This window comes from Rhinichthys klamathensis, unplaced genomic scaffold (genome assembly GCF_029890125.1).
Source record: "Rhinichthys klamathensis goyatoka isolate OS25496 unplaced genomic scaffold, OSU_Roscu_1.1 h1tg000011l_1, whole genome shotgun sequence".
Taxonomy (NCBI): Eukaryota; Metazoa; Chordata; class Actinopteri; order Cypriniformes; family Leuciscidae; genus Rhinichthys; species Rhinichthys klamathensis.
Window position 1 is genome coordinate 1,581,650 of NW_026606564.1, and position 72,089 is coordinate 1,653,738.

Below are 72,089 nucleotides of genomic sequence, written 5' to 3' on the forward strand. Positions count from 1 at the left end.
GCCTACCTTACTACTAGTAATTTGAGGCATTTATTAATAACCCTTCCGTACATTTCCCCTGAATCAAGATCAGGTGGTGAGATTGGCATTAAAAATCACCCATATCTGAGATAATGCAGACTGAGATAAAGGCGTTAGATATTCCATCATCCACTGGAGGGTGAAAAGGCACGACAAACACACACCTGCCAACACTGGCAGAGACACAGCAACCCGTGTCCACGTTGGCCAAATCTGTCTAAACCCCCCACTGTTTGACATCTACATTGAGTCATGTCAGTTGCTTCATCTTTATGTTTTTGTCCTGTGTTATTTTTTCTTCTTTCACACATACATGAAGAAATCCCCTTTCCAATTGTTCAGAGATCTTTAATCCATCTTCAGATCGGCTTAATGCAGTGCGGCTCTAATAGGATCGCTGGTATTAACCTCTGGGACAATACCGCCAGCTGTCCCAGAGCCCCCTATTGGCCATGCTGAAGTACAGGGTAAGGGGGTGTGGTGGGGCAGAACGAAGAGAGAGAGAGAGAGAGACAGAAGGAGAGTGTGTTAGTGACTGGAAAGGGTGATGGGCTTTAGTAGTGACCAACGGTGGATTGACAAGTGCTTTTTCTTGGAGGGACCTTCATTATCACCCTTTCTACAAGCTGCTCTACCTCCCTGCTGCTTCTTTCTCTGCATGTTTCTTTTCGCCCCCTCGGAAGGTTTGTGCATTCGGGTGTAAAAGGGTGTTTGTATGGCTGATTGAGTGGGGAGTGGACAGGTCACCATGGCGTTGGGTGCGGTGTGGAGCCGCGTTAAAAATGTGTGCCAACAGAACGGCCTCCTCATCTTGTCAGTCTTGGCCGTGGTTATCGGATGCCTGCTGGGATTCTTCCTGCGCTCCAAACACCTCTCCGAGCAGGTTAGTTTTGGTTTCCCCTACCTGGTGTAACACTTACCAATAACAGTTTCCCTGTCTTCCATGAAATGACCCAACTTTCCTGCCATCTGACACACACTCTGAAAAAAATCTTTTATTTTTCAGAGAGTGTGTTCTTAGATTCTTTATTGGCATCAATGATTGCCTAAAGAACCTTTAACCTTTTCATTGCGCAAAAGGTTCTTTATAGTGGATTATTTTAAGAACTGATTGCTGAATTTTACTTTGGAGAACCAAAAAATGTCCCTCAATGGCTTATCTGAAGAAAAAGAGAGAGAGAGAGAGAGAGAGAGAGAGAGAGAGAGAGAGAGAGAGAGAGAGAGAGAGAGAGAGAGAGAGAGAGAGAGAGAGAGAGAGAGAGAGAGAGAGAGAGAGAGAGAGAGAGAGAGTACACTTTATCTTCATTAGATAATGGCAAAGATGAATAGTATAGCTGAAGAATGACAGCAGTTGAAGATCCGGAAGGTCTGTATTTATTAAATTAAGATGCAAATCATAAAATTACTAGCATGTTTTTAAGCTCTGAATTATAATTTTAATATATATGTGTAGATATATTCCCCAAAATTGCTTCACTGCTTATAAATATTGATTTCTTTTACTTTTGTCCACCAAATCAGTCATGTGGTGCAACCAACATGCAGGAAAAAATAGAAAATAATATCATTACTGTGTGTCAAGGTCAATACCTCTCTTAAAAAATCATATAATTTTTCCGGTTCCAGTTGTAAAATGTCATGTGGTGCAACATCCCAACAACCTGGTATTTGTGAAATAATAATACCTTGAAAATATATCCAGTACATATTTAAAAACTTTTTTTTTAAATCAGTTGTCTCAAGGTCTAGGCTACATGCTTTTTTTTTTACTTTTTTTTTACTTGATGGTTACACCATACTACGTTAACTTTAAATGGATACTTTTGTTGAAAATGCTATAAGTTTTTCACAACCAAATAAAACCAACATAAATACAAAAAGCGCATTACTAAAAACTTGGCAAATGTGTTTTAAACTGAAAAAGATTTTCCTTTACTTTATCACGGACACTCACTATTTGGCATTGATCACTGTCTCAATCCTTGCATATAGCTGTGAGGAGTGACATCTTAATCTTTGATCAATTTTGAGACCCTTAAGAGATCTTAAACTTGACCTAAATAAAATGATACATTTTCTATAAAATTTTACTATATTCTGTCTAGTATTGTCTTTTCATTTCATTAGCCGATTCATTGGTTAAGTGAGATGTGTTCCCTCAAAGCTCTGTCATTATGACACAAGTAAACCAGACATCTAGTTGTCCTGAGGGATCACCAGTCAATCAACTGAACTGTTGAAGCACTATTGCATTGAGGACCTGAAGTTGAAAATCTCATCACATCTTCTCATTCATCTTGAGTTGAACATTTCTCGCTAGTCCCATAAAGAAGTTAATGAACTAGGGTTACCTCATGATCTATAGAAGATACAGTGTTCTTGAAAAAGGTGAAGCTGGAGTTTCAGCGTTACTTTTAATGAAGGAATATAAACAGATTGTTGAGGGCACATTTGCAGTATGTTAAATTGAGTCACTTACGGTACATTCAAGCTATTGCTTTCCAGTATCAACCAAAGGAAGTACAGACATTGAAAAAGCTAGCTTTAGGTCGAGATGAGCGACTGCTTTAACAACCACTTAACTTAACCAACCCATTATCCACAGTAAAAAAAATGATTTTGGCAACTGATTGTTTAATAGTCGCAGTATTTTCGATCAGCCATTACACCAATGTTTAGCAATTAGCCCTGTTTAGATTACGCCACATGGCAGCTTTTTCAGACTTTTCATGGCCCAAGTCAGGAATGCCATTGGCAGATGTAGCGGCTCCATGCCTTGTCAGCATTGATCCTGATGCTGCTGGACAACAGCCCTGATCTAAGCTTCACATGTCCCTGCCCCCTCCTTAATGCAGGCCTTTAAGCGCTTTAACGCCAGCATCATGTCTCTCAGCTTCCTTCAACACAATGTGGTCTTCAATAAGTCTTGCTCTTGCTTAACCCTTGTGTTATGTTGCGGGTCAATTTGACCCGTTTCGATTTTCTAGTTGTTGGAAATACTGGTTAGCCTTTGTTTTTTTTCTTGATATTTTGTGACTTTTTCTCATTTTCTCATGATGAACATGCATGCAAAGTTTCAACATGCTGATGTGTTTTGACATATACAAACAAAATTACTATTACGTTCGTGATGTTCGCGGGTCAATTTGACCCTCACAGGCAGCCATTCAAAAGCAACTGTACAGACACAAAATAAAAACATTTATTTTCTGTATGTCAGGGCACTTCAACTCCAGTTCTAACGTGCAAGTGCATCTAGAAGGTGCTCTAAACACTGTGATTTGAGCTTTTTCAAGTGTGTTTGGTTAGGATTAGAGTTATTTGCAAATTACAGATGAAAATCTTTGTCAGACACAGATAGTAAAATAAGCTCTCATTTCAATATTCAAGATATCTAAAATACCTAGCTTTTAACCTAAACTTTTATGTAGGATTTTCAAAGGCAGCTTCACAGAGCCAAAAAATAAATAAAAAACATTTATTTGATGTATGATTTTGTTATGTGTGGTTTCTCACTTCCCTGTGAGAGAATAATGAAACTAGGGAGCTAGGTCTTAGGAAACTAGGGAAAGTTAACTTAGGAAAATTAAAAAAATTCATTATACAGCAAAATTTTATTGTTCAGTTACGATGTTCAAAGCATAAAAAGTAAAAAAAAAAGTAAAAAAATGTATATGCAAAAATTGGTTTAAAAACATTTTTATAAATCATATTTTCAGATATAATGTTTTTGTAATGTTTGACAAATGTTGATATTAAAAGTTTACACTTTGTATCTAAATCTTTGTTGTTTTTCATAGTGTGATTTTTGAGGAATTGTATTCAATCCAATTAGGGTCCCGGTCCATAAAGGGTGTACACAGAATTCGGACAGTGCACTATAGTTAAGGGCTCTTCTTAAGCAACTTTGCTTCCTTGGGCAGTGCTGTCTCAAAGACATGACTATTATTGGACAATAAACACATTAATATTATAAGAGCAATGTATTTTCATGAACTAAACGATGAAACGAAAGACTATAACATCTAAACAGGCAAACGCAGCATCTCTGGGAAATGCAAAACTTTTGTGAGAGAACGCAAAAGCATTTAAATATAATTTTTCCTCCCATCTCATGTTTTTTTCCATCACCATGTCCCTTTAGGGGCTCCGTATCAACAGAGTATGTGATAGGATATCATTGCAGCATCTGAAATGTTGGTTTGATCTTTCTGAAATGCTTGAGCCCAATGGTTGGAATGAGCTTTCAGAAGTTTCTCACATGATTGCGTTTCCAAACACCAGCATCTGAACGCAAGATAACATGACAGTGATTTATTTGCAAATGTCTTGATGGAGTGAAATGATTGTTATGATTGGACATGTCAAGATGTGTGGAGTACAGCAAGTAATAAGAGCAGAAAGGCTGTACGGTCCCAGTAAAGTAGGGTAAATTGCATTCAGCACTTATTTTTGGGCATATTCGCAAATAAATGACTCAATCAGTTTTTCTTTGTAAATTCACCCCCCTCCCCCTCAGATCTAAAAATAAATAAATAAATAAATAAATAAAATTGCAGAATTGTTTGATTTCAAACCAGAGTATATTAAAGATTCATTTCAATCTGCACAAGACCGTTTAAAGTCAAGGATTGGAGAATATTTCTCGCTCCACTCTGTGGGACTCAACTCTGAACAGTGAATCAAAGCAGATGTTCTGTGTTTTTCTAAAGGAGGTGAAGTACTTCCAGTTCCCTGGGGAGTTGCTGATGCGGATGTTGAAGATGCTCATCCTGCCACTAGTGGTCTCTAGGTAAGAGTTCCTTTTTCCAAGATTTTTCACATGAATAACTTAGCTGTCAGTCACTTCGAATCTGGTACAATCAAGTGAGATAAGCGTCTCCTGTTTCTGAAATGAGATAGCATGAAGTTTGTGTTTAGAATTAGTTTATAATGGTAAACTTTTGTCAAAGATAACAAATATGCCAAACCCAATCGCATAACCATGTCACATGTCAACAACCATATTTACCAAGTGTCAAAAGCCAATAGTGTTACCAGTGTTGCCAATAATAATAATACCAATACCGATACTTCTATTAAATACAAAGAACATTTCTAAAGATGAAATGGACAATTGTATAGTTGAAAGCCATAATTTTAACATTTAATATGCTTAAACAGGCACTTATCACATTAACAAATAATAATTTCAATAGACTAGCAGATCCATTATAATGAATGTTCATTGTTTAGAGCTTCTGTTGCATATTAATTTGAATGCTAAAAAAATAATAAAACCCCCTAGCGATTTACACTTACACCTATATGAGGATAAATATACATTAGTATAAAAAGTCTCAAATCAGGATCAATCTTCCCATTGTATTTACATATGGCAGACGGTTATCCAAAATAACTTACAGTTCATTGCATTCAAGATATCAATTTTTTAACTCCATTTATTCCCTGAGAATTGAACCTATGACCTTGGCGTTGCAAGTGTTATGCTCTACTGTTTAAACTGCAGGAATTTTTTCAAATGTTGACCATATTATTTTCTTATGTGGAACACAAAAAAAGCTATTTTTGCAGGACGTCTGATTTGTTCCATACAATGAAAGAGCACCATAAAGTGACTTGTGCACTACGGTATATTCCAATTCCCCTGAATCCAAACAGGATTGGTGGATACAGAGCAAAATGTAAATGATTATGCACATATGCCCTTTCAAATATGCACTCCTAGAAATAAAGGTTCCAAAAGGGGGTTTCCGATGCAATGCCACAGAAGAACCATTTTTGGTTCCCCAAAGAACCCTTCAGTGAACAGTTCTTGAAATAACTATTTTTTCTTTGTGTGAAGAACTTTTTTTCTAATCCAAAGAACAATGCAATGGATGTTTGAGGTTAATGGAACTATCGATGCCAATAAAGAACCTTTATTTTTAAGAGTGTGGCACCTCTAGACACATAATGCCACGTTTGATGTCATTGTTTCTTAAGTATCTTGTGATGGTATGTTTTGCCCACAATTTCATGTCATCTAAAGGCTTTATTTAGCCAAAACACGCATAGCCCATAAAGAGAGTTGTTTATGTCAGTATGTTTAATGGACAATATTACACGTGGTCCTCAACCTTCTCCTGCAGGGACCCCCAACATGACATGTTTTTGTTTTCACCCTGAATGGCACACCTGATTCAATTAGTCAGCTACACATTAAGCCTTTGAGCCTTTAATTAATTGAATCAGGTGTGCCATTTCAGGGTTAAAACAAAAATATGGCCTGTCAGGGGTCCCTGCCAAGGGGGTAATCCATCGACCGGAAGTTGAAGCCGGCCGGGTACCGCCATCTTGTAGCAGAACTTCACTTGCATTAGCATTTCCATTGACTCCCATTCATTTTGGCGTCACTTTAACAGCGAATAACTTTACATCTGAGGCGATTAAAGACTCCATTTGTCCATTATTTATTTCTAAAGAAACACGACAATGTATAAAGGGCTCCATTACCTTCTATGTTACATTATGGCCCCGTAGATTTTTTTTTTGTAAAAATAGGCTAACGATTGCGTCATAACCACTCGACTCTCTGTCGCGCTGTACAGAAATGACCGTACAGACAGGAGGAGAAGCTCGCAGGCAATCGGGGGGACGTCCCGTCAAGGGAGAAGCCCATAGATAATGAGTTCATAAAAGCAACGGAATACTTACTCCTGCTCACTCACGCCAAAGAACTCTTTGCTCAAGTTCCCCGTCTCTGCAAGATTTACGTTGGCAATTTTCACGCACAGCTACTAGAAGATTTACGTCTGTCAGACAGGTTGCTCACGTCATCAAGCTTAGTTTGAGTCGGTTTGAGTCTGCGTGTCAGGAACGGAAGTGCTCAAAAATCGCTAAAAATGGGCTTCAACTGTCTCAACTGAGTTCCAATGAGATGGCTCTGTCCACTTCTTATACTGTCTATGATCCCTGCAGGAGAGGTTGAGAACCAATTTAGCAGAGGCTACAATTAACAGAAACTTAGGATAGTTCACCCAAAAAATTTAATTCTGTCATTAATTACTCACCCTCACGTTGTTCCAAACCCGTAAGACTTTCATTAATCTTCGGAACACAAATGAAGATATTTTTGATGAAATCTGAGAGCTTTCTATCCCTGGGACTAAATGGATTAGTTTTACGATCTCTTAATGAACTTTTTGAAGCATCAAAGAGTCAGTTGCGTAGCTGTCAATGGAGGGACAGAAATCTCTCGGATTTAATCAAAAAGATCTTCATTTGTGTTTTCCGAAGATGAACGAAAATCGTACGTGTTTGCAATGACATGAGGATAAGTAAATGATGACAGAATTTTCACTATCCCCAACTTTACCCTGTCCATGGTGCAGTCGTCCACATCTTTATACATCAGCATCGGAGTACATATACATAATGTATGAAGAGGCTGAGTTTTAATATTAAAATGCTCTTATTTCAGTGTTGAAAGTGTCAAGAAGGTCAACTTTATAATGCAACTGGACTGTGCACATTTGTTTTAAACACTTACCTAATGTTCTTACTCCATGCATTAAATGCACATGCTTGAAAGAGAGCCGTTTTCTAGCATATTTGCTTTAACTTCTCAGGTAATGTGTGACCCAGTTCAGATGCAGCCAAAATTACAACAATGGTTACAATCCTAGGGACAATTCAGTTGCAAATGGATATTGGTTGGGACCAATATCCCAACTAAATTTTATTTATTTTGACAGTATACATCACTTTCATTGTCAAAAAGTACCTCAGACATTCTGCAAAAAATATGTTGTGTTCCATAGAAGAATGAAATTCATAGAGATTTTTAATAACATGAGAGAGTAAATGATGACTGAAAATTATTTTTTTGGGGGGTGAACTAACCCCCTAAAACATAAAATAAGTGAACGGTGGGTCAACTGCCAGTATAGGTAAGGATTTAACTATTTAAAACTCGCAACCTCAAAGATGGAATAAAACTATCCAAACCAAATGTTTACATGCTGAACGTGCAACTTCTGGTGAAGCAAAGTCTTGAGAGGAAGTTGATCCTCATTCCACACACACACACACTTCTGTCTGGGTCAGTGTTCCAGATGACCAGTGTACACACACACACACACACACACACACTCCAGGGAGTCATTACGTGAGGGTCAGGGTTGTTAATTACCTCTAATCTGAGGAAGCTAAGGACCAACTGCACATGCACAGTAGCCAAGACCCAGGCACTTCCAAATGCAAAATGGCCAATGACTATTTATAAACAAGTTAACGTTGACCTAAATGCTAGAGCTTGAACTGTGGTAAGCGGCAAACCGAATTAAGAATGAAAAGCAGAGTGACATATTTGTAAGAAACTGGTTCTCTTCACATACAACATTGCAGATTCAAGATCCAGTTCTGCCAATGTCACGGCTGGTTTAAAATGAATGAAACTGACATATTTATCAAATGGTATTCTAGGGCTTAGGCCCAAAGCAGGGTCTGTGTACTGTCCTCGTTTCAACGCCATCTGCCTACAGGCAAGAGCGGAAACCAGATTATCTGATGAGCGCACTACAATCAAAGGCAACCGTGCACTTTCTCATTATCCCTGTGTGCATTTCAGTACGAAGCTGATCTTTGATCAATGGCTATGCAGACATGCAACTGTAGGGTCGCAGGACAGTTTCAAAAGGTCACCATATGGCATGCACGTTGTTCTGAATGAAGTTTATAGGATATGACATGTGATGTAGCTCATTGGTCTACTATAGGCAATTAGAGGATAGATGCTTTAAAAAATGTTGGCCTATTGCCTTTGATAACATGGCACTTTCTGAGTCCCAATCAAGTCCAAATCTCAGTTTCCTGTCGATCGGAGTTTACATTTAAATACATAGACTTAATGCAGGACAAATAATCCTCTCAAAAACAAAGTCTGCTTTAAGACATCTTTTCAATTTTCATGTTGGATGCTGATGTCATTGCGCAATGATTGCATATGGACAAAATCAATCGACCTTTTGCAAGATTAAGGCATGTCTTTTTTCAGCTCAGCTGAATCTCATATGGTGGCAGATTGATGAGATCTTTGAGATTGTGCTCCTAAAAGCTGAAATGTGCATGTTGTGTGTGCTTTTTTTCTTTTTCTTTTAATTTTAAAATAGATTCTCAGCAGTGGCATATGGTGGCGAGGAGACAAAATGCTCCCTTTGTGTTTGTTGTTTTTTGATGTGCAATGTAAAGCCACGTTCCAGCAATATTTGATGATTGAATGGGTTTCAGGTTAAATGGGCCCAAACCCAAGGAGCATCAACGCTTTTTTATGCTTTAATTGTCATTTAGGCTTCAAAAATTATATCTACAATAATAATAATTATGAATATTTTGTTTATCTTTAATTTTTACCACAAACTGTTGCTTGGCCATGCACTGTAATGAATTAACAGTTTATTGATCATTAGATCCATCGTTACGGTTGGTGACAGTTAGGTGCAGCTTTTATGTACTTGCTGACAAATGTTTAATTCAGTTTTTTTTAAGTTCATTTTGAATCATTTGTGATCAATGATGATTATTTCATGAGACATTTGCTTCAGTATTTAGTGATTTGCATATCAATCTCATGATTACTTGTCGGTTTTATTTTTGTACAGATTTTTTTAAAACATCTATTTACTAAAACATGTTATAATATAAATATTTTTAAAAAATGTTTTTATTTTAGCTAGTTTCCAGCATCATTTCTCATTTTCATTTAGTTTAATTAAAATAACTAAAACTGAAACTGGCATAAAAATCATTAAAATCTATATTTCTGTCATGACAACACTCTTGGAGTGTTTGGCATGGTAATGGATATCACAATGTTGATATGTTTGGTCTTGGCGTAATAGATCTGCTACGCTGCTGCTGCTGTTATTGCTGTTATTATTGCTGCTGTTTCAGAGCAAGTACAAGACTTGCTCATGCCAATAAACACACGACACGATGCTGTGAGCAAGACATGCTGCTGCTGTACAATATAGCGTACATGAATTACCCATAGCAGATCTATACAGGTGGAGCTGGGGAAGATGGAGGGTTTCTAAAAGCTCACACTGCTAAGGGACTGCTTAACAAATATTTGAAGGTTGAGCAGCGAGCTCATTGGCTACTGATACAGCAGGAACCAATCAGCACCCTATGGAGAATGATGTGATTGCAAGAAGATTGATGACAGAACTTTATATAGACATAATTAAAAAATTAAAAACACTACTAAAATGAAAGAAAAAAAAAAACCTGTAAAAGTACCAAAATAAAAATGGAAAATTGAAAACTAAAACCTGATTCAAAATATTAATAAAAACTATTATAGTATCTAAAAGATACTAAAACAACACTGGATCTGGGAACATTTTCATGGGATTCACCCGCTTGGTTTTGTGCCAGTGTTTACGCTATATGTCTGTGCACATTTTCAACAGGTATTTTGCTTTGTCCTACCTAAGAAATATGGCAACCATGTGACTTCAGTGGGGTCAGGCCAAGGCATATAGACTTTATCTGGACTTTCCCATCTCCAGGCAGGATTAGAGTAATGCTCTTGTCAAACAGAGGTGCTTCACAGAAAGCTCCAGATGGTCTGGAAGTCCTGCTGCCCGCCTATAGCAGAAAAGCATGCAGGGTCAGACAACAAGGAGCTTAAGGCGCATGTACATACACAAATGACATATATGAGTCTTTGCTTGTGCACAACCAACAGTCTGTATACTAAACTATAAAAGGAAATAGGTATATATTATTAGACACAGCACAACACTGTAGACAGAGTGATTCAAGTTCAAATACTGATATTGATTTTCAATATAAGATATAAACAATATATAAATGGTAACAATACATTTTAAAGGTAGGGTAGGCTGGCTTTGAAAGCATTAGATCCCACCCTCCCTTCAGAGCCTCTCCAAAGCCACGACTCCTTCAAAACACATGAACGTGCACAGCAGAGTCGTTAAATTACCTCATGTATCAAAGCACATAACATTACAATAATAATGAACATAAACAATTTAAAGAGATTCAAACCAAATTCATTCATTGAAGCAGATTCATTTCGCCGTTGATATTTTTGCCATTGAAACTTTAATTCGAGTCACAAGCCACTGCTAGTATAACTATAGTATATATATAGTGTAAGCTCCAATACTCGGAAGGATGCCAGATTGACCCCTCTGCTTGGAAAAGGAGGTCCCTTCTAAGCAGGATTGGCCATGGTGCTACAGACAGCAGCTGAACCATTCCCATAGTTCAAAGGAACTATGGCTGGTTCTGCCAGAGTGGTGCCACAAGTAAGACTGAGCATCTGTCCTCCCTGATTCGGCTAATAACCTGAGGGAACAGTACTAACGAAGGGAAGAAGGCATAAAGGCGCAGAAAGGGCCACCTGCGGGCTAATGCATCCTTTTCCTTCGAAAAGAATATCGGCAGCGGGTGTTCGATGCAAAGAGATCCACTTCAGCCTGGAAAAAAATGCTCCAAAGTATCTGGGACAGAATATCTGCTCCCGTATTCATGGAGCCCGACACATGTATTGCTCTTACTGATTTCCCTGTGCCCACAGGAGGAGGTGTTCAGCCTGTCTCCAGTCTGTTCAGCAGACAGGACTTGAGAACCCCCTGGTGATTTCTTTAGGCTACCATTGTCATGTTTTCCGACCAGACCAGGATATGGTGCCCTCTGAGCTCCGGCTGAAATTCCCTGAAGGCCAGGAACACTGCCATCATTTCTAGGCAGTTGGTAGGTTGATGTGCCAGTTTGATATTGGCTCTGTCCAAGACCCAAAGGCCGGCCTGCCATTGCACAGTTCGCCCCAACCTGTCTTGGACGCGTCTGTCACGACTACCTTCCTTCAGAAAACCAAGCCCAGTACCACTCTCATCTGATACAGATGGGGTGATTTCCAGGGGACCAGGGCTCTGGCGCAACCGTGGGTCACCCAAATATGGCCCCTTGCCCCACTCTCGAGGTGGGACGCTGGCCTTCAATTAGTATTGTAGTGGCCACACGTGGCCCAGTAGCTTCTGAAATGTTTTTAAGGGGAGGTTGCTCCCTTTCTTGAATGCCAATTTGAATCACGCAGAATTTTACGGCGTAATCCAGGCATGCATTTGAAATTAATCGAATACTGCCCCACAGGAACGCACTGTTTTGGCTGGGGGACAGCGAGCTCTTGCTCAAGTTGATCCTGAACCCCAGGCTTTCTAGATGGCTGAGGAGCAGAGATCTGTGCGCGGACAGTTCCTCCTTCGATTGGGCTAAAAGCAACCAATCGTCAAGGTAATTCAGGACACAAACCCCTTTTTGCCTCAGAGGGGAGAGAGCTGCAACCACACATTTCATAAAAGTCAGAACAGTCCGAATGGTAGGACTGTATATTGGTAAGCCACCCCCTCGAATGTGAATCTCAAGAACAGTCTGTGATGGGGAGCTATCTGGATATGAAAGTATGCGTCTTTCAGATCCACTGATAAAAAACAATCCCCTGGGCAGATCTGCGAGAGGATTTGTTTCAAAGTTAACATTCTGAACGGCTGTCCTATCAGAGCACGGTTCAGACATCACAAGCCGAGGGACTGCCCTGAGGCCGCCTTCCTTCTTGGGGATGAGGAAGTAGCGGCTGTTAAAGCCTGAATCGCTGTAGGGTGCAGGGACCTTCTCTACTGCACCCTTTTCTAGCAGAACCTGTACTTCGGCTCAGAGGATGTGAGCGTCGGCATCCAAGACTGAAGTGTGAGTCACACCCCTAAAGAGGGGGTCTAAGGGCGAATTGGAGCGAGCCACCTTTTAAAGCGACCATGTGTTCATCTATAATGATAATAATAATAGATTTTATTTGTAATGCACCTTACATTTAGAGCAAATCTCAAGGTGCTACAGTTAAGATCATAAAAGCATGGTACAAAATAGACGTAGTAGTTAAAAGTCAAAAGTTCTCCTAAAAAGAAATGTTTTTAGTCCTTTTTTAAAAGTCTCGATAGTTTGAGGTGCCCTCAGATGGTCAGGGAGGACATTCCAGATCCGAGGAGCGGCAGAACAGAAACCCCGATCACCCATGGTGCTGAGGCTGAGCTTTGTCTTGGGGAGAAGGAGACGGTTTGACTTTGTTGAACGGAGGGATCGGGTTGTAGTTAGAGGTGTGAGTAGTTTCCATAGATGCACTGGTGGGTAAGAAGGGAGATCTTATATTCAATCCTGGCGGAAACAGGAAGCCAGTGAAGTGAATGGAGAATGGGTGTGATGTGGTCGTATTTTCGCACTCTCATCAGGATCCTTGCAGCACTATTTTGAACATACTGCAGTCTCTGCAGGCTTTTGTTAGGGATCCCGATGAGAAGTGCATTACAGTAATCCAGTCTGGAGGAGACAAAGGTGTGGACAAGTTTTTCAGCATCTGCTAAGGTGAGTGTAGGACGTAGTTTTGCGATATTTCTGAGATGATAAAAGGAAATCTTGCAGACGTTTTTGATATGGGTTTCGAATGTGAGTTGTGGGTCCAATCTTACACCAAGATTGGTGACAGTTGTGGAGAGAGGAATTTCATGACCAGAGATAGTTATGGAGGAAGACTGGGTTTGATGTAAATGGTAAATGGACTGCATTTATATAGCGCTTTCACAGACCCAATGGCCACCAAAGCGCTTTACAATTTGCCTCACATTCACCCATTCATACACCGACGGCGGTGTCAGCCACACAAGGCGCCATCCAGCTCGTCGGGAGCAGCTGGGGTTAGGTGTCTTGCTCATGGACACCTCGACACTTGGTCAGGTGGAACCGGGGATTGAACCACCAACCTTCCGGTTTGTAGACAATCTACATGAACCACTGAGCCGCTGCCGCCCCTGAGCCACTGAGCCACTGATGTTTAACTGGAGGAAGTTGTGTTTCATCCACACCTTTATCTCCTCCAAACAGGCGGTGAGTGTTGCAGACGGAAGTGATGTTGGTGAAATTGCAGTGGTGTTTGTTTCCGATTTTAAGTACAGTTGTGTATCATCCGCATAGCAGTAAAATGAGACTCCATAGCGGCTAATGACATGGCCGAGAGGGATGATGTAAGTGATGAAGAGGATAGGGCCAAGAACTGACCCTTGGAGGACCCCGCAGGTGACTGTGAGTTGCCGGGACCTTGCACTTCCAAGTGAAATGTACTCTGTTCTGTTAGTGAGGTATGATTTAAACCAGTTAAGAGCAGTGTCAGTGATTCCAGTGGTTTGGTGTAGACGATTTAGGAATATGCCATGGTCCACTCCCGACCCCCTATTCAGTTCTGGGTGTTGGGAGGTGAACACATGGTTGCTTTAAAGGGTGGTCCGGCCTTGGCAGGACTTAGTCCTCTCCCCTTGTGGCCAAAGCATCAGTGACTGCTTGGGCTGCTACAAAATGGGAAGCGCTTAGCTGTGCGGAAGCGCTGCTACACCTCGGGTTCCACCTTGGGCTGGGGCTGAGCGGGCGCAGGAGCTGGCTTGGTGTGCTGCTGAGTCAATGACGACTTAGGGCAACTAGAAGCAGTAGAAGAGCTCGCCTACTTTAGTAGGAAGTGGCGCAAAACCTGCAATGCCTTCTAGGCCGCCGTGAAAGGCTCATCAAAGCTGTACAGAATCGAATAGGATGGGAGGGAGAGACGGGAATGACAAAAACCCCTAAAAGAATGACAGAGTCAGTGATGGCAACATCGATTTTAAGCTTTGCCTGTTTCTTTCAGCTATCTCTGGAGGTACATGATACTACATTATGTCTTTTTTTGTGTCATCTTTCCACTTGATGTTTGAACAATGACTGTTCCCAAAAACCTGAAAGACTGAGCCCTGGTTAAGCCCATCAGAGTGAGTTGGGCTGTTTTCTGAACTTTCTGAAAACTAAGATTGTCATTAAGGGACAGTGATGTTGGTGTTACAAACAAATAAATGAATAACAGAAAAATAATGTAAATAAATATATTTAATTTTAACACAAATATTCAATATTTAACGTACAATATTTAAACAATGCTTTGTATGCCTTTTTGGTTGCATTTCTTTCTTTTCTTCATGTTAATTATTTTACTCAATGTCAGACTGACATCTGATGGTCTTGTTTGTGTACATAAATACAGTATTTCAGCATGATCAATTAAAAAAATTCAATCAATTAGCGACTGCAATATTTTGGGTGTGGGTATTTTAGATGTATGGCATTTGAAAGAATTTGCAAATAGTTGTTTTTTTTAAAATCATCTCTGCATTCAACAGAGAGTAATTTGATGTATTCCCATCACCAACATTGTTTTTCTCTCCTCAGTTTGATGTCTGGCTTGGCAGCACTGGATGCTAAATGTTCCAGTCGACTCGGCATCATGACAATTTCTTATTATCTGTGGACGACCTTTGTGGCTGTGGTGGTGGGCATCGTCATGGTCATCATCATCCACCCGGGTGGAGCTGCCCAGAAGGAGGACTCAGAGGACAGCGGGAAGCCCATCATGAGCTCTGCTGATGCGCTACTGGACCTTATCCGGTAAGCCTGTGCTATTGTGTGTCTGTGTATCAACACTAAAAGACAACAACAACAACATTATGGTATTTTCCATAAAATCTATGATTAAGTAGAGGAAACCAGTTTGAGAAGTTTAATTTTCCTAGCTTTCATGTCAGTCAAATTACCTTTACCTAATCAGGTATTAGAAACATCCATACATCACATCTGCCTATTGTATATTTGCTGAATATGCTAAGGTAAATATTGCATAGGCTTCAGTTAACTATGTAAAGAAATATGCTGTTATTTCTCTCATGTTTTCAGTGATCGAAAATAAAGGGTTCCAGATGCATGCACCTGCTGAGGCTTTGAACTGTCTGTTAAACCTTATGAGTAAAGCTCATGATAAGCCAGTTAGTGTTTGCTTGAGTAAATGAGCATGAAGATTGCCCCAGTGAAATTGTGTCACTGTTCCAATTAGTCAGTGGAACAGTTAGTCAGGAACTTTTCACAAACAGGTACTGTGTCAAAAAGGACTACAGAAAACGTCTCGGTTACTGATGTAACCCTCGTTCCCCGAAGGAGGGAACGGGAGACGTGACGTCGACGTGACGACGTTAGGGGATCACTTCAGGGAGCCCTATCAACTTCGAGTATCTAAGAACAAGCCAATGAACGTTGGCGTGCGTGAACGCGTCACGCACCCCCGCCCCGCAGTGCGGGTATAAAACAGGAAGCGGGCGCGAGCACCCACCGTTTTTCACTGAGGAGCTGAGTTTAATGACGGCCGTACAGCAATGGTCAGCAACTGTGGCGGCGGGACGTCACGTCTCCCGTTCCCTCCTTCGGGGAACAAGGGTTACATCAGTAACCGAGACGTTCCCCTTCAGTCGCTCACGTTCGACGTGACGTCGACGTGACGACGTTAGGGGATCCCATGGAAAACGCCACCGGTTGCTGCCACATCCAGTGCCCTACGCAAGACTCTCAGACCCCCAAAGCTGGGGCGGAAGACCTGCGTAGAGGGAGAACCTGCTGTTCCACATACCCACACAGTGAACTCTTGAATAACACTGGAGCCACATCCTGCCCGAAGGGAGGTACCATGTGGAGAATACACATATGGACTGGCCGGTTGGGGCAGTGCAACATATGGAATTTCACTGGGGTGGCTCCACCTAAGGAGGGCGAGGCTACACCAGACAGTGACAGCAGAGCGAGCTCTGCCAAGGGAAAGACACGGGCTCACCGCAGGGAGCTGATCGTGGAAAAATACTCATATGGGATCGCCGCAGGGATCACACATACGGAACCCAGCCTAGTACAAGTTACACAAGCATACGAGCACTAGGCCTGGCGTCGGACGCTCCGCAACGTCCAACTGCCGAAGGGGTGTGGAGGAACTCACAGGGTTCACCTGGGTGGGGAACTCGACTGGAGCAAAAGAGCGCACGTATCCGCTCCGGAGAGGGGAGTGGCGCAGCAAGCCGACACTAGAGCGGGAACTTCGGTGTTACCGGCTGGTTGAAGCGAGCACACAGGAAGAAACCGGCTCAACACGTAGGCTATAGAACCTAGCGAACGTGTTAGGTGTCGCCCAATCCGCAGCTCTACAGATATCTGTCAGCGAGGCGCCGTGTGCTAGCGCCCAAGAAGAAGCGACACTCCTAGTGGAGTGGGCTCTCAACCCGGGCGGGCAAGGCACGCCTTGGGCTTCGTAAGCCAAGGCGATGGCATCCACTATCCAGTGGGCCATCCTCTGCTTGGAGACAGCCTTCCCCTTCTGCTAGCCTCCGTAACAGATGAAGAGCTGGTCTGAGGTCCTGAGGCTTTGCGTTCTGTCCACGTACAAACGCAGAGCGCGGACGGGACAGAGAAAAGCCAGGGCTGGGTCTGCCTCCTCCAAAGGCAGCGCTTGCAGGTTCACCACCTGGTCCCGGAAGGGAGTGGTAGGAACCTTGGGCACGTATCCGGGCCGAGGTCTCAGGATCACGTGAGAGTTATCCGGGCCGAATTCCAGGCACGATTCGTCGACCGAAAATGCATGTAGGTCCCCTACCCTCTTGATAGAGGCCAATGCAACCAGGAGAACTGTCTAACAGGACAAGATTTTTAACTCAGCTGATTGCAGAGGCTCAAAGGGTGGTCCCTGAAGTGCCGAAAGGACCAGAGACAAATCCCAAGAGGGTATAGAGAGTGGGCGAGGATGATTCAGTCTCCTCGCTCCCCTCAGGAACCTAACGATCAGGTCGTGCTTCCCCAAGGACTTACCATCAACAGCATCGTGATGTGCGGCAATAGCGGCAACATACACTTTAAGGGTGGAGGGAGACAGCCTTCGCTCCAACCCATCTTGCAGGAAGGAAAGCACGGCTCTGATCGAGCATGATCGGGGGTTCTCCTCATGAGAAGAACACCATTCAACGAATAGGTTCCACTTCAATGCATAGAGGCGCCTCGTAGAGGGGGCTCTAGCGGAAGTGATGGTGTCAACTACCGCTGGGGGTAGGTCACCTAGAACCTCCGCGTCCCGTCCAGGGACCAGACATGGAGCTTCCAGAGGTCTGGACGCGGGTGCCACAGGGTGCCCCGTCTCTGAGAGAGCAGGTCCTCTCTCAGAGGGATGTGCCAGGGAGGGGCTGTCGCGAGGAGCACTAGTTCCGGAAACCAGGTCCGGTTGGGCCAATACGGCGCAACTAACAAGACCTGCTCCTCGTCCTCCCTGACTTTGCACAAGGTCTGTGCCAGAAGGCTCACTGGGGGAAACGCATACTTGCGAAGACCCCGGGGCCAGCTGTGTGCCAGAGCATCCGTGCCGAGGGTCCCCTCGGTCAGGGAATAGAACAACTGGCAGTGAGACGTGTCCGGGGCGGCAAACAGATCTATCTGTGCGGTCCTGAAGCGCCTGAAAATCAGCTGGACCACCTGGGGTTGGAGTCGCTATTCTCCCGGTAGCACCTGCTGCCGTGAGAGCTCGTCGGCTGCACGGTTGAGCAGGCCCGGAATGTAAACGGCACGAAGCGACCTCAGATGCTTCTGACTCCAAAGGAGGAGATGGCGGGCGAGTTGTGACATGCGGCGGGAGCGTAGACCACCCTGACGGTTGATGTACGCAACGGTCGCAGTGTTGTCCGTACGGACCAGTACATGCTTGCCTAGTAACGACGTTTTGAAGCGGCCCAGCGCAAGATGTACTGCTAACAACTCGAGGCAGTTGATGTGCCAATGCAGTTGAGGCCCCGTCCACAGACCTGAAGCTGCATGCCCGTTGTACGTGGCCCCCCAGCTGGTGATAGAGGCATCCGTGGAGACCACAGAGTGCCTGGACACTTGTTCTAGGGGAACACCTGCCCGCAGGAACGAAGGGTCCGACCACAAGCTGAGAGTTTGGCGACAGTGCGGGGTTACTGGAACCCGGCACGAGCCGCTCTGCCACGCCCATCTCGGGACTTGATCGTGAAGCCAGTGTTGGAGCGGTCTCATATGAAGCAATCCGAGCGGCGTTACCGCGGCTGCAGATGCCATATGCCCCAGGAGCCTCTGAAACAGTTTCAGTGGTGCCGCTGTTCTGCGTCTGAGCGTACTCACGCAGTTCAACACTGACTGGACGCGGGCCTCGGTGAGATGCGCTGTCATGTTGATCGAGTCCAACTCCATACCGAGAAAAGAGATCCTCTGCCCGGGGGTGAGTTTGCTCTTCTCCCAGTTGACCCGAAGCCCTAGGTGGCTGAGGTGACTGAGCACCAAATCCCTGTGTTCGCACAACTGCTCTCTCGACTGGGCGAGAATAAGCCAGTCGTCGAGATAGTTGAGAATGCGAACACCACGCTCGCACATGGGAGCAATGGCCGCCTCCGCAACTTTCGTGAAGACGTGGGGCGACAGGGCCAGCCCGAAGGGTAAGACTTTGTACTGATATGCCCGTCCCTCGAACGCAAAGCGAAGAAACGGTCTGTGTCGAGGGAGAATCGAGACATGAAAGTACGCGTCCTTCAGGTCGATCGCTGCAAACCAATCTTGGGGACGGATGCATTTGAAAATGCGTTTCTGCGTAAGCATCTTGAATGGTAGCCTGTGAAGGGACCGATTCAGGACGCGCAGGTCCAAGATTGGCCGTAACCCACCTCCTTTCTTGGGTACAATGAAGTACGGGCTGTAGAAGCCGGTCTTCATATCGGCTGGAGGGACCGGCTCGATTGCGTCCTTCGCCAGTAGGACTGCAATCTCCGCTCTGAGAACAGGGGCACTGTCCGCCAGAACACGGGTGAACAGGATGCCCCTGAAAACAGGGGGGCGCCGGGCGAACTGAATCGCATAGCCGAGTCTGACAGTACGGATGAGCCAGCGAGACGGACTGGGAAGCGTTAGCCAAGCTCCCAGAGACCGAGCAAGCGGGACCAACGGCACCACAGACGTACCTGGAGTGGGGCAGCGTGACGGAATGCAGGGACCCGACTCGGGCGGCATAGCGGCCCGGAGTGGGGTCTGAACGTGTGGTGCGAGACGTACCTGCTTCCGCCGGAGGGCAGAGTGAGTGTGCGGAGGCGACAGTGCGTCCAGGACACAGCCACTGCTGCCGGCTGGCGATGGAAGAGGGGCTCGGGAGTGACAAGGCATAGCGTCGTCGACTGCCAAGCGCGCCCTCTTGGGGCCTGGAGGTTTCAGAAATTGCTCTTTCTTTGAAAAGGTGGGTACCACTGGCCCGTGGGTCAGTGGCGGAACAAAAAGAAAAGGAAACAAAGGATTCTCCACCCGGCCCTCCACCGGGGGAAGGAGTGGCACGTCCGCCATCTCCTGAAGAGCAACTTGATCCACCTCTGGGCCGCCCGTCTCAGGGACGTTTGCACCGGCGCTTGCCTCCTGGCTTGGCAGCGGCCTGGACGGGCGGGGTCGACTTCCTGCGGCTTGCTCCACGCCGAGGCCTGGATGATGGCTGCTGCTGGGGCTCAGCGGGAGCGGAGGATGTCGCAGGAGGCCGACCTCGGCGACAAGTAGACGGAGGAGCTGCGGCCGGCGGGCGGGTGGGAGCAGCAGCGGTCCGCCGGGGCAGGATGTGTCGGATGGCCTCCGTCTGCTTCTGTGCGGCCGAGAACTGCTGGGCAAAGCTCTCGACCGCGTCGCCGAACAACCCAACCTGGGAGAGAGGGGCATCCAGGAACCGGTACTTATCGGTGTCCCTCATGTCCGCCAGGTTGAGCCAAAGGTGGCGCTCCTGGACCACCAAGGTGGACATCGCCTGACCGACTGAACGTGCGGTTTCCTTCGTCGGTTGCCACACGGAGCTCCCGGAGGAGCTCTGGGTCAGAACCACCCTCGTTCATGTCCATGAGCGCCTGGGCCTGGTGGACCTGCAAGAGCGCCATGGCATGAAGAGCGGAAGCAGCCTGTCCACAGTCCTTGTAAGCCCTTGCCGTTAGACCGGACGAGAACTTACAGGCCTTGGACGGGAGGCGTGGGTCCCCCCGCCAGGAGGAGGCGGATGCCGGACACAACTGCATCGCGACAGCCCGCTCCACTGGGGGGATCCCCACATACCCCTTAGCTGCCCCGCCGTCGAGGGTGGCGAGGGGAGAGGAGCCACTAGGACGGCTTCGGGCACTATACGGTGCCTTCCACGTCCTAGAAAGCTCCTCATGCACCTCCGGAAAGAAAGGTACCGGGGCGGCGCACTGAGAACCAGCACGGCCCGCCCCGAGAAACCAATCGTCCAGCCGAGAAGGTTCGGGACGTGGTGGAGGATTCCACGCAAGCCCGACCTTCTCGGCGGCCCGGGAGAGCATAGCGGCCCATTCTGGATCCGGCTCGGACAACGCTACACACCCCGAAGGGGGCAACGCAGCCGAGTCGTCATCTCCAGATGACCGCTCCCCCTCCGATGCTGCGATCGACATCTGATCGTCAGCTGGTGCCCCAAAGGAAACGACTGGTCGTTCCGGAGAAGGACCGAGCCGTTCGCCAAGGGGCGCCGATGGCAACAGCACATGAGAGGCGTGAGGGGCCCGCGGAGATTGCCTCGGCGGGGAAGCCCTCACGGTAATCCTCAGATCACCCTGGTCATGCGCCGAAGTAGGCCTATTCTGCGGGGCAGAATAAGCACTAGATCGGGGCATAGGCGAGGGGACTGCACCTCCCTTGAGGTAAGCGAGTCTCGATCTAAGTGCTGTGATAGTCATATTCCCGCAATGGGAACATGAGCTATCCACAAAAGCTGCTTCAGCGTGCCGAACGCCCAAACACGAGATGCAGCTATTGTGGCCATCTGCTGGCGCCAGGGAACGACTGCATCCAGAAACGCACAAGCGGAATGACATCTTGAAAAAGACGCAGGGTCCGCTTGTGTTGCTCTTTTAGTAAAAAAAAAAAAAAGGAAATTGCTCTCACAGTGCTGAGGCGCCCAGGGGTAGCCACTGTGTGGACACACACACACACACACACACAAACAATAGTGCTGTGAGAACAGCAGTTGAGAGCTGCACTGCTCGCGGCCACCGCTGATCGCGCCGTCACACCAACACTGGAACAGAGAGATCTTCCTTGAAGTCTTCAAAGGCGATGAATCTTAGACATCAGTCACAGGAAACTCGCGCTCCGAAATGAAAGACGGTGGGTGCTCGCGCCCGCTTCCTGTTTTATACCCGCGCTGCGGGGCGGGGGCGCGTGACGCGTTCACGCACGCCAACGTTCATTGGCTTGTTCTTAGATACTCGAAGTTGATAGGGCTCCCTGAAGTGATCCCCTAACGTCGTCACGTCGACATCACGTCGAACGTGAGCGACTGAAGGGGAACTATAGATACGGGGTGCTCCTCAATATCCCTCCTCGCTCCTCCGTCCTCTATCCTATGACCCGGAAACCGATCGAGCTCAGCCATCTCAATTCTATAATTGCACCGCGAGGAGACAAGGGTCGAGGAGTGAGGAGTGAGGACGCTTCCTGAGGAGCCATAAGCGAGGACACACGGGTGTATCCTTTGCGGAAGAGTTTTATCGACTAAATATGACACACGTATAAATTCTCCTCCCCCTTCACATTGGTCAAAATAATTTTAATTTATACTTTGCCTTTGCAGTTTATATAAACCACACATCTCACATATTTCAAAAGGGTATCTTGCTTTATTATTATTTATTAGGAATTTCTTAAATAACCAAACTTTAACAACATAATGGCAGATCCTTTGAGAGCAGCTGATGACGCTACAGTGACGCTCGAGTGATCAAGTATTCCAATGTATAAAAAAGCTTTCATTCGATTCCTCCGTCCTCATTTTCTTTTCTTGCAGCCTTCCATCGCATCCTACAGGGGGTGGAGCTAAGACGCGAGGAAAGGAAATGAGGATGCACAAATAAGAATTGAGAAGCACCCAAGGATTACATTCCTTCACCACATCATTCCTTGACTATTGAGGTTATGTAGTCCTCATAGCTCAGGAAGGGAAAGGTAGCCCGAGATCTTGACATTCCTTCCACCAGATTGATTGACATTCCTTCTACTATGCTTGACTATTGTAGTTAGTTGGCTTGTTTGTTTGTTGGATGGTTAGTTAGTTAGTTAGTATGGAGTTCTCAATAGGGGAAAGTCAGCTCTAGATCCTGACATTCCTTCCACCAGATAAGTAAGTTAGTTTATTTGTTTGTTTTTTAGATGGTTGGTTGGCTTGTTTGTTGGATGGTTAGTTAGTTGATATGGAGTTCTCAATAGGGGAAAGTCAGCTCCAGATCCTGACATTCCTTCCACCATATAGGCTAGTTAGTTAGTTAGTTGTTTGGAGGGTAGTCAGTCAGTTACTTTGTTAGTTAATTCATATGTAGTCCTAGCCTGGTTAAAACTAGACCATTCTCAGTTTTAACTGAGTTATGGTCTGGCAAAGCGTCATAGACAAATCATTTCCAGAGGGGCGTCACCAACGGACGTCACGGATAGACCTAAAACCAATCAGAGCGATGAAGGAGATGACGTATGCAGAGCGGCGGAGAAACATCTCCGAGTGTTGTTCTTTGCTCGGTTTTTAACAAAAAGGAAACGTTCAAATCGCTTAAAACAGACGCGATAGCTGATTCGAACGAGTGATGTTCGACGGCGGCATCCATCTTTGTAATGTAGGCTACAAAATCTGCTTCCAAATTCCAGCGCTGTCGTCATCATGTAAAGCCCGCCCCAACGTTTCTGATTGGTGCCGCGATTTCGGCGGATTGGAAATGGGCTTGAATGAGCTCTTTGCCAGACTAACTTTCAGAGCAAATCTAAATTTGCCGGAAGTTGTCTGGGTTTTCCCAGGCTAATGTAGTCCTCAAAAGGGGAAAGAGCCCCATACCTTGACATTCCTTCCACCAGATAGATTGACATTCTTTCCACCATGCTTGAGGTTAGTGCTACGGTTAGGGTTTAGTTTAGGGTGAGTTGGAGGTAATTATGCACAATTTAATATTACTATTATAATGTAACATTAAGTAACAATGACACTGTAAAATAAAAGGTTACTGATTTCCATATCCCCTAAAACACATCTATTACTCACTCATTTCATTCTCCATCACAAATTTTCACCACATTCGTTAGTTAGTCAGTGAGTCCCCATTCTCAGGAGGGGAAAGACAGCCCTAGATTTTAACATTCCCACTGCCATGCTTGACTGTTGGTCATTTACACATAAACCTAGCTATACATATAGGCAATTGCACCTTCACATGTTCTATGTTGATTTCCAGGCATAATGAATTTCATTCAGCCTGAATGTCTGTGGAGATGTTAGTGGCTGTGATGTTGAGGGATCAGGAGAGCTTAGACATGGCTCAGTTTAGGGTTGGCTGAGGACTAAGGAATGGAGCATTTCTCCCCCACCTGTCACCTGTGCTGCGTGACAGAGCATGACCCCGTGTCATTGGAGTGTGTGTTGAAGACTGAAGCCTAAACTGATTACTGATCTGAGCCTGAGACCATATGGCCCTTATTGGGTTGATAAAAGAGGAGGAAACTATTTACATACAGCCACACGATTAGCTCAGTTTATTCACGGGGCATTTCACGACGAACGTCTTAGTCAGGTAGACTAAGAGATGTACCAAATTAGCATGTGATGTTTGTGACCTCCACTGGGAGGCTATTTGGATTGTCGTTTTCTGGGTCCCTCTGTGCTAACTAGACAGTGTGTTGGTAAAACTTGGATTAGGATTAGTTGACTGTGTGTGTCACAATGTGCACTCATTTGCAACGCTCTTAAAGGGATAGTTCACTTTGGAATTAATTTTTGACATGTTTTAGCTTACCTCAAGGGCATCCAAGATGTAGGTGTCTTTGTTTCCGCAGTAGTTTCAATTTTGATATTTTTAGGTCAAACCGTTCTTGTCTGTCAGTCATATAATGCAGGTCTATGGTCACCACCTCAAAGAGCATGCACAGAGAAGTCCAAATTAAACATGATTTAATGACTCGTAAATGTAAGTACACATTGATGGCCTAAGACACGAAACGAGCAGTTAGTGTGAGAAAACGAACAGTATTTATATAGTTTTTACCTCTTGTAAACATAGCCACGTCCAAGTGATCTGATGGCGCTGGGAAAGCGCCGGAAGTGATCTCTCGCGCGTGTACGTCACTCATACAATTGTTTTATTTTTTTTAATTGTTTTCTTTTACGGCGGTTTAAACATCCCGGATAAGCGCAAATTAGTACCATTTTAATTAGCCGTCTTACCTACAATCTCTGTTCTGTGTAAACAATGAGTGACGTACACGCGCGAGAGATCACTTCCGGGGCTTTCAGGAAAAGACAGAAGCGCCGGCGCCATCAGATCACTTGGACGTGGCTATGTTTACAAGAGGTAAAAACGATATAAATACTGTTCATTTTCTCACACAAACCGCTCGTTTCGTGTCTTAGGCCATCAATGTGTACTAACATTTACGAGTCATTAAATCATGTTTAATTTGGACTTCTCTGTGCATGCTCTTTGAGGTGGTGACCATAGACCTGCATTATATGACTGACAGACAAGAACGGTTTAACGTTAAAATATCAAAATTGAAACTACTGCGGAAACAAAGACACCTACATCTTGGATGCCCTTGAGGTAAGCTAAAACATACCAAAAATTAATTTCAAAGTGAACTATCCCTTTAATGCGTTTTGTTGGTGATGGGAAGAACATGCGCTTACACACTTCTAATTGTGGTTGTTTGCATTTACCTTAACCTAAAATTTAAATATAATTACAGCATTTTACACATTTTAATGTGTTTTGGACTTTGTTTTTGAGAAGACTTGTCATTTACTCTTCTTCGTTTTCTTCTGTTGTGCAATGTGCAAAAAATACCATGACTGGTCAATAGCAATGTTATGTTTTGGATGTTGGTCCCATGGCTAACTTAATTAATCAGCAAAACGTCCTCTTCATCCAGCTAGTTTTGCTTGTCTACCATAGATCAGCACCAAATCAGTAATCATAATAAACCAAGTTGGTCATTTCAGCAGGTTAGAAAAATTCAGAACGCCATTGAATTATCTGTGTAACAAACATTAGTATTCATTATTATGTTCATAAAAAAAAAACTTTCTTTCCTCCATCAGCAACATGTTCCCAGCCAACTTGGTCCAAGCAACTTTTCAACAAGTGAGTTTTTATGTTTTTCCATTAGTTTTATGCCCTGTTCCTGCAACGCTTGAGCACAGGAGACACCAAACATCTGTATTTTTGCCTCCAAAATATATCTATTATTCCTAACCATTTTAGGTACACATTTTATGCGTATTGGTTATTTGGTGATGTTAAATTTGTGTTTATATCAGTCAGTATTGTGCAGCTCATTTTGCCAATTTAGAATACATCTACTGCTCAATTCAAGTTATTCTAATAATTTAAGAACACTTAAATATAATCTTTATTGTTCTCAAAATTAATATCTATTTTTCATACTGTAAATTATAATGTTGTGATGACTGAATTTACTTTTGAAACTAAGTGTTTTATTTAATCTTAACAAATTAGTTAAGAATTGTAATTTCAGCTATTTATCGTTATCGGTCATAACATGGACATAATTATCAGCGTATGATTTTAATAAAGGTGCATGCGTAATGTTTAAAATAACCCTGCACTTTTGGTATTGTATACCCTGACTTTTGCTGTAAATTTGTTTTACATGCCATCTTAATTATGAATTATATTTGAATTGCAGTATCGCACAAAAAGCATCCCTATCATGAAGCCTAGAGCCACCATCAGTCAGGACACACAAGAGACCGCCACCAGACGGAACTTCATTTATGGAATCCAGGATGACAATGGCACAGACATCCAGAACTTCTCCCTTGACCTGACGCCTCCTCCCGATGTGGTCTTCCGAACGCTTCCTGGCACCAGTGAAGGCATGAACGTCCTCGGTATCGTGATCTTCTCATCTACTATGGGTGAGTTGTAGCATCAACATCTGGAATTTCACAGCTTAATCCAGTCTATTTAATAAATTCTCAAGTGTTCTTGTCATTTAGGTATCATGCTTGGAAGAATGGGACCAAATGGCAGCGCTCTCGTCAACTTCTGCCAGAGTCTGAATGAAGCTGTGCTGAAAATTGTGGCCATTGTTATATGGTAATGACAAGCATGATCCCAAAACTTATGCATGACAATAAACCAAATAACTAGAGCCGCTGCATATGAGAGTTATGCATGTTTGGTTCATGCTCACCAAATTGTGCCTGAAAATTGTTATTTATTTGTTTTTCATTTAATTTTTGAGAAATGTATGAAGCATTTTGTTTATTTATTTATTATTATAAAGTGACAGGCAGTAATTTGTTTAATTTTATTTGGGTTTTTTTAAGTTGGGCATTTGAATATTTATACAAGACCACAAAACATGTCAAAAAGATAATTTGACGCAATTTTGAGGCTCCCCATTGTAAACACTATAAAGTGCAGATTCACTATGAATGAATATTGTGCCTAATTGCGCTTTTTTACATGCATTAAATGCACTGGTTTAGTGCCCGATTCACTACAGGAAGTGTAATGTACATATAAATGGAATAATTTCAGTCTCATTTAACTGAAACTATAAAATTCTTGTTCAAAATATCCTTTCTTTCAAACACGGCTGTTGCCATGATCACTAGACCGACTTAAGCATCTCTTTAATATAACCTAGACTACATTCATTTGGCGGTAAAAGTGTGATGCAAAATGCACCGGGCAATGTTTTTGAATGAAACACAATCTATAATGAGTTAATTTACATAGAAAGGAGGCATGTTTGTGCGAAAGGAATACCAATGACTTCATTTAAAGACTTATTTGACATTGTTGCAGCACCTCTCTTACCAGTCTGCCAGTAACGCTCTGTTTAGTTCCTGTCTCTATGAAGCCCCTCCTTCTGAAAAGCACAATATGCTCTGATTGGTTGGCTGGACCAGTGTGTTGTGATTGAATTTAGTGAAACCCCTAGCCTGGGAAAACCCAAACAACTTCCGGCAAATTTAGATTTGCTCTGAAAGTTAGTCTGGCAAAGAGCTCATTCAAGCCCATTTCCAATCCGCCGAAATCGCGGCACCAATCAGAAACATTGGGGCGGGCTTTACATGATGACGACAGCGCTGGAATTTTGAAGCAGATTTTGTAGCCTACATTACAAAGATGGATGCCGCCGTCGAACATCACTCGTTCGAATCAGCTATCGCGTCTGTTTTAAGCGATTTGAACGTTTCCTTTTTGTTAAAAACCGAGCAAAGAACAACACTCTGAGATGTTTCTACCGCTCTGCATACGCCATCTCCTTCATCGCTCTGATTGGTTTTAGGTCTATCCATGACGTCCGTTGGTGACGCCCCTCTGGAAATGATTTGTCTATTACGCTTTGCCAGACCATAACTCAGTTACAACTGAGAATGGTCTGGTTTTAACCAGGCTATAAAACCCCCCCTAAGAATGCTGTTTCTGATGCAACACTGCAGGTACTTCCCGTTTGGGATTGTGTTTCTGGTGGCTGGAAAGATCTTGGAAATGGACGACCCCTCAGCTATGGGGAAGAAACTGGGCTTCTACGCCATCACTGTGGTCATGGGGCTTGTGCTTCATGGCCTGTTCATCCTGCCTTCCATGTATTTCTTCATTACGAAAAAGAGCCCCATCGTCTACATCCGAGGGATTTTACAGGCCCTTCTCATCTCATTAGCTACTTCATCCAGGTAAGAGTACTTATATGCATATTCATATTTTGAGCTAGGCCCTGCTAGATTATAATAAACGAAACCGTATTTGAACACATTTTAAAACACTAGGCATCATACACTAAATGACTGAGAATCACACACTACCAGACTTTCAAGTGCCAACACTTGCACAAACTCATGCAGAAACATGCGCCACATTGCTAGGAGACACATGACAAAGGAAAACAATGTGTTCTAAAATCAGCTTAAAATATCAAAGGTATTTGAAATTCTCAAACTGCAGAGAATTAAAAGTCTGAAGATAAAAAATTGAGTCTGTGCCCATCATACACTAGGCAATTTTGCTCAAAATCTGAAATGTACTACAAATCTGGTCAAAGGTTCTAGTGTATTCCAGCCTTGAAAATGTAAACAAACGTAAACCACAAACTTTGATGCTCTTGCGTTCTACTATAGCTCTGCCACACTGCCTATCACCTTTAAGTGCCTGCTGGAGAACAACCACATCGACCGACGCATCATCCGCTTCGTACTTCCTGTGGGTGCTACTATCAACATGGACGGCACTGCCCTATATGAGGCCGTGGCGGCCATCTTTATCGCTCAAGTCAACAACTATGAGCTGGACTTTGGCCAGATCATCACCATCAGGTAGAGTACGATGAGGTAGATGCTCCCTTCATTTTCTTTTAGATCATACTCCTATTAATCTTGACTTTTCATCTGAATGTCTACATTCTGAGAGTTATTCCACCTGAGCAGTTTTCATTATTTAGACTTTAATAATTCCATAATTCAAACATCATAATCTATAAGGCCAATTTTTTCATAAATGAATATTATGCCACTTAATTAATTCATATAATAAGTATAAATTAATTAATTAATTAATTAATATATGAATGTATATTATTTCATTTTATTTATTCATATGTTAAATATATTATTTATTATACACTACAAGCCAATAGTTTTGAATAAATAAGAAGTCTTGAATAAAGAAGTCTTTTATACTCACCAAAGATGCATTTATTTGATAAAAAAAAAGTAATAATGTGAAATATTATTACAATTTCAAAGAACAGTTTTCTATTTGTATATAATTTAAAATGTAATTTATTCCTGTGATGGTAAAGCTGAATTTTCAGCATCATTACTCCAGTCTTCAGTGTCACATGATCATTACAATATGCTGATTTGCTGCTCAAGAAACTATTATAATTTATTATTAATATCAATGGTAAAAATAGTTGTGCTTGCTTAATATTTTTATGTAAATCATGATACATAAACTCAAAAGTTTGGGGAAAGTAGGATATTATTAAAAAAGGGAAAATAAATTAATACTTTTATTCTGCAAAAACGCATAAAGTGATAGACATTTACGTATAATTATTTCTACTTCAAATAAAAACTGTTCTTTTATTTATCAAAGAATCCCAAGAAAAAATTCCAGAAAATATTATTATTAAGCAGCATAAACATCATATTAGATTTCTGAAGGATCATGTGACACTGAAAACTGGAGTAATGATGCTGAAAATTCAGCTTTGATCACAGGAATAAAATTACATTTTACAACATTCACATAGAAAACAGTTATTTGACATTGTAATAATTTAAATAATTAAATAAATTAAAATAATTTTATTGCATTTTTAATCAAATGCATAAGAGACTTCTTTCCAAAGTAATACTATATTATATTAAAATATTTATGTAATTATTATATGGTGTAATACAGATGTATTGCTATATTTGTTTGGATTCTGTTATTTGATTTATCTGTCTTTATTCAACTTAAATACACTGAACAAAATTATAAACGCAACACTTTTGTTTTTGGCCCCATTTTTCATGAGCTGAACTCAAAGATCTAAGACTTTTTCTATGTACACAAAAGGCCTATTTCTCTCAAATATTGTTCACAAATCTGTCTAAATCTGTGTTAGTGAGCACTTCTCCTTTGCCGAGATAATCCATCCACCTCACAGGTGTGGCATATCAAGATGCTGATTAGACAGCATGACTATTGCACAGGTGTGCCTTAGGCTGGCCACAATAAAAGGCCACTCTAAAATGTGCAGTTTTATTGTAAATGTGCGGTTTTACTGACCGAAAACCAGTCAGTATCTGGTGTGACCACCATTTGCCTCACGCAGTGCAACACATCTCCGTCACATAGAGTTGATCAGGTTGTTGATTGTGGCCTGTGGAATGTTAGTCCACTCCTCTTCAATGGCTGTGCGAAGTTGCTGGATATTGGCAGGACCTGGAACACGCTGTCATATACGCCGATCCAGAGCATCCCAAACATGCTCAATGGGTGACATGTCCGGTGAGTATGCTGGCCATGCAAGAACTGGGATGTTTTCAGCTTCCAGGAATTGTGTACAGGTCCTTGCATCATGGGGCCGTGAATTATCATGCTGCAACATGAGGTGATGGTCATGGATGAATGGCACAACAATGGGCCTCAGGATCTCGTCACGGTATCTCTGTGTATTCAAAATGCCATCAATAAAATGCACCTGTGTTCGTTGTCCATAACATACGCCTGCCCGTACCATAACCCCACCGCCACCATGGGCCACTCGATCCACAACGTTGACATCAGCAAACCGCTCACCCACACAACGCCATACACACTGTCTGCCATCTGCCCTGTACAGTGAAAACCGGGATTCATCCGTGAAGAGAACACCTCTCCAAAGTACCAGACGCCATCGAATGTGAGCATTTGCCCACTCAAGTCGGTTACGACGACGAACTGCAGTCAGGTCGAGACCCCGATGAGGACGAAGAGCATGCAGATGAGCTTCCCTGAGACGGTTTCTGACAGTTTGTGCAGAAATTCTTTGGTTATGCAAACCGATTGTGGCAGCAGCTGTCCGGGTGGCTGGTCTCAGACGATCTTGGAGGTGAAGATGCTGGATGTGGAGGTCCTGGGCTGCTGTGGTCTGCGGTTGTGAGGCCGGTTGGATGTACTGCTAAATTCTCTGAAACGCCTTTGGAGACGGCTTATGGTAGAGAAATGAACATTTAATTCACGGGCAACAGCTCTGGTGGACATTCCTGCAGTCAGCATGCCAACTGCACGCTCCCTCAAAACTAACGACATCTGTGGCATTGTGCTGTGTGATAAAACTGCACATTTTAGAGCAGCCTTTATTTTATTGTGGCCAGCCTAAGGCACACCTGTGCAATAATCATGCTGTCTAATCAGCATCTTGATATGCCACACCTGTGAGGTGGATGGATTATCTCGGCAAAGGAGAAGTGCTCACTATCACAGATTTAGACAGATTTGTGAACAATATTTGAGAGAAATAGGCCTTTTGTGTACATAGATAAAGTCCTTAGATCTTTGAGTTCAGCTCATGAAAAATGGGGGCAAAAACAAAAGTGTTGCGTTTTATAATTTTGTTCAGTGTACTTATTCCATTTGAAACAAAAAAAATTACAATCAAGGAAAATTTGATAGAGCATTTAACATGAATGGAAAATCATTATGATGTATTAAAAATCTATTCTATTTATTATTTAAATCAATTCTATTTATCCAGCAAAAATCAGACAACAGATGTCATAATTCCCCAGTATAGCGAAATTACCTTTGATACCAAGTTAATTCAAAGATCAGATATCAATAAGTTTTTCTTTAAGGATAATATTTCTCTGCTTCTTACTTCAGCATCACTGCAACAGCAGCCAGTATTGGTGCTGCCGGCATCCCACAGGCCGGCCTGGTAACCATGGTGATAGTGTTAACCTCAGTGGGACTTCCTACAGATGACATCACTCTAATCATCGCTGTGGATTGGGCCCTGTAAGAAATCGGACACATGAATTTCTCTCTCTCATACATTTCCACTATAAATGCAAAGTTTTCCTCACAATCTTGTGTATCTGTTAGGGATCGGTTCAGGACGATGGTGAACGTGATGGGTGATGCTCTGGCCACAGGAATCATGGCACACATATGCAGAAAAGACTTTGTGAAGGAGGGCGAGGAGGTGAGAAAAGGTTTATAGAGGTTCTTATAACATTAAAGGCCCCGATAACTCGCGGCACAGTTCGTTCTTCACTTGGTGGTAAAAAGAAGTTCAAAATACCTTTGCAGTGATATAGCGAACATCTCAATGCCGTCCACAACGCTGAGACGCGGTTTAGATGAATATGTACTGCGTGCTTTCCTTTCAATGACAAAATAAACAATACTAAAATGACTGCGGTGAGAAAACAGCAGTTAAGAAAGCATCTGATCATAGCAATGTGGATATGTTTGCACCAGCTCTGTAATTCATCACTCCAGTCATGTCAGGTCTATTGATATATCACTTTACACCAGCAGTGGTCTCCAACCCTGCTCCTGAACAGCTTCCTTACTGAAGACTTCAGTGCTTCAACACACCTGCCAGAAAGTTTCAAGCAACCCTGAAGACCTTGATTATCTGGTTCCGATGTGTATGATTTAGGGATGGAGCTGAACTCTTCAGGATTGGAGCAGGGTTGGAGACCCCTACTTTAAAATGAGCAGCTTAAAGGCCCCCTGAAATCAAAATGTAAGTTTTTTAGCTTTTAGTATGAATACAGTATGTTCGCCTTAAAGTTATAAATTGAAAAATTCACATTTAGGAGATATAAGCATTCAAAACGTACAGCCTCTGACTTCCGCTAAAATGGATCAAGGATTTTTATGACATCACCACGGACTTCAGCTTCTCATCACATCTTCTGTCCAATCAAATGCTCTCTAGAATCTAAAGCGTCCTGCCCTGTAACGTTACTTGGCTCAAACTGATAGGATCTTACTCCAAAGACGGCTGCTTCATTTTCGTCCTCGTCATCGGTAGACGATTCTGTTGGTGCAGGAGAATGTGGCGGAAAAAAATCCTCTACTGTTGAATACAACGTATCATCGGCGCTCGGATTCGCTTCCATGGTGCTGTCAAGTACAACTTGCAGTCTGTGAGGTAAACTAAACGCTATTGGCTATTTGAAAAGGGGGAGGAGCCATTCCATATGTCCCGCCTTAGCTTCCTGTTTCAGAAGAAATTACGTCAACACATCATATAGAGCTGCACGCACCACTTCAGTGGGCCTTTAAGAGTATTGAACATGAAAAACAGGGTCAGTCTTGGTTTCTTAACTTCCAGTTTCCAGTTACGTTTCCACTTGAGCCTAGCTCGGCAGTCGGCACAATTACAAACCGTTCCCGGCCCGGAATTCTCGACACAGTTGGTTCTGAACCGTGACGGTAGAATCCGTAAAGTAAAGTCGCCACTCAGGATTGGTCACTTGTCTGTTTGTCTGGCTACAAGTTTTTCAGTAGCTGGCTAAGCGCTCTATTTGAGCGACGTAAACAAAAATTAATACTAAAATTAAAAGAAAAATCTGACCATCCTCAATAATGTGGTCACTATTTAAATCTTACATTGTCTGTAACCTCTTGCGTTACCAAGGCAATGACTGACGCATTTGTATTACATTCCAAATAGTGGCCGTCATCAACCCCACAGTGGAAAAATAAACCGGCACGGAATGGAACGGTTAAGCAAAGAGAACGGTTTGGCCCAGCAGTGGAAAAGCGGCTAAAGCTTCCCCGCCATTTATGAGTTTTTCCGGCAATTCGAGTTTTCACTGTTATACGGTAGGAAGCGCTGTTACGCATCTTCAGAAATAGTTACGGATCCAAAAACCTGTGAAGAAGATCTGCGTAAAGCAGGGCTGTCCGAAATCGCATACTGTCTTGAGTAGGTACTTATTTTGAATAAGTAATTACTTCACGTTATCATGTGACCTACCAGTTAGGTCTCTTCACTGTCATTCATAAATCCTCTCCAGTGGCCTCATGGGATAAGAAAGTGTCCATTGTATGCACACTTCAGAATCTAGCCAGAAGTAGTAGGTCCTCCAGGGACTTTTTGCCTACTTTTTTATGAGTCCTGTGAATGCGGACATACTACTTTTGTCACATACTTTGTTTTTGCCTACTATATAGTAGGGAAGTATGTGATTTCGGATGCAGCCCAGAAGGAGCTGATAGAAATCGTTTATGCACAAATAAGCTAATGTGTTCACTCGATCTATGTTTTGATCATCGATCCGGTCAAAGTTTGTTCGAAATGTTGTTTTATTGTGAAACTTACGCACATTTAAGTGTTGATAAAAAATAATGAATGAAGCTAGATAAAAAATAAAATGTCTGTTGTTGTTGTTAAAAAGCAGAGGCTTTCTTTTTTGACATATTGGCCTATTTACTTTTAAATACAACAATATATTCTGGGAGCCATGAAAGTGCTGGCACTGACTGGCAACTTAAAACTAAGTTTTATAACGAAGGCTCTCCAGTGTATTCATGATTTCACTCATCTGACCTCGACGAAACGAACAGGAAAAGGGCCAAACTATCTATTACGTAATCGTGACGGACCAATGATAACGCTGTTTACCAGCTGGAGCAAACTTTGCCAAACAGTTTCTAATTACCAAAAACAAACTCCAAACGAATTTCGTTTTGACCTGAATGTGTTCAAAATGATTTCGCTTGAAGTATACTGGGGCCTCCCAATGCATCTGATGCCAATTTCACTCAGCAGTAGCTAGAAAATGACGACTTTGTCTTCTCTTTACAGATTCCTCTCATCTGTGAGACCAAGCCTATGATCAGCATCCAGCAGATGATGTCCTATCAGAAAAACGGCTGCTTCCAGCCCCCTCCTATAGGCCCCACGAGGAAACCCGAGCACCTGTCGCCTGACGTGGCCCGTCTAGTGCTGCTGGAAGAGGGCATCAGGCCAGCCGACAAGAGCTCCCCTCACCTGTCTCCACACCATTCTAAAAGAGACCATAAAGACAAAGAACATTGTACCATTGACATGAACGGTCTGGAGACCAACGTCTAGACTCCGTCAGAGACCAAAACAGAGGTGCAAGATGCCAGCCGTTCTCTTTCTCTACCTTTGGATTTTGAGTACGTGTGTGCAAATGTCTATGTAGGGAAGCTGAAGCGATCAGGGCCGTGAACCTTTGGACCTGCTTTGGGGATTTTCTGAACCCTGTTGACCCCCAGATGGCTGAGCTCCTCGTTGAAGCGTGTGGAGAAAGATCGGTGTGTTGTTATTGTGTTCTTTCCATGTGAGGAGAGAAGAACAACATTCTTCATGGACAGCTTGGATATGTGTCGTTTATATTATACGTCATATGCTGCTGAGATCGGTTTTCATCTTTTTTTTTTAAATTCTTTTAAAAAATATATATATTTCTCCGTTTAAATCTTCTCTTTCACTAACAGGGAGAGAAAGAAACTGTCCCCTGAAGAAGATTTAACCACCAGTGATCACATACAGTGGCCCCAAGAAGTTTTTGGACACTTGTATTAGCTAAAAGTATTTGATTTAATTTGAACGTCAGAATGTCAATGCATCAGATCAGAGGTTTTCAGCCATTACCTCCACCCAGATCTACAGCCAACCCAGAACCCCCCTGAAAAAAGAGAAAAGTTTAATAACTAAACATTATTATCTTATATAGGGCTTAACCTTTATTAAATGTATTTCGAAATACATTTACAAATGTCTAAAAATCATTTAAAAAAAACCAGTTGGTTAAAAGTTAGTTCAGAGAAGATGTTTATAAGCTAGTAAGAAATGCAATAGCATCATTTGGTTTGATATTTTGTTATCTAATGCGATGACATTTATTGATTATCTATACAATTTCCATGTGAATTAAGTGTCCAAATATTTTTGGGGATACTGCAAATGAGCGAGGTTTGCAATTTACACTACCGTTTCAAAAAGACAGTAAGATTTTAAAAATAAATTGATACTTTCATTCAGCAAGGATGCATTAAATTGATACATTAAAGTGGCAGTGCATTTATAATGTTACAAAATATTTCTATTTCACCATCAAAGAAACCTGAAAAATATGTACTTACCATTTCCTCAAAAATATTACACAGCACAACTGTTTTCAACATTGATAATGGTAAGAAAAGTTGTTAAGAAATGTTTCTTGAGCAGCAAATCATCTGACACTGAAAATGTAGCTTTGCCATCACAGGAATAAATAATTTATAAATATAACAAAATGAAACCAAGAGAGGAACAAGGGGGAAGGACTTCCTTTGCAAACCTCTCTGAAATTTGTCAGAAGTGGGATTTATGGACTGACACGTCGTACATGCCACACATTCCCAAAGCCTTACAGAACTTGTATAGATTCTTTGTATGGAAAATGTCAAATGTATTAAATGTGATTTAAATGAAACTCCATAAACTCATGACTCACTCGGTACGCCTGATGAAAGCAATGCATGTCTTCTCATTCCATAGTGTTCAAAGACGAGACGGTCATCTAGATGCACATATCCAGTGGGTTACATTTTAGGAAATGGAGCATAAAAGTTACTAAAATTCACCAATACTTTCCTGCATGAAAATTGTTCAGAATAGAAAGTAGTAGCCCAACAGGAGGAAATGATCTACAACCAGTTAATCACTGGTTGATTAACTGGTTGTGGATGTGTAATTAGGAACATGTGGATGTGTAATTAGGAACGATTGCAGAGATGAGCAGAAGGTGGAGGGAGAGAGGTTTGTGTGGCCACATGGACAAGCTGAAGCCCTGCAGGAAACAGAGCTGCCATTGGGCGGGTGCATTGCAGGACTCACAAACTGGGTAATGGGTATTCTGCAAAAAAAGTGAAAGCTTCTTGTTCTACCATGGAGATTTTCATGTTCGGAGACTCAGACTGTGTTCGTTCTACTGATGAGCTTTACTAATCCGCTTTACTTGGGCACCGGCCCACCGGTGGGCCCAAATCCATTACATTTTTAAAACAATAATATCCTATACTAAACCTAAACCAATCTTGACAAACTAAATATCATTTGAAAGCTTACTATCTCTAGTTTCCATATTTGGTGATTGATTTTCAAAATAAATTACAGAGGAGCCGTAATTTATCAATTTGCAACAAGAATATTTTCATACTCCTAAGGCGTGTTTAGACCTTTATTTTGAAATAGTGCTGAACATGAAAAATCATGAAAGAAGGGTAGAAACCTCAGTTTGTTTTCATGCCAAGAGTTCAAAAGATAGCATCCATCCAATTATTTTAGAAAAAAAGGTCTGAATTTTTTTAAATATAAAGAAAGAAATTATAGATTCACCATTTGTGATGTGGCAGGAAGCTAAAACGCACATGCGCGTTCTTTTTATGTTTCTTAGAGGTTGAATTCATATCAAAATCTGCCAAACTTCTCATATTACTTCTGAATAGGATGTCTACTTCATAAATTGTATGAAAATTGTGGAAATAATGGTTCAAATCACTCAAAACACATTTGGAAATGGAGGCGCCCTTATATGGGCAGTAATGGAGTCTGGTTGTGACCTAGTGAAAAAGTTTGGTACTGCGCCCAAACAAAATCTTACTGAAAGCTCATTTTTTCAGATATCAACCTAAAATTTGAAACACAATTTGTTCAGATTTTTGGCTTTGATTTTTTTTTTGCAGTTTTAGAGTTGCCCAGGTTTTGAAAATATATATTTTATATAAAATATGAATAATAATATTTTTTACATTGTACATTTTCATAAACTCAAACTTCTATAACTTTTTTTCTGTTTCACTTTCTTAATTTATTTCACTTCTACAAAAATCTGCCAAATGTCTTCTTTAAAACGAGACCAATCTTACGTCTATATTCCAAAGCATTCTTGAATTACAACCATTTAAGTTCGAAATGTGCATTTTCATGTATATTCAAAAAAACGGGGGTGACACTTAAAGGGTTAAGAACAGAATAGTAGACCTATTACCATCCACATACTTTGAAATGAACAAATTTCCAATTACATCTTCAAAGTCGTGGGTGAAGAAGTGACAAAACCAGAGGAAAAGGGGAAAAACACCTATTGTTCCTTCTAAACAAATGCTGGTTATGTTGTGTACGGCCAGTGCGGTTTGCTAATAAGCGTTTCTTTGAGAACAGAGGGTAGATTTGATGCAGTCATGACTGTAATGTAGAAATAAACACGCTAACGGTAGCCCACATCTCATGCCATTTGCAGATGAAGGATGAATCCATAAGGGGGTCAAAGTTTTAGGCAAGCAGTTGTAGGTCAAACTGTTTTGAGAAAACAGTTCAGCAGGTGAGTAATTAATCTTCTTCAACTTATGGAAAATAAAGTGCACAAGCAAATGAACACTGCTTGCCATTCAAGAATGACCTGGATGAATGAAATTGGCCACGTCGTTTTAGTTGTGGCAAGTGACGATGAAAAGCTATTACTCGATCAATGCAGCGATAGATAGTTAATGGATGGACCTGTATTGCATTACATTATTGTATATTATAAACATTATAGGAAAATGACAGCATGTTTTGAAGTAAATTGAATATTTATTAGAAATGTGTCTTTTTACAAACTTGATTAATATACAATTATACAAAATGCTTTAAAATTGATAATATACCCAATATACCTTTGAAGTATCAAGGTCTGTTACTCTCTACTTGTATGTTAACTGAATTGACACTACAAAGTAGATATGAAGGTCCCAAATAAGTCTTTGCAGAATTCCACCTATTAAACTGATATTAGTCAATTAGATGCACATTACCAAGCCAGCGATGCTATAAGATTCAGGGGGAAAGTTGTACTTTTATCACTCTTGTGGTTGCCAAAGATTATTATGATTTACAACAGTTATTAACAGCAACATTATCTTCATCCTTGTGTCTTTCAGATACGTTACTAAAATACAGTATGCTTTATTGCAGTTACGTTTATGCAATGACCAACAACATTGTTATAGTAGAACATTACAGAAAAAACAATTATTTTTTCGAAATTAACTATTCAAGCACCTCTCCACACATTTGGATGAATTTGTGCCACTTTCCTGTTCAAGAGACGTGATTTCACAGTTTGGCTTTTCCAGCTGTCAGCTGAAGGTTTTGAAGTTTCATGGCCATTCCCATATTTCCAGTTATCTTTAGTTTTCCTTGGAAAAATGCCTTTAAATAAGAGTACAAGATTAACAAATTAGGGCTTTACAAATAAGGGTTACTGTACTACTAAAACCATTACAACCAAAACATTTTTGTTACATGAAATAAACATTAACTTAAAATAAAGGTTACACTTAATTTCGATTGTCCACTTTAGACACATTAGTAGACTGTCTGCTTAACATCTGCTAACACTTTATTGTGATGATTCCCCAACAGACACTCTATTGACTAAGTAACTTTGCAACTACATGTCAACTGACTCTCATTAGAGTATTAGACTGCTAGGGTTCGGGTTAGTAGAATAAGTTGACATGTAGTTGCAAAGTTACTTAGTCAATAGAATGTCTGTTGGGGAATCATCACAATAAAGAGTTAGCAGATGTTAAGCAGACAGTCTACTAATACTCTAATGACTAGCAGTTGACATGGAGGTGCAAAGTTACTTATAGACCCTGTTTACATCTGGTATTCTGATGCATTTTAGTCGATCGGTTCATAGGTAGACGAGGGAGACACATTCCCGTTTACACCGTCTCTGTCCACTTTCAACCACTTCTGTCCTGATTCAAAAGAAGGGGGTCTATGGATGTGAAAAGGTTTTTTTTCCCCAGATCTTCTGATCTAATGGACGAATGAACACGAACGAGGCAATGTAAAAACATACGGAGTGCGTGTTAGAAATCAGGAATAGCGAGAGAACATTGCTTGGTACGTTTTTCATCTTCAAACCAAACTTGGGTCTTCAGCCGACAAATTGTATATCCCGTTTGTTTGGCGCGCTTCCCATAATGGTTACGCAATAAGTCAGTAGATGGAGAGGAGATGGGCTTTTGTGGCTGTTCGAACGCATTCGTCCACATGAGCGTCTACACTACGAAAGCAATCCGGTCGAGTGTGTTTTCAACTATCTCTGGAAGTGGTCGAAGTGGACAAGCTCAAAACGGTTTAGACCCCGTTTACACCTGTCCTCCAATTGTGATCCGATCGGCCAAAACGCATCTTAATACCAGGTGTAACAGAGCCATAGTTAGTCCGCTAGTGCTCAGTGCAACATTTGGCATTTTCATTTGTCAACTAAAACTAAAATTGAAATAAAATAAAAACTATAGATATAAAAAAAAAAAAACAAAAAAAAAAAAACAGTAACACTTTCCAATGTTTCATTTATATACACTATATATACATAGAATAATTTTAAATAATATATTACAAAACAATATTTTCTCATTATAACAAAAATGAAGGATAAAAAATAAGTTTTATTTTATCACTGCTCCCCCAACGTTTCATCTGACTTTTTCTACGTTTGACCGTTTCTCCATGGATTTGAGCTCCGGATTAAACTGAAAACGATTCCCTTTATGCAGGATTACTGTAAAAAGAGTGGCTAATTTTCAGATGAAGCTTCAGTCAAACCATCTGATGCCTGATGCAGTTCCACAGATGGACAGACATGATAGAGGTTGGGTCAACACAGATGGGTGTGAATCACAGGGTACAAACATTTCAAAGGACTTATGAAAACAATCTATTTTCCATGCGGAGGAAACATTAGACGCCATTAGCCTAATTTGGAATTGCGTAAAAGTCAACATTCTGTGTCAGGAGGCTTTGGGTATTTTATTGTGTATGATTATGTCAAAAGAGATGTTTAAACAGGCAATAGGACTTTTTGAATAAATCTGCAACATAATACTGTATGCATGTCATGATAGCTAAAGCCAGGTCAATTCAATGTCAAAGTGACTCCATGTTAATCTTTTTCCATAGAGATTAGTTAACTTTTATGGACTGCACGTTACAGGTTAAAGGTCATCTCTGACATCAGACTAATCAGAAAGGCTACATTATGGTGCAAAGACACAACTTTTGATTCAAAATGAACATTGGACAGGTTTTAAAACTAGATTTTTAACTTTTCTATGACTGGATAAAGATATTGATTTTCTCTTTATTCATGATCATTTGAAGGATATCAATGATATTCCACTCTATATGCTAGTGTTTCTTGCACCACTTCTCAGCAGTGGATGCTGAATTTACAACCCCACAGCCAAATTGTATGTCATATTTTAAGTTTGGAGGCCAAATTTAACATAAGCTTTAAAAAAAGCACACCGCAAAAATATTGGCAAGAAAATACCCTTTGATGCATACAAAAACATACAGCGCAATCCGATTCACGAACAAATGACTCTTATGATTCCAGTTATTTTTAACAAATCAAAACAAAAAAAAGTGATCAGTGTAGTCTGATTTACAATGAAATGACTCTTATAAATCAGTTATTTTTAACAAATCAAAAACATACATTGAGTAGCCTGATTCATGAACAAATGACTCTTATGAACCGGTTCTTTTAATGAATCAAAAACATACAGCGCAATCAAAGTACCGGTAGTCTGATTCACGAACAAATTATTATAAAAAAATATTTTCAAAATGTTCCAAGGTTTAACTATAATTTACAGCATTAGTTGACAGAGAATATCTTTCAAATTGAAGCAAAATGGACATGATGACCAAAGGAATCTGAATAAAATTGAATCGAGAGCTTGTGAATCGGAATCTAAGTGAATAAAGAAAAAAAACACCCCCAAGATATGACGTTCTGATCTCTAGATATGGTTTGGGTTCATCCTTAAATGTAGGTCTATGGGATTTATTTGGCTTTTGGATAATTTAGACACAAGTCAGATAATTTAGACGTAAATTGTCAATATTGATGCAGGCCTAACAGATTATAAATGTTGTGTTGGCCGTATTTTGTAAGATACTTGCATTGAGAAGGCTGAATTAGCGGGCCAGGCGAATGGTCAGTGTGTCTGTGGGTCATGGGACAAGGTTTAAGAGGGACTAATCCTGGAAACGCTGGCTCTGTCCCAAGACGCTCACAAACCTTATTTAGCCCTTAAACTACACTGACCAACTGACCACACAGCAGCTTATCAGAACAGATCCAATGTTCTTTTTCTTAATGAAAGAATAAAAGCACAAGATTTCAACAGACCACTAAGAATAAACCATCATTAAAACGTACCGTTTGTGGATTCATTTGCCCCGTCATCAATTCAAGCATATCTGAGTCGGCCATAGAGATGGTGCAGTCAGCCTTCTTACCTGTGTGGAAAGTAAACAGAGAATCATCAGACTGTTTGTAAAAGAAGAGCTCTTGGAGACACTCAATTTAGAGTTCAATCTATCAAATGACTGCTTGGTGTGTAAACAGGGTACCCCCAGGATCCTCCAACTTAAATTCAAGGCTTTTTAAGACCTTTTTAATACCATTTCAAATGAAATTCAATGCCAACTTCGTACCCATTCCGACAGAAGTATGAGGGGAAAATATCAAATCTGTATACATTTTAAACCCTAGAAACTAATTATGTACAAGGAGGCTACTTGAATTAAATAAAACATTTTACTTAAATTATCAGTCATATTATGTCCATATTATTATCAGGATACATACGCAACAGCATTGTAGCGCGCACGTGTATGTAGGCCAGTGTTAATTTTGGCAGCCATTTTTGATTTACGGAAATGCTTATTGGTCTTAATCACATTTGAGTCATCCTGTTTTTTATAGTTGTCGTTGACGAAAAGTCTTTGCATTTTTTGTCAACTTTTATTCAAACTGCAGTTACTTTACTTTTGGTAGTTATTTTATAGCCATGTAGTCTTTAGACAGAAAATGTAATAATAATTATTCTCTCTAGGCCAATTCAATTAAGCTTATGAGAAATTATTGACATTGCACTCTTTAGCAGTAGCACTTGTGCAGTTCTACATAATTTGGTTCTCCAATGTTTTAGAGTGCCGTACCCCCTGGTGCAGTCACACCTTTTCTATTAAGGGACAAGATTTGCCCCCTTTAATACATTTTTACATTTCATTTTTTTACCTTTGTAATACCTTAAAAAGAAAAAAAGAAATAATGCTTTAAATAAAACAATGTTCATTAAATTTGCAATGTTAAAAAACATTAAAATCGCCAGTAGGTGGCAGTATTCTCACTATCTTTATGAGTGAGTCTTTGAGTCATTCATTCATTGAATCTCACGATTCGTTCAAAGCCACATATTTCGTTGCAAAACAGAGCAAGCCTGACAATGCTGTTTTAAATGTAGTACATCACTTAATGTTACCCTTTTTTCTTTTCTTTTTTACTGTTGTATAAAATCAATGTCACGTTTGAAATCGTGTGGATATTCGGGAAACATTGCATTCTTGCTCTTATGAACACTGGTGGATATATCAGCCTGCATTTTGATCGCAGATTTAGTCTTACAAACAGCGCAAGCGGCTCGTGACAGAACACAGACCGACTGAATGACACTTGAATTTAAGTAGAAAATCTTAAATAAAGATCGCTGAACTCCAGCTTGTCTGTGTTTTCAGATCATCCGCGCTTCTTCAGCAGTGTAGAGAGAACGCGCGCGCATGGTTGCCAGATACTATTGAAAAGACCGGGTAGAAAATATGTTCTTTTAACAGAAAAGCTCTTATTTGGGGTTTAAATTCTGTCATTTGTGGCCACAGCGGATTAAACTAGGCTATCTTGTTATGTACCTCACTTGCCTAGTAACCATAGTAACGGTGCGCACGCTTTCGCTTTTTCTGCTATGACGTGGAGCGCGAGGTGCACTCAACGCTGCATACATTTTGAATTAGCCTACATTAGTAACAGAACAGTTAATTTTGTTACGGTATGAACTTAATCCTAGCAAAGGAAAAAAAATATATAAGACCTTTGTAACGAAATCCAAGACTTTGTATACTAAATTCAAGGCTTTTAAGGCCTTAATTTGAGATTATCAAATTCAAGACTTTTTCAAGGCTTTTAAGACCCGCGGGTACCCTGGTAAAGAAAAAGATTATTTACTATAATATATATACATTTTTAGCTGCTTCTGTCCTAACTAAGATGTCTAGCCCATTTAATAGTTTGTGATGATCGGTAAGATTTCTTTACGTTTTTGAAAGAAGTCTCTTCTGCTCGCCAAGGCTACGTTTATTTGATCAAAAAAATACAGTAAAAACATGAAATATTATTAAAATCTAAAATAACTGTTTTCTATTGTAATATATTTAAGACCATAATTTATTCCTGTGATGCAAAGCTGAATTTTCAGCATCATTTCTCCAGTCTTCAGTGTCAAATGATCCTTCAGAAATCATTCTGATATGATGATTTGCTGCTCAAGAAACACGTATTTGTTGAAAACAGTTATTTTTGCGAAAACTGTGATGCACAACTTTGATAATTGGAAAGTCGAAAAGAACAGCATTTATTTTTTTATAAGAAATCTTTGGTAAAATTACATCCCTTCACTCACTCGTGATCAATTTAATCCGTCCTTGCTAAATAAATCAATAAAAAATCGTCCTGACCCTAAACTTTTAAAGTTTGTTTTTATAGAAATTTGAAATAATATGCTTTCACTATGTAGGTTTTTTATATAAAATGCATTTTCTGATAGTACATCAATACACAATGAGGTGGAGAAAAAAATCTGAACACACCTGCATCGTTGGTCACCGAGCCTTTGCCATTTTTTACGTCCACAACCCATAATGCTTCACTTCCACCAGGACCATCCTTCACTTTGAAGGCAAAAACCCCTCCGATTTTCTTTACAAACGCCTCACCCTCCTGTTAAAAATAATGGCATCATTGAATAATTCTGTAGCAAATTGGAGTATTTTCTCACTATTAAAGCAAATTGAAAATAATGTCAGAAATTGGCTGTTAACAAACAACTCATGAATCAAGCTAAATAACAATGTCACAAAAATAACTGAAATTGCAATATAAATATTCTTGACAAAATAAAATGACACACGCAGATAGACAAGAATGAACAATGCCTTGTGGCTCTTTTTCTGGAAAGAATAATATTCCTAGCTCAAATGACTTTTTAAATGAAATTGTTAAATTGTTGTAGAAATAATTTGTACCAGTGTAAGATTGAAAATAGTACAGTAACACTGTAAGTGACTTCACTTACAGTGTTACTGTACTATTTTTAATCTTACACTTGTACAAATTATTTCTACAACAATTTAACAATTTCATTTAAAGTCTTATTTGCATGGTATAATGTGTGAGATCTCCATTCCTGATGAATTACCTCCTGTAGCTTCTTCTCGATCTCCTGAAAGACGGTGTGAGCTTTGAAGCCTTTGAGGTCACTGGACGCGCTGGTGGGCACTGCAGCGATCCGAGAGCTGGGGAAGTTTACATCGCAAGTTCATCATCACTGCTGGTATATGGTGTGCACCAAGTCCAAAAGTCTAGTTCTAATGTATATAAAAGAACTACAGCATTTAACAAAGTGTAATATTTGACAATATTACATGGAGAGAGTAAAAATCACTTCTTGGATACTGTAATAACTGAAAACTTCACATATATAATCATATAGACTCATATGTACTCATGTAGGAGAAATATAATCTTTTGTACCTTGGATTTTGTACCCACCTTCTGTATGCTTAAACAAACATGCAATAGAGCTGAATCGTACAAGCCTAGACCTTCAAAAGCTAATTGAACTGTTGAATTTTTTTTTTGCTGTAAATTTTCCTATATAATTAAAGACCATGAATACATGATAATGGATAAACTTCAACAAACATTGATATTTTGCAACCAAAGGTTTGTATAAATCAAAGATATATATATATATATATATATATATATATATATTCAAATTAATAAATTAAATTCTTAATGAAATGTACACTACCATGGGTTAGTAAGACTGTTTATAAAAAAAAAAAAAAAAAAAAAAAAAAAAACTTTTATTCAGCAAGGATGCATTAAATTGGTCAAAAGTGACAGTAAAAACATTTAAGATTTTACTAAATATTTCTGTTTCAAATAAATGCTGTTTTCATTCAATTATAGAATCATTACTTACTAAATCATTAAAGTATTCTGAAAACTAATATATCATGCTTGAACAGTTTTCAACATTAATAATAAAAAGAAATGTTACTTAAACATCAAATGAGCATATTGAAGTGAAGACACTGAAGACTGGAGTAACGGCTGACGAAAATTCATCTTTTTCATCACAGGAATAAATTACATTTTAAAATAAAATAGAACACAATTATTTTTAATTGTAATAATATTTGACAATATAACAGTTTTACTGTATTTTTGATACAATAAATGCAGCCTAGAGACTTCATTCATAAACATTTAAAAATCTTATCAAACCCAACATTTTTAAATAGTGGTCCATAAATACACATATAATTTGGGATTTTGGAAAGTAATTAGAAAAACAGAATTTTGAATGTATATATCATATGGGTGAGCTGGCTATATCTGGGCCGGATACTCAATGCTTGTTAAAAGACGTATTAGTTTTAAACATACCTTGTTTCTTGAGGGAAGCCCATCCTGTAGAGAGTGACCACCACCGCTCCACCAAGACCGATGTTGTGCTGCAGGGCGACCTTTGCCCCGGGGACCTGCCGAGGCCCCGCCTCCCCCCTCAGCTGCCAGCACAGCTCCGCACACTGAGCCAGACCTGAGCCGTGAAAACAGGCCAGAGTTCATCCACCGCACACTCGCTCTGAATGTCACAGCCATCTCCCTTCATTGCTCCTTTATTCTATGACCTGTTGATTTTCTGTCCTCTAATAATTCATTAAATAAATAAAAAAATGCAAAAATGGAATAAAGTGGACCAGGAACTTTCCTGAAGGTCTTTGTCCAAAGTGTATTTCAATAAAATCTAATAAATAAAAATCTAAGAAATGAGTTTAAATGAAAACTCTGAAGATTTGTCATCGTACAGAGGCATACAGCTTCTTGTACATGTAACTATGCATGTACATATTCTTTACATGCAATGACCAAAAACCAGGGATTAGAAAAGGTTAAGCACTAAAAACAAAAACTGTAAAAAATATATATTTGCAGAATGCAATATATAACAAAAGGTTATAAAAATGTTTGCACGGATCTTGGTTAGGGTGACACCACAGTGAATATCAAACCGGTGAGGGATAGGTGTTTTTATAATGGCATGAAAGATCCTAGATCACATGTTACTTAAAATGTTTGTTTTATTTTTGTCTACTGAGATTAAAGATGAACAATTGGCATTTTGTTGCAAACAGTACATTCAATTGAAAACACTGTATTTCTTTCTCTCGCCATCTCACTTTCATTCCTGACAAAAATGAACTATGCTGCTACCCTGACTAAGGTCTATTGTTGCAGAGTGAAAATGTTTTTTAACCAGTTAATAACGTTTTCCTTTTTTTTCGGTAAGTAATGTTAAGTAATTACTTTAAAGTGCCCTATTATGCTTTTTTGAACATTACCTTTCACGTACGTTTTTAAGAATGTAAAAGGTCTGCAAAGCTCAAAGTGCATTACAAATAAAGTTATTGTCTCCTAAAAGAAAGAATCGATTCTGAACTGCCTGAAACGAGTCGTCAGCAATTCCAGTGTATTCCAGTCTATGGTCTTCATTGGCTGCCTGCGAACAACGTCTACTTTGTCCCGCCCTCAAACACTGAAGTTGTGGCTGATGTAACGGACGTAAGCCAGTAAGAGCTGCGCATGTAAACCTCAAGCCTTGTTTAGACTGCGCACGCTCCTCCCCAAAAAACACAGTAAACCTTGAGATTACTACTTGTGACATTAGAACAAAATACATGGCAATGGGAACATGTTTACAAGTAAATTAACGATTATATATACACTAGATGTCGCCTTGGCTACGGCAGTTCATTGGAACGAATGCGTCAATAGAGCCGCCATCATGGAACAGGGGAGCTCCTCCTCTTTAATGCATAAGCGTCAATGTAGGCAAAGGTCTAGCGGAAATAAAATCACCATAAATCGTCATGAATGCGATTTTCTAAGTTTTTTTTTTGTTCGTTCCAATGGTCACATGTATTTATCATTGAGTCCAGAGAAAATAAAAAAAATTATATATTTTTTAAAAACATTCTTCCTTGTTCAGATTTCGTTTGTGTGAACATCCATACGCAGCACAAAAGTCCGAAAATCCATGAATTCGAAGTACAGGCGGAGATAGCAGCCTTACCTAGCTCCTTCTTATGACAAGACCCCTGTTCCAAGATGGCGGCAGTTTTGACGCATGCTTAGAACCCCAAGGCGACATCTAGTGTATATATCTATGGTTAGCGCGAGTAGGACCGGTAGTAGTTCTTTTGGAAGTAGATAATGTTTAATAATAATGACGATGGATGATGATGGGTACCTTCTAAACTCTATGATCTCACACAGTCAAGTTAGGTCAAGACCCCCTACAGCGAACTGATGTGCTCCTGCAGCGCTGGACGGCCGATGACATGACACCTCACCTTAATCCACCGGTCCTGACTCGTGAGTTAACGCTCAGGCTGAGCATTTTATCCTGATGGGCTAAACTGCTTGCACTTTTGCTCATTATCCCCTACAGGATAAGGGACTTAGAATAAGACCTTTTCAGTCAGCCAGTGCAAGCCTGTGATTCCCAACTCCTCATTGAAAATATTGAGAGTCAAGAGGATCAGGAAAAACTGTCAAATCACTGTAACTGGACCAGGGGCGGATCTAGGAATTATTATTAAATTATTTTATAGGATGGCATTAGTACTATGAGGGGTGGCAACACAAAAGCAAGCGTCCATGCATAGTTCCTGTGGATTTATGGCCTGACGTTCACATTCGTTTCCATGAATATGCGAAACAGCTGCATTACCACAAAGTAATCATCTGCTGGTCGGGATTTTCTTATTGATTTCATTTTTATTTTTTCGTCGGGTGGCAAAATGGTCTATTATACATGATGAAAGTGGAGCGGGCAGTTGGAGAATTGGCTCGCCAAACAATACGCAAACCCAGACATATCTTTCTCAGAGGACCTCTGAATGGAAATGGAGAAACAAAAACAGGCTACACTTGTTGTGCTGTGTGTTTTTGAGTCACCAAGAACTAGTTCATAGGAGTCATTTGTTCATCAAGCTGACTACACTAAGTGCAACACACAAGGACAACCTTTAGAAAGACATGTACACTTTTTAAATGTCATCACATCGAAGCGCCGTTGCAGAAAAGCAGTACAGGAAACACTGCTTTCATTTATATTTAGTACTGGGATAATTCTAGGGTGGAAATTATTTTTCTTAGGGTGATCCCGGTAGATCCGCAAATTATTATTATTATTATTATGTAATGTTTGTATGTATAGTTGGATGGTTTAAAAGGATGACGTTAAGAACACAAGCACTAGGAGCTTGAATCTAGTATTGATTCACTAGTTAAGAGACGCGACTCCCTCTGCTGGTGGAATGCCAGTTTAAATTATAGTTAACTACTTTAGTTAACATGAGGATCTACTAAGAATGAACAATACATCTACAGCATTTATTAATCTTAGTTGATGTTAATTTCCACATTTACTCATACATTATTAAAATCAAAAGTTGCATTTATTAACATTAGCTAAAAAAATGAACGACTGCATTTTTATTAACTAACATTAAAGTAACACCAGGGAACTTTTGCTCTCGGGGTGGGGTCCCCCTACAGTTGGGAAACAGTATTGTCCTCTAGACCTCTACTACTGTCGTAAACTCTGTCATCCTACGTGCACGTGCAATTGTTGACAACCATGATAGCCCTGAACACTGTAGGAGGAGGTCACATGCAGGTGTTCTGCTTGCGTCGCGTGTGAAATGTCTTCATCCCAGGTACAGTGGCATATATTTCAGCATGTCATATGAATATAATTTCATGGGTTTTATTTTTTTCTAACGACAAATGATCGCGATGATCACGTTTACAAGCCAGCGTCATTATAGTAGCCTAGTCTATTGGTTACCGTTTTACTGAATCTATATGATACTTCAATGCAATGTTTGAGTGGTTGATAATAACCATATATCGTCAATATTATAATATCAAGCAACCATAAATGAATCTGCAAATTTTACAAATCGATTTGCATTATAGCTTGAGGCAAGACAAATAAACAAATATCACAGACATGTTAGGTATCCTAAAATATGATTTTGTACATCTTATATATTTACTTGCAAGAATGTAGCCCCTACCAAACGTGTGCACGCCGTTTAGACACAGGCTTTCATCTGATTTTTGATTTTTTTTGCCAAGTCCGCATCGGTCGGGCACCCCTCCTCCTCCTTCAGCTCATGCCAGCGAGAAAATGCTGGCCCAATGTTGATCCTCGTTCTGCCTTTAACCCGATCACTTTCTCTTTTTCTCTTTTTGCTTTGCTCCGATAAAACCTTTGCTTTCTTGTTTTTCTGTGCTGCTTCGGCCATGACTATAACATTTGGCTCGCACGTCCGATTTTAAGGAAGTGGGGGTGGTGGTGGAAGTGACGTATATGCCGTAAAGCAGTCGAATTTTGTAGTTCTCTTTGTTCGCCGGTTACTACCCGAAACCCGAAGTTTAAAAGTACGATTAAAAACGCTACAGACCCCGTCAGGCTATGGCAGACGTGTCATTCAACCTATTGTAAGTCGATGTACCATCACAAGAGACTTGGAAATATATTATGAAGGTTGAAAAGTTACCTAGTGCTGCTTTAACAAAGTTTAATAAATACTGTAACAAATGTATTGCTCGTTATAAGTTCATGGTAGTTAATACATTGACTAATGTTAACAAATGAGAACTTATTGTAAATTGTTACCGAATATATAATATAGTGCATCGATGAAATAGCATTCACACCCTCGCATTCACACAGCTGACATGTTTACTAGTTGTAGCTTATCCACGTTATGTGCACAAAAGCACTAATTCAGCGTTTTGGTCAATGATTTTGGGTAACACTTCCTTTTACAGTACAGTACTTACGTGTACTTACAGTGTACTTACCTAGAAAGTACTGGCTAATATAAGGTAAGTACATGGGTTAGGGGTAGGTTCAGGGTTAGTACTAGGGCTGGGCGATATGGCTGAAAACTGTATCACGATATCAGTGTTTCATATCGGTCGATATCGATAATTATTGATTTTTTTATGACCCATTTAAAATAAGGACCAGGAGAAAAATATATATTACATTTAAACATTTTTATTTTAAACTTAACCTTCCTCTGATTACAATCCCAAGACAGAAATGTCAACACAACCATGGAAAACTCAAATAATTAAAATGTAAACATAAGTCTAAATTCACAAACAGACCTGCAAACTCTCAAACCTGATCGTACGTGCCCCCTGCTTGATTTTTTTTTTTTTGAGACATCACAGTTCGGTACAATGGAGTGAAAAGCAAAACAGAAATATAGAAGGCATTTTTATAAATGTCTTAAGCCTTGTATTTTTTAAATAAGGTTTATTAATAAAGGCATAGAACCAGTTTATTTATAGTGCACTGATAATAGTTTTATATAATTGGTTCATTAATTAAACTAATAAAAAGATCGATATGAGATATGTTTGGTAATTGTACCTGAATGAATTTAAAATTAATTTGCTATATTTCAGATCAATATATTTGTTGTCCTTAATTTTAATTAACCCTAACTTTATTCTCATCAGAATTATAAATAATTGATTTCCGTATAAAATAATACTACCAACACATTTCATTTTCTTTTTTGATCAATGTGTAACTTAAAAATAAACAGATTAGTGCTCTGTTTTGAGGACAAGAAATGAAAACCAATGCGATATGATGAATGTCCAAAAGATGGAACACACAGACTGTTTTACAAAGGGGTTGGATAAATATGTTTTGCTTTTAAAACGGTGTGTGACAGTTGTAGGTTACAGTTTGACAAGAAATACAGTGTGACAAAAGCACAATGTTGTGTTTTATTGCGAGTATAGGCCTACACAAATATAAGTAAACACTTTGCAGACTGAATGATGTCCTGTATTAACAAAATGACGGAGTATGTTTTTATGTCTCCACTGTTCGATCGCGCCCGCGTGTCTCTCTCTCTCGCGCCCGTGCCTACTCTCTCTCTCTCGCGCACACACACACACACACACACACACTCCAGCATTGCAATCTTGACATCGCAGCCTGTTCATTATGCTGTGTTCACATCAACCGCGAATAGAGCGAATTATCCAATAATGTTTCGCAATTCTAGCCTGCATGGCATGCAGATGAGGGCACTCATTTTCTGCTTATCAATCGCCTGTTACTGAAGAGGAACCCAGCAGCACGAGACAACGATGGCGCAACCAAACTGACACATGATTGCCTGAGCGTGTCACTCCCTACGTTGCTAGGTTACCAGAGAGCGAGTGCCTTTGTTAATGCAACCAAACTTGCTTCGCAACCTGTGGTTTCTTCCGACGAAGAAAAAAAATATCGAACGTTTTATCGAACACATTTTTTATTGATATCGATCACGTGTCTATCGCGATACATATCGTTATCGTTTTATCGCCCAGCCCTAGTTAGTACCTAGTTATTACCCAGTAATTGTAATTACTATAATAAGTACATAGTATGTACATGGGTAACAGGACTGTAAAAGGAAGCGTTACCTGATTTTGCACCTCCAAAACAGTTTCGGCCAAAACCGAATATTCGTGTGCAATTGAAGAGTGCGCTCTACTAGCGCAGTAAAGGCTGACAGGACAGGAAAGACTTTTTATTTCAGCGTACACTTACGTCACTGGTAGTTCCTATTGTGGTGGGTTCTCTGAAGTAGTCGTGATCCGCCTCTCACAACGTAACATGCTCTAAACAGCTCTTAAGCACGCAGAATAATGAAAGTGGACTTTTTTTTTGTAACTTGTGGCATCCGTAATCGTAATCGTAATCGCGATTAGAAATTCGATTAATTGTCCAGCCCTAGCATGAACACTCTGCTAAACTTCTCCTTTTGTGTTTCACAGCAGAATCCAATTTAAACAGATCTGGAGTGACATGATGGTAAGTCAAATGATGTCTAATTGTACATTTTTGTGTGAATATTCCTTTAATGGCATCAGGTGTGTTTGGTAAACCCTACCTGTAGCTCCAAGCGGGTGTCCTTTTGAGATGAGTCCTCCACTGGGGTTTATCACCCACTTGCCACCGTATGTATTATCACCCCGATCAATAAGCTCACCAGCTTTACCTACAAATCACAAACACGCTGCTAATCTAAACTTCTGCTTTTAAAAATACGTGCAAGAAAAGTGTGCTTGTGAAGCCGTCCATCTCACCCTCTGGACACAGTCCCAGAGCTTCATAGGTGATGAGCTCATTGGCAGAGAAGCAGTCATGCAGCTCGATGACATCAACATCTGACGCCTTCAGGCCGGACGTCTCAAAGCACTTCTGAGCTGCAAGCTGGGTCATGTCATAGCCAACCTATAGTGGACAGAGGGAGAAAAACACATTACATTAGAGATAAGACAACTCATAGTTGTCTCACGTTCAACGTTACGTCAGAGAGCCCAAATCACCTTTAAATGGTAACAAAAGAAGCCAATGAACTTGCAGAGTGAGACCAGTCACGATCGCTGGCTCAGGTGTCTGGGCCGTAAGCACGCTGAGGTGGCGTTCCTGGATGAGTCATGTACCCACTGTGGGAAGATGACCATCGTGATGCTGAGATCGAGACTCGAGTACCTCGAAAGAGGTGGAGTGCCCTCTGCTATATCCCAGCAGAGCTACTTCGGTTAATACACAGGGTCCCATTTGCGCCCTGTCTGGGGGCCTGGCTAGAGCTCCTCAGCAGGTCTCGCTGGCTCACTCGGACAATCAGACTGGCGTACGCTTCACCTCAGTGGTGGACAAAGATATCCCTGTCCTTCGTGTGGAGATCACAGTCCTACAAGCAAATGACCCGATAGAGCCGGTCCCGCCAGCCAACATGAGGTAAGGGTTTTACAGCCATCATTACTTCATCGTACCCAAGAAAGGCGAAAGGTTACTGCACAAGCTCCCGTTCAAGATGGATGGTTTCGCGGAAACGCATATTTGAATGCGTTGAACCCCAAAATTGGTTTGCAGCGATCGTGTTTTGTTATCGCTCAAAAGTGATTGGGCTCTCAGGCGAGATCCCAATTCATCAGTTTACTTCTGACGTAGCGTCTCCGTTCCCTCCTTCAGGGAACAGGGGTTACATTAGTAACCTAGACGTTTTCATGTGACGTCAACAAGATGCCAGTATCAGCTACTCTTACCATTTTTATACAGCTGTTTTCCTCAAAGGAAGTGGTGAGGTCTGTGATCATTTCCTGAGCGATGATCTCTACAGCCTTTTTCTCCAGTCCGTTCCTCCTCACAAACCTCTCACTGGCCAGCACTGCAGCTCCTGCTCCGTCTGACGTCGGGCTACGGGAAAATAAGAGGCGATATAAACATCTGCTTCTGTTGAACAGGATGATGGACCCACCATTTGTAACAAGTTACTGTATGTAGTAATACAATCAAAATACTTTTTGACATGTAAAATAATAACATTTATGAGTCAAAATAATTACCGCCATGGAAAGGATTTACAAGCTTTAAAAAAAACATTGTTCAGTACATATATTAAGCTCAACCAACAGCATCTGAGGCATTATATAGATTACTACAGAAAAAAAGGCTAAATTTGTATGGAGGAGTGACGCTTGAATGAAATGGAATAAGGAATAAGTTATCAATTTAATAATTATTTAATAATTTTTAAAAGGAAAAAACAGATATATTCAAAAATGTATTCAATTCATATTTTAAAATGTAGATAAATAAAATCATCAATTAAATCATTATAAACTGAAAAAGAGAAATATTTAGTTAAATTATAGTCATTTTAATATGTAGAAGCAATAAATAAATAGAATAAAATTTCAAATGCAAAACAAGAATATAGTACCTTACATAGCACATTTTAAATTGTTTTCTAAAAAAGCATTTGCTTGTTGTCAAAATGCCAGATGCAAAACCGATCAACCAATTGGAGAAGCAAATCAACTTTTAACTCAATTTTAATGGCACATTAATCTCCCATGTGCCAAAGGATAGACAGTCACTGAACAGTAGGAAAGATCAAACTAACTAATTAAATCTGGAACTTTATACCTTCAATAAAAAACACTAATAAACACACAGACTGTATATGTCTTGTGGCTAAACTGTTGAAACAGCAGCATGCATTTTAAAGCTTTTAGACTCCCTTTCATTGAAGTGCTTCACTGTTACCCAGATTTTTGCTTTTTCAAAGAAAAGACAAACAGTAGAAATTATGTTTGTGGTAAATACTTAAATGCTACAAGTCTATATTGAGCTTAACTTTGAATACTGATTATCGCCTTGCTTTTGTGGATATTCAAACTATGGCAACATCCTCAATCGCCACGGCTCTCAACTTACCAACACTGCAAGAGTGTGAGGAACTCAAAGACCTTCCTGGAGTTAATGACCTGCTCCAGACTATATTCATCCCGAAACTGAGAGTATCTGAGAGTGAATGTGGAGGAGAAGAAAGAGAACAGAAGTCTTTTGTTATCTGGGATAAGGTAAGGAATTATTGCATACAAATAAACAGGTATTTTCTTTATAACAAGCTGTCGTTCAAACGTACGGATTATTGGTTGAATGCTTGTGGTTCTTCCAAGCAATTTTAGCAAAATGCTCTGGTTTTGTGCCTGGAGAATGACAGACAGCTTCTGTTACAAAAGGAACCAGACTGCAGTTTCCTGGATCAATCTAAAGTCCACATACAGTATCGCCCACATCGTACCGTACTTCTCCATGTGTTCTCTACCAGCGTTGCCGAACATCTGAGGTGCAGCTGGTGCTGCCGCCATCCCATAACGGTTGATCATCACCTCCATGTGCTTGTCCATAGGGTTGGTTCTGTCCATGTACTGCAAACCCATGAGATGATGTGAGACGCTTCATCACTGGTATTATAAAAGAGCTGTGAGCCGTACTGTACCTTTGAGGATAGTGAGCCTCTTTCCATCTTCTCAAAGCCCAAGGCAAGAACACAATCAGCCAAACCTGAGTGCAATAGTTTTTGTTGATCAATTGATCAGATAAATGCAGTCTTGATGAGCATAAGAGACCTCTTTCAAAAACATTTAGAAAATGTTTAATATTCCAAACTTTTGGCTGGAAGTCTATTGAAATAGAAACAGTGATTCAAAAATATCACTATTAAAAAAAAGTGTATGTTTAATATCATAGCATTTACTGTGGTATCAAAATTGACATTATCAACCATGAAATTTCATTTATAATCAAAAAAATTACTAAACTCATAGTATAGTACAGTATAAGCAGGCACTATGATGAACATCTCACCTCCCTGAACGAGCTGACGGGCCATAAACAGCGCTGTGGAGCCGGTAGAGCAGTTATTGTTAACATTAATTATTGGGATCCCTGACAGACCCAGACTGTGATAAATAGCCCTTTGGCCACATGTCGAGTCACCTGGAGAAATACAGAAAAACACACATTAATCCAACACTGATATCAGATAACGTGTAAGGCATTGAAAAGTTAGTTCACCCAAAAATGAAAATTCTGTCATTATTTACTCACCCTCATGTCATTCCAAACCCATAAGACTTTCGTTCATCTTCGGAACACAAATTAAGACTGACTAATTTCTGTCCCTCCATTGACAGCTACACAACTACCACTTTGACGCTTAAAAAATTTCATAAAGCGATCATAAAACTAATCCACATGAATTGAGTGTTTTAGTCCAAATTTAGTCCAAGACATGATCACTTTATAAGATGAACGATTTCATTTAAAGGGGTCATATAATGGTACATGCACTTTTACAAATTGATTGTACTGAAATGTATGTTGGCAGTGCCTGTACACAACCATCATATAATGATAAAAATCCATCCAGTGTTTTTGTTTTAATCTCCTTATATATGTTTTCCCCTGCCTCAAATCAAGCCGTTCGACCGTGTGACGTCACACGGTCGGAAGCCCCTCCCATGATTGTTGATTGACAGCAACGTTTCAACACAGACCCGCCCTCGCTCGTGAGCGAGCTGTCAATCATAGTCTGCGCGGACCGGCGCGGTCATTGTTGATATGCTGGAGCACTGTCTATGAGCAGAATGGCGTCTAAGCGATTGTGGTGTTCTGTTCTTGGGTGTAATAACGAACACAGCAGTCATTTTAATGTTCCTAAATCCGAACCGCTGAAGACGCAGTGGCTGAGTTTTGTTTTCGAAGGGAATATTCCCCACGAGCAACGTCAATGCTTTCATGTTTGCGCGAATCATTTCTCACCAGACTGCTTTATAAAGGAGGGTATAAAGCTGGTTTTGCTAAGAAGCTGCTCATGGAAAAAGGATCGGTACCAGCTATTCGTGTTCCTGCTGAACCTCCAGAAGAACTGAAGTGAGTGTAACGTTTTATTAAACTTTATATTCATATTTATATTAATCTTTGCAAAGCTGCACGCTTCACAATGAATGGTATAAGGTTTACACTCAGGGTACATTACGGCATGTTTTCTATGTATGATGTTCTCAATATAATTCATAATCCCACGTTTATACTGAACAACGCGTTATGGTTATTGTGTTATTGTGTTACAAACGGTGTACGGACATGAGAGGCGGAGTGAGCGAAGCTCATTATCATTTAAAGTCATATGCACTGAAACGGCGTGCTGAAAACAGAGCTGTTTTTGACCAAGTAAAATAAGTGTTTTCTTACAATACTAATGAGAATTTTTAATTAAAGTATATTACAAACTTTTAATTTAGACCCTAAAGAATCATACTAGCTTGTACAAAAAATGGCATTATATGACCCCTTTAAGCTTTTATACATATAAACATTCATCAACAACACACACACACACACACACACACACACACACATCAGTTGTGATAAACAGAAGCTCAAGCATCTTTGCTTGATGTGCAAGAACCAATGAGGTTCATTCTCGTGTTACGCAGCACGTTTGAGCTTCTGCAAGAACCAATGAGGTTCATTCTCGTGTTACGCAGCACGTTTGAGCTTCTGCAAGAACCAATGAGGTTCATTCTCGTGTTACGCAGCACGTTTGAGCTTCAGCAAGAACCAATGAGGTTTATTCTTGTGTTACGCAGCACGTTTGAGCTTCTGCAAGAACCAATGAGATTTATTCTCGTGTTACGCAGCACGTTTGAGCTTCAGCAAGAACCAATGAGGTTCATTCTTGTGTTACGCAGCATGTTTGAGCTTCATCAAGAACCAATGAGGTTCATTCTCGTGTTACGCAGCACGTTTGAGCTTCTGCAAGAACCAATGAGGTTCATTCTCGTGTTACGTAGCATATTTGAACCACTGTGGTTTGTTCTCGCGCATTACGCAGGTTCGGTTGAGCTTCTGTTTATGTTCGCTGATCAATGTTTATATGTAAATAAAAGCTTAAATTAAATCTGTTCATAAAGTGATTGAGTCACTTCAGAAACTTTTGGACAAACTAAACCACTCAATTCATATGGATTAGTTTTACGATCTCTTTATGAACTTTTTGAAGTGTCAAAGTGGCGTAGCTGTCTGTGGATTTCATCAAAAAGATCTTTATTTGTGTTCCGAAAATGAACGAAAGTCTTACGGGTTTGGAGCAACATGAGGGTGAGTAATTAATGACAGAATTTTGGGTGAACTATCCCTATTATAACAATGTTGACATGTTATAGAAATATACAATATCTATTGCTGACTTAAGAATGACGTACCGTACACGTAGCCTACACATGCTTGCTGGATGGCAGTGTAGTTTATTCCAGCATCCGTCAGCGCTCTCTCCCCTGTGCCACAACAGAAATGATTCAAGAACAAAACATTCATATTTCTACAGTAATTCATATTTCTACAGTAACAGTTGAGCTTCATCAACTGCACCTGCTTCTTTGGCCATGTCTGGGTAATCGATGTCTCTCGCACCCGGCTTTTCAAACTGAAAAACAGGACAAAAGTATCTTTGAAATATGACACTTTGAAGCTATGTAGTTTAAATAGTTGCCTGGAATTTTAATAGTGCATATTCTGTTAATTAGATTTATTGGGACAAATAAAACCCAATAAAACGTATTATACTTATTATTAAAAATATATTATATATTAGGCTAATATTATTATATTAAACTTATATTATTTATGAAGGGATGTGATATACAAATAATGTTTATGTAAAAAATAAAAAACAACAAAGAAAGTACCACCACTGAAATCATACTTCCGCGTCACTAGGGGCCGCAATAATAATAATCATATTTATTCTAACAATGTTACTTTGATACAACGACCGTAATGTAACGTTGAGGTTGAGCTGAGCTTGGAGCTTTCACGTGATGACACAATTCAGGGTTACAGATTATCCACTTTGCGTTTCTGTGAAAGTCTAAAGGACACTGTGTACTAGTGCAAGTTACTCAACAAAGATCAGAGTCACACACGCGCACAGTGAATCTATGATAAGAAACTTTGCATAGCGTTAACTCTTTTTTAATGGAGATAAAACGCTTATTTTGAACACTAAACCTCCACACTATGTAATATGCCTTTAGCAATAAGGCTAGTTACTGTACAGCTACTAACCAAACACTATGCTAACTCTAAATTAGTGTAATAGTTTAATCAAACGTGATATTCGGCGAAAACAGATATCAAATACCTTTATACTTTTTATTTTATAAAACTCAGGATTTGCCTGTAACTTTACCACAGTATGATGATCAAACAGTAAGAGCAGTCTAGGCTGCATTAAACCAGACAATAACAGATCGCTAATATAAGGCCAATCAGATGTGTTTACCTTGGTCATTCCCACCCCGATAACAAAAACCCTGTTTCTTGCTGTAGCCATCTTCAGGTCTGCGTTGTGACAGCTCAACTGGACTTCACTACAGCATGTAGAGTTAGGCTACAATGTAGCCAAACTCACAGCAGCAGCAGCTTATAAACACACCGACCGACCACTGGGTGCAGTGTAGCGAGTGTCACACAGATGGCGATCTATCCTCACTGATCAGTCAACTCGATATTTACGACAAAAAGTAAGTGAAAAAGGGACATCATGTATGATCATATATGACAACACCCTGCTAAAAACACCTAAAACCTAAAACCACTTCCAACTAGGCTGTGTTCTAAGAGTGACTAGGACTTATTCATAGCTAGTACCTATTCATTAGACACTATAGTGTCCATAACAGTTGCTACTAGTATGATTTTAACAATTCTATAGCATTGAAACTAAAGATATATCAGTTGTTATGTCCAGTGGAGATTTGTCCAGTTTATAAACAAATACAGTATCTAAGGATTATTTACTGATTCAAAACTACATTTGTCACTATTGGAATAGTATATTTTCCATAGTACCTACAAAAAGTACTAACATAGAAATACTAGTAACTTTTTAGAAATAAATGTAAAAACAGAGTAATAAGTTATAAACATATGATGACGATCTAATGTCCCAGATAGCACACGTACGTCTCAGAGACGTCTGTTTGATGTGCGCGTTTTCATCTGGAAGACGTAATTCTAAGGGCGTTTGCTCATCTGGAATACGTCGCATAGACGTCCTTGTCAGGCGTTCAAATGACATCCATTGGACGTATTAGAGATGTTAACGATTATAATCTTATGTCTGTTAGACATCTGATTTATGTAGCATAGATGTCGTTTTTAATTAGACATGTTAGACGTTTGTTGTGGCAAAAATTCATCTCAAACAAACATCACTGCGTAAGAGACACTCAGAGTCAAATTATATAAAATAGAAGTATTTATTCTTGCAAGAATAGGAGCAGTCTTATACACAGTTGTTACCCTGTGCAGAAGAGTGACACACCCCCAGACAGACTGAACTAGCTTTTATCTTAGTTTCAAGGCCTTCTTCCCCCCAGAGCCTTCCTCCCAGTAGTTTTCCATAGACGTCACTAGTTGGCCCACTAAGCTCCCCTGCACTAAGTGGCCTTCTGACATCTAGGTCAGAGGTCCTTGTTCGTCTGTTCTCTGGAGTGTCTCCCTCTTCTGCCTCCCCAGGTACATAAACAGAATCCTCTCTCACTACAAGTGAGAGACACACATGTGACATTCTTTGAATCATCTATATTTAACTAAAGATCAATGAATATCATTAAAATTGCCACCACACGTTCCCTCACATTTGATAAAAAACTACAGATACACTAATTATGTATGTGTCTACGATAAGTGATAAGTATGATAACTAAACCCAAGTGTTTTTCACTCAGAATGAAGCGCACAACAGTCATCTATGATTTGAATGTTTTTATTATCAGTGAATGAAAATAACCTTTAATTTATAGCTATATATATATTATTTAAAATGATCAAACAAAATGGATAAAAAAGAACACAATTAAGCGGCTTTAAGAGGGCATTCTCCCTGGAGCCAAGCGGAGATAATCCTTGACGTGCTTTTCTGCCTCTGCTTCTGTAGGCGACGGAAGTACAGGATTCCAGTCTGTAAAACAACATTTTACATCGTTTAAACAGCATATGGCTGCTATATGTGTGTGTGTGTGTGTGTGTGTGTTTGTGTGTGTGTGTGTGTGTGTGTGTGTGTGTGTATATAAATATATATATATATATATATTTGTAAGACATTTTGGACTTGCCTATTAAGAGTGCTCCTATATTTGTTTTCCTTATCCCTCGCTTTTCTCCCCTTCCACCTTGTTTGGCTACAGGACCAAAGACCTTGGAACAGTTTCTCCATATTGGTTTTTTTCAGGGTGTGTCCTCCACTGATGGATAATCTGTTCACCTTTAAAAATAAAAGGTAATATCAAACCATTACAAACAAAAAAATATATATATACTGGACACAATTTACTTTACAAATTACAATTGTTAAAGGAGAACTCCGGCGCAAAATGAACCTTTGGTCTAATTACACATTGTTACCTAGTCAACCGTTATCTGAGATTTGTTTTCATGATTATCGAATGTAAATAGTTTTATCTCTAAAAACAGTTTAGCCTATAAAGCTAGTATAACGCTAGTATATTGGGCATAGTGTAATGACAAATAAAAATCGCTTGTTAATACCACTAACAAGGCTGAAAATAGACCCACGCTAACACGGTAGCATAATGAGGGTCCCTACCTTCAAACCGAAGCATTGAGAACTTTGTAAGTGTACAGACAGTTTAATAAGAAGATATTTTAAACATACAGTCAACTTCGCGTATACAGGCAGGAGCCATCTTTGAAATACAGCCTTTACCAGTCGATCTACGAACGCCGATCCAAGTGCGCTGGTGAGAATGTGAACGAGCTATAAGTTGTGATAAGGTGAGCGCGAACAGCAGGCTTGGATCGGCGTTCGTAGATCGACTGGTAAAGACTGTATTTCAAAGATGGCTCCTGCCTGTATACGCGAAGTTGACTGTATGTTTAAAATATCTTCTTATTAAACTGTCTGGACACTGACAAAGTTCTCAATGCTTCGGTTTGAAGGTAGGGACCCTCATTATGCTACCGTGTTAGTGTGGGGCTATTTTGAGCCTTGTTAGTGGTATTAACAAGCGATTTTTATTTGTCATTACACTATGCCCAATATACTAGCGTTATACTAGCTTTATAGGCTAAACTGTTTGTAGAGATAAAACTATTTACATTCGATAATCATGAAAACAAATCTCAGATAACGGTTGACTAGGTAACAATGTGTAATTAGACCAAAGGTTCATTTTGCGCCGGAGTTCTCCTTTAAACCTACCAATGGCAATGATTCTTACCATCTTTTGCATCATCCCTCTTTCAGATAATCGTCTTTCCAGATTATCTAGTTCTTCCATGGATGTGAGAGGAAAGCCATCATCCTCACTGTCCACCACCAGCATTGGAACGGCTGTTACCTGCAAGGGACTGGACCACTGAAGTCAGGTGATTGATCTTCATGTCCAGTTCATTTAGAGTCTCCAGAATTGCCCTCTCAATAGCTGCAATACTGTAGGTTATTCTGGGAGAGTATATTAAACTTAAACATTTATAATATTACAAATTTAGAACTTCAATTTAACGTACGTGTACATTGATCAGAGATGCGACTCCATCGTCTCACACCAGATTCAGAAGCACAAAAAACTCTTAACAGGGTTCCTACACATTTTCCATTTCAAAATTCCATACTTTTCCAGACCATATTTAAAGTGCCCCTATAATGCTTTTTCGAATATTCCCTTTGATGCAATGTGTAATGCAGCTTTCTGCAAAGTTATGAAGACGAAAGAGCACGCGATAAATAAAGTTATTGTTTCTCAAAAGAAAGAATCGACTCTGAAACGCCTAAACGGGTCGTCAGGAATTCGAATCTTACTTCCGTGACGGCTACATGTCACTGGATAACACATTTGCCTAACGCCCACCTATGTTTTATGTTTTCCGCCCTCAAACACTGTAGCTGGTTCATGTTGTGTATGTCAAGAAGACGCTGTATTCTGCAAATTAATTGGAATGTTATTTTATAACTGCAGTTAACCAAGGGGTAATTAGTCTTATTTTTCCAATTCCAACCACACCAGTCTACCTCTTTATGTAACTGACTTTAATAAATTAGGAATTAGTCTTGAAGAAAATAACTAGATGACAAACTTTTAAATAGGCTACCTTCCGTCAACACAACGGAACTATTTTCAGGCGCTGCGTCATATCATTACGCCTGCTGCTCTCATGGTACGGCAGTAAAGTTTCTTGATTATTACGCAGGAATGAGAGTATAGTTCCTAGCCATATCAGCCTAGAAAATCGCAACTTTACATTTTCCGTCGGTCTTAGTGCACGATGTAACTACAGAAGAGTCAAGTTTTAAATAGGAAAAATATCGAAACTCTTTGGTCATTTTTTTTTTTAGAAATGCTAATGGTCTTGTCCACTTCAATGATGTATGCTAAGCTATGCTAAAAGTGGTACCGCCAGAACCGGAGATCGGCTGAATGGATTCAAAACCGGTAAAACTCAACAGTTTAACTCTGGGGGAGTTGTAAAATGAGCCTATTTCCTAAAAAAAGTGGAGTATCCCTTTAAGACTAATCTAAGCAGTTAATGTAGTCGGCCACAGAGATATGATCTAAAATGTAATCTCAAAAAGTTACACTTCTGGCCATAATTGAGATCAATCTTTTTTTCTATAAAAACAAATGACTTACTCTGTGTTTCTTGCCTGGTGGGTACTTGAGGGTCTCGGTTCAGATATTGTGTCCTCTAATGGACTATACGGAAAATTGTACATTTCCTAGTGTTATTCATTGGCAGTGTATGTGTTTCTTGCATGTGCTAATGAATGTTCTGTTATCTTGAATGGTAGGTGAGTGTTCACCCCAAGCATCTTGGGGCTCGTCTGCCTGGGACAAGCTCACTGGAACAACTGGAGCTGAGAACGGTGAAGTTGGTGGCATTTGCTACCATGACCATGCATGAAACTGGTACACGAGGGCTCTTATAGGCTAGTGACAATGCCCCTGAATTTTTGAGATACCCCTACCGGAGGTAGAACTAAACCCATCTCATCTCTAAGGTCTCCTATATATGAAATGGATTCTTGGCTCAAAATGTTTTACTGCTAAAATTGTGTTAAATTAACAGATATTGTTATACACCCCCAAACCAAAAAAGGACTAAAATATAGTCTGTCCGTATGGGAGTTAAGGCATATAAACTAGTGCAGATCAATCACACAAGCTCTGAGAGCTTTGAAACTTGACATGTTTGTAGTCAGGAAGTTGCTTTAACTACTAGAAAAGACTGGATGTGAATATCTTGATGTATGGAATAAATAGAGACATATAAACACATACATAAAATAAGCGGACATGCACAAATTGAATATCTATCCAGAATGTTTTGTGGTTGCTTTGCCAGGGATTATCATAGAAACACAACATGACTTGTTGGAAAGGTGGGGTTGTGCTGAATCCAGCACTATATGCCTTAACTCCCATACGGCCAGGCTGTATTTTAGTCCTTTTTTGTTTTTGGGGTGTATAACAATATCTGTCAAATGTAAATTGACCCCCCCCCCCCAAAAAAAAATAATTACAATGTAATTTCCTTCCCCTAACGTTGTTCCAAGCCTTTATGTTTTGCAACAGTGGCAGTCAAGCTCGAAAAAAGGTCCATACTAATGATCTCTTTATTTTACTTATTCTATGTTCTGTGTTATATATACTAAGTCTTCTGACACCATACAATAACTTTATAAAAACCTCTTCTTGTTTACATCTGGCATGATTCTTTCTTTGCATGTTGCAGGAGCAACAGCACGATTGATGACACATTAGAAACTACGTGATAGCGGGTCAAAGTAGACATTGTTTGCTAATGCTAATGAAGTTGAAATTGGTTACAAACCTACGTAGGTTCATGCAGAAAGTATGACTAAATTCTAAACTGGTTTCAGGCAGGTCAGAATCAGTTCTTTCTTTTGGGAGACAATAACTATCGTGCACTTTGATTTTTGAAACTTTACAGACCTTTTACATTCACAAACAGCTATACTACACAATGCATGGAGGTAATATCTGAAAAAGCATAATAGTGGCACTTTAAACACTTAAAGTGCATTTGTTACCTATAACCCTCCCATCAGTTGACAGGATGGGTGTGTGTTGTCTGACAGGTGGTCCAGTGGAGATCAGTCCCACTCTATTTCTCTGAGTCTTTGCCTTTATTTGTGGAACAATAATGTCAGCAACAGGGAAATCTAGTGCCTGTCGACGGCGCTTACCTTAACACAAACCAATAGATTAACACCCAATACACTTTCATGAGAACTGAAAATAAAAGTCTTGACGCACCTATAGTCTAGACAAGACTTGCTTCCACAGGTGTGGTGGTCTCATCAATGTCATTGCCATAGAGACAAAGTCCTGCCTCCGGACCGGAAGTGTACAAGCGCACACTCAATAAAGCGGAAATAGAAACACGTCATGCCTTGTGCGGTGTATGACTTAAATATCTTGTGGCTTGTTCTGGAGAGCAAACCCGGTCTGAAGATAGTGAAACAATGCTTTTGGGATATGCCATTATAAATATACATTTATTTGAACGATTTTGAAAAATTTATATATTTTGAAAAATAATATTAAGATTCAAGACCATGTATTTTTGTTATTAACATATGTTAGAAGATGACCCCATGACACTATTTATAGTAGCTCTGTGTTTTGAACACTCCTTTTCTGAAATTCTGCAATTCAATCAATTGACTCAAGTGAAACTTGTTTCGCAGATAATTTGTATAAAGAAATTACAATTAAGAAATGTATAATTAATGTTTAAAAAAAAAAAATCCCATTGACTAACACTGTCAGAATTTTCAGCACTGCAAATTTACCTGCCATAGATCTTAATGGTCTGAAAAGAGATTCCTCTGCCTTTCTTCTTCGTTTCTGGATCATTTTACAAACTAAAAAAGAAAAAAGTTAGGCTTGCAAGCTGTGACAATCAGCAGCTGCAGTATCCTCGAGAGCCTCTGGAGGGTACTCTCTCCTTGTGTTATGTTTTCACCTTGGTCTCATTATGTTTTATTATGTTCAGCTGTGTTTCATTATTGGTTGTGTTCCTGATTTAAGCCTGAGTTTTGCCTGTGTCCTTTGCGAAGTCTTGTTACACTGTAAGCGTGCATTTCTGGGCGTTATTCCCTGTTCTGTTTCTCCGTGTTTCCCTGGACTCTTGACCCTAGCCTGTATCCTGGACTGTTTACGAACCTGTGCTGCCTGCCTCGACCTACGCCTGTTTGTACCACGATTTATTGGATTGCCCTTGTTTATTTGTGTGCCTGATTGTCTAATAAAGTTCTGCGCATGGATCCGACCGTCTCTGCCCGTACGTTACAGAAGACTTCGCCAAACGAGGATCCAGCAGACTTTCAGCATCTATCCACCGTGGTCAAGACTCGAGCTTCCATGCTAGCCTCTCATCACTTACAGCTGACCAGACTAACCTCTCTCCTCGATGAACTAGCAAGCTCCATACTAAAGTTGTCTCCGCAGAGCTCAAGCACAGCCGCTAATCTAGCCCAAGCTCCCGCTGCACCTTTTCCACCGCAAACCAGTGTGAGTACTGCATCTAACTATTCCAGTCAGTCATTTCCTAAAAAGTTTGATGGCTCACCTGTGGCGTGTGAAGGATTCCTTTAGCAGTGCAGCTTATATATGAATCTTCAGCCCCAGTTTTACACCTCGGATCACGACCGCGTTTCCTTTATCTACTCACTGCTCACTGGAAAGGCTCTGGAGTGGGCAGGCATGTTCTGGGAACCAGGTCGGATGTCGTTCCCTTCTTATGAGGTATTTATCGCCCTATTCAGAGAGGCTTTTGAACTCCCCGCAGGAGAAGAAGATCCTGAGGAACTGCTCTTGTCCCTGCGTCGGGGAGGTTTGTTTGCGGCTGATTTCTCTCACTCATTCCGCACGCCGCTAAAGCCTCATCTCAACAAACTGTTCGATCCTCCCTTGATGACCGTCAGAGGGGCTTTCAAGTTTACCGTTCCTGCCAAACCCACCCATCGTATCGGACCCCTCGAGCCCGTATTCCGCACTGGTTTTGTTGAACTTGCTAATCCAGATACAGCGGAGGTTTCGCCGGCCGAACTGGAGTTTGAGCACGTGCCAGCTGACTCGAAAGAATCGAATCCCGCGTCAAGTGAATCTAGCCCTGAGTCAAGTTCCAAGTCAAGTGAATCTAGCCCCGAATCAAGTCCCGAGTCAAGTGCCGAGCCTAATGAATCAAGTGAGTCAAGTCCCGAGTCAAGTGAGTCAAGTGAGTCAAGTCCCGAGTCAACTGAATCAAGTGCCGTGTCCAGTTAATCAAGTCAAGTGAGACGCCGCCGCAGGAGGAGAAGGAGGATTTGTTCGGTTAGCCAGGCTCCGGTGAGCGTACCCAGACTCCTCGCCCTGCCGGCCCCGCCTCTGCGCCTCGCCCTGCCGGCCCCGCCTCTGCGCCTCGCCTTGCCTGCGCCCTTCAAGCTCCAGGAGGCCTTTCCTGAACCAGTTTACCACCCGGGGGTTCCTCCCGTGGATTTCACCAAGTATTTTTTTGGGGGGGGTCAGTAGGTACTCTGCGGGTGCCATGGAGGCGATGATGACATGGACCTCGTCTGAGTCTGCTTCGCCTTCGTCTTCGTCTGCTCCGTCCTGGTACCCTTCCAAGTGTGTTCAACCCTGGTCTCCTGTCAAGTGTGTTCCACCCTGGTTGCCTTCGACGCGTGCTTCCCTGTGGTCTCTTGCCCCGCTCGGGTCTCCAGGCCCCAGGCCTCTCCATGTGCCTGGCCTCCTGCCTCTCCACGGGCCTGGCCCTCCATCCCAGCCCCCGTTGACCTCCCCCCAGAGCTCTTTGGAGCGTCTGGAAGCCGCTCCTTAGAGGGGGGGTTATGTGACAATCAGCAGCTGCAGTATCCTCGAGAGCCTCTGGAGGGTACTCTCTCCTTGTGTTATGTTTTCACCTTGGTCTCATTATGTTTTATTATGTTCAGCTGTGTTTCATTATTGGTTGTGTTCCTTATTTAAGCCTGAGTTTTGCCTGTGTGCTTTGCGAAGTCTTGTTACACTGTAAGCGTGCATTTCTGAGCGTTATTCCCTGTTCTGTTTCTCCGTGTTTCCCTGGACTCTTGACCCTAGCCTGTATCCTGGACTGTTTACGAACCTGTGCTGCCTGCCTCGACCTACGCCTGTTTGTACCACGATTTATTGGATTGCCCTTGTTTATTTGTGTGCCTGATTGTCTAATAAAGTTCTGCGCATGGATCCGACCGTCTCTGCCCGTACGTTACACAAGCACTGCTATTTATGAAAGGAAATGCAAATGTGGTTTCCACACGCATGCAGACAAACAACAAAATATAATTCCATACTTTATTATTGATACGCCAACAATATATAAAAAAAAAAGTGTTATTTTACCAACTACCGTAACCAAACACCAATCAAGAGTATGGTGTAGTAAATTTAAATCTTCAATCAGTAACCAGTCAGTTCTTTTTCACTCTTTATTTTTCAGCACTTGATGAATTGATGTGTGCCCTCGTAGATCCCCACAGACTCACTGGCTTTCTCGTCGTAGTCGTTGGTCACCGAACCTTTGCCATTTTTTACATCCATAACCCATAATGCTTCACTTCCACCTGGACCATCCTTCACTTTGAAGGCAAAAACACCTCCAAATTTCATTACAAACGGCTCGCCCTCCTGTTAAAAATAATGACATAATTTAATAATTCTGTAGCCAATTGGATTTTTTTTTTTTTTGCTTTAATGGACAGAAATTGCTTGTTAAATAATTTATGAATCCAGCTAAATAATGTCACAGAATTAAAATGGCACTTTATAAATATTAATATAAATTGTTCATTAAAATTAAAAGTGATGACTCTTGACAGAACACTTCACTTATCGTATGTTACTGTACTATTTTTCATCTTACCTTGGTACAAATTATTTCTACAACACTAGCAGTGAAGATTTACAATCACACTGACTTAAAGGGATAATTCACCCCAAATTGAAAATTCTGTCATTAATCACTCACCCTCATGTCGTTCCAAACCTGTAAGACTTTCGTTCATGTTTGGAACAGAAATATTATTTCATATTTATTTGTTTTATTTGATTCAAAGATATTTTTGATGAAAGCTTAGAGCTTTCTGTCCCTCAATTGACAGCTACGCAACTGAAACAGAAAATTGATCAACTCACAGTTGTGGTAAACCAACGGAAGCTCAAGCATGTTCGCTTGATGAGCGAGAACCAATGAGGTGCATTCTCGTGTTACGCTGCACGTTTGAGCTTCAGCAAGAACCAATGAGGTTCATTCTCGTGTTACGCAGCACGTTTGAGCTTCACCGAGAACCAAAGAGGTTCATTCTCATGTTACGCAGCACGTTTGAGCTTCTGCAAGAACCAATGAGGTGCATTCTCGTGTTACGCTGCACGTTTGAGCTTCAGCAAGAACCAATGAGGTTCATTCTCGTGTTACGCAGCACGTTTGTGCTTCACCGAGAACCAATGAGGTTCATTCTCAAGTTACGCAGCACGTTTGAGCTTCAGCAAGAACCAATGAGGTCCATTCTCCTGTTACGCAGCACGTTTGAGCTTCAGCAAGAACCAATGAGGTTCATTCTCGTGTTACGCAGCACGTTTGAGCTTCTGCAAGAACCAATGAGGTTCATTCTCGTGTTACGCAGCACGTTTGAGCTTCTGCAAGAACCAATGAGGTTCATTCTCGTGTTACACAGCACGTTTGAGCTTCACCGAGAACCAATGAGGTTCATTCTCGTGTTACGCAGCACGTTTGAGCTTCAGCAAGAACCAATGAGGTTCATTCTCGTGTTACGCAGCACGTTTGAGCTTCACCGAGAACCAAAGAGGTTCATTCTCATGTTACGCAGCACGTTTGAGCTTCTGCAAGAACCAATGAGGTGCATTCTCGTGTTACGCTGCACGTTTGAGCTTCAGCAAGAACCAATGAGGTTCATTCTCGTGTTACGCAGCACGTTTGAGCTTCACCGAGAACCAAAGAGGTTCATTCTCATGTTACGCAGCACGTTTGAGCTTCTGCAAGAACCAATGAGGTGCATTCTCGTGTTACGCTGCACGTTTGAGCTTCAGCAAGAACCAATGAGGTTCATTCTCGTGTTACGCAGCACGTTTGTGCTTCACCGAGAACCAATGAGGTTCATTCTCAAGTTACGCAGCACGTTTGAGCTTCAGCAAGAACCAATGAGGTCCATTCTCCTGTTACGCAGCACGTTTGAGCTTCAGCAAGAACCAATGAGGTTCATTCTCGTGTTACGCAGCACGTTTGAGCTTCTGCAAGAACCAATGAGGTTCATTCTCGTGTTACGCAGCACGTTTGAGCTTCTGCAAGAACCAATGAGGTTCATTCTCGTGTTACGCAGCACGTTTGAGCTTCACCGAGAACCAATGAGGTTCATTCTCGTGTTACGCAGCACGTTTGAGCTTCAGCAAGAACCAATGAGGTTCATTCTCGTGTTACGCAGCACGTTTGAGCTTCAGCAAGAACCAATGAGGTGCATTCTCGTGTTACGCAGCACGTTTGAGCTTCTGCAAGAACCAATGAGGTTAATTCTCGTGTTACGCAGCACGTTTGAGCTTCTGCAAGAACCAATGAGGTTCATTCTCGTGTTACGCAGCACGTTTGAGCTTCACCGAGAACCAATGAGGTTCATTCTCGTGTTACGCAGCACGTTTGAGCTTCTGCAAGAACCAATGAGGTTCATTCTTATGTTACGCAGCACGTTTGAGCTTCTGCAAGAACCAATGAGGTGCATTCTCATGTTACGCAGCACGTTTGAGCTTCTGCAAGAACCAATGAGGTGCATTCTCGTGTTACACAGCACGTTTGAGCTTCAGCAAGAACCAATGCGGTTCATTCTCGTGTTACGCAGCACGTTTGAGCTTC

At 40.8% G+C, this 72,089-nt stretch overlaps 2 protein-coding genes across 2 annotated transcripts; one reads left to right on the forward strand and one right to left on the reverse strand.

The window, feature by feature from the left end:
• The first annotated feature begins 506 nt into the window (after positions 1 to 506).
• Positions 507 to 35,659, forward strand: slc1a7a (solute carrier family 1 member 7a). Its single transcript, XM_056263643.1, has 11 exons — positions 507 to 904; positions 4,734 to 4,813; positions 15,331 to 15,546; positions 26,075 to 26,117; positions 26,683 to 26,914; positions 26,996 to 27,095; positions 28,454 to 28,687; positions 29,129 to 29,323; positions 32,367 to 32,501; positions 32,589 to 32,688; positions 35,311 to 35,659. Exons 1-11 carry the CDS (start codon positions 770 to 772, stop codon positions 35,578 to 35,580), a joined length of 1,740 nt encoding a protein of 579 aa, XP_056119618.1. The 5' UTR covers positions 507 to 769; the 3' UTR covers positions 35,581 to 35,659.
• Positions 35,660 to 39,528: 3,869 nt separating this feature from the next.
• Positions 39,529 to 60,542, reverse strand: scp2a (sterol carrier protein 2a). The gene is made up of 16 exons (XM_056263652.1): positions 60,448 to 60,542; positions 59,535 to 59,589; positions 59,369 to 59,440; positions 56,967 to 57,098; positions 56,599 to 56,663; positions 56,401 to 56,527; positions 56,242 to 56,305; positions 56,031 to 56,117; positions 54,857 to 55,007; positions 53,891 to 54,038; positions 53,695 to 53,802; positions 47,099 to 47,252; positions 45,840 to 45,936; positions 45,232 to 45,361; positions 42,746 to 42,825; positions 39,529 to 39,708 (listed from the first exon to the last, which is right to left on the reverse strand). Exons 1-16 carry the CDS (start codon positions 60,496 to 60,498, stop codon positions 39,613 to 39,615), a joined length of 1,617 nt encoding a protein of 538 aa, XP_056119627.1. The 5' UTR covers positions 60,499 to 60,542; the 3' UTR covers positions 39,529 to 39,612.
• Between the last annotated feature and the right edge of the window lie 11,547 nt (positions 60,543 to 72,089).

Excerpts from the sequence above, each read along its gene's own strand:
- slc1a7a (XM_056263643.1), top strand. The coding sequence starts at position 770 with ATGGCGTTGGGTGCGGTGTGGAGCCGCGTTAAAAATGTGTGCCAACAG. Across the intron at positions 905-4,733 it reads CCAAACACCTCTCCGAGCAG|GAGGTGAAGTACTTCCAGTT; the intron begins GTTAGTTTTGGT and ends GTTTTTCTAAAG. Across the intron at positions 26,915-26,995 it reads GATCTTCTCATCTACTATGG|GTATCATGCTTGGAAGAATG; the intron begins GTGAGTTGTAGC and ends CTTGTCATTTAG.
- scp2a (XM_056263652.1), bottom strand. The coding sequence starts at position 60,498 with ATGGCTACAGCAAGAAACAGGGTTTTTGTTATCGGGGTGGGAATGACC. Across the intron at positions 55,008-56,030 it reads CTCACACTCTTGCAGTGTTG|CCCGACGTCAGACGGAGCAG; the intron begins GTAAGTTGAGAG and ends ATTTTCCCGTAG. Across the intron at positions 53,803-53,890 it reads TCTGGGACTGTGTCCAGAGG|GTAAAGCTGGTGAGCTTATT; the intron begins GTGAGATGGACG and ends TGTGATTTGTAG.